Source organism: Haliotis cracherodii, unplaced genomic scaffold (assembly GCF_022045235.1).
Source record: "Haliotis cracherodii isolate W230 unplaced genomic scaffold, xgHalCrac1.p SCAF_7, whole genome shotgun sequence".
Lineage (NCBI taxonomy): Eukaryota > Metazoa > Mollusca > Gastropoda > Lepetellida > Haliotidae > Haliotis > Haliotis cracherodii.
Window position 1 is genome coordinate 53747615 of NW_027266330.1, and position 72089 is coordinate 53819703.

The 72089-nt window shown below is 44.1% G+C and overlaps 2 protein-coding genes and 1 pseudogene across 2 annotated transcripts; all 3 read right to left on the reverse strand.

Moving 5' to 3' along the window:
* Positions 1–2878: 2878 nt before the first annotated feature.
* On the reverse strand, positions 2879–11022 carry LOC139449000 (zonadhesin-like). Its single transcript, XM_071230488.1, has 3 exons — positions 10328–11022; positions 9787–10227; positions 2879–3668 (listed from the first exon to the last, which is right to left on the reverse strand). The coding sequence occupies exons 1-3, from the start codon at positions 11020–11022 to the stop codon at positions 2879–2881; spliced, it is 1926 nt and encodes a 641-aa protein (XP_071086589.1).
* Positions 11023–11053: 31 nt separating this feature from the next.
* On the reverse strand, positions 11054–17499 carry LOC139449001 (probable serine/threonine-protein kinase clkA). Its single transcript, XM_071230490.1, has 2 exons — positions 17328–17499; positions 11054–12033 (listed from the first exon to the last, which is right to left on the reverse strand). Exons 1-2 carry the CDS (start codon positions 17497–17499, stop codon positions 11054–11056), a joined length of 1152 nt encoding a protein of 383 aa, XP_071086591.1.
* A 10121-nt stretch (positions 17500–27620) lies between these two features.
* On the reverse strand, positions 27621–32667 carry LOC139448508 (piggyBac transposable element-derived protein 4-like; annotated as a pseudogene).
* Positions 32668–72089: the final 39422 nt, after the last annotated feature.

Genomic DNA, 72089 nt, shown 5'->3' on the forward strand with positions numbered 1-72089 from the left:
GATGGGGAGTGATGCGTCACTGATCAGTGATGAGGAGAGGTGGGGAGTGATGCGTCAGTGATGCGTCAGTGATGAGGAGAGGTGGGTCAGTGGTGGGGAGTGATGCATCAGTGATGCGTCAGTGATGGGGAGTGATGCGTCACTGATGGGGAGTGATGCGTCACTGATGGGGAGTGATGCGTCAGTGATGGGGAATGATGCGTCAGTGATGGGGAATGATGCGTCAGTGATGGGGAGAGGTGGGTCAGTGATGGGGTGTGATGCGTCAGTCATGGGGAGAGGTGGGTCAGTGAGGCGGAGTGATGCGTCAGTCATGGGGAGAGGTAGGTCAGTCATGGCGATTGATGGGTCAGTCATGGGGAGAGGTGGGTCAGTGGTGGGGAGTGGTGGATCAGTCATGGGATGTGATGCACCAGTTATGAGGAGACGTGGGTCAGTGATGGATCAGTTATGGGGAATGTTTGGTCAGTGGTGGGGAGAGGTGGGTCAGTGGTGGGGAGCGGTGGGTCAGTGGTTGGGAGTGGTGGGTCAGTGATGGGGAGTGGTGGGTCAGTGAATAGGGAGAGGTGGTTCAGTGATGGGGAGAGGTGGGTCAGTGATGGGGAGAGGTGGGTCAGTGATAGGTTGGGGTGGGGAGTGGTGGGTAGAGGTGGGTCAGTGATGGGAAGTGGTGGGTCAGTTGTTGGGAGTGGTGGGTCAGTTGTGGGGAGTGGTAGGTCAGTGGTGGGTCAGTGATGAGGAGAGATGGGTCAGTGGTGGGTCAGTGATGTGGAGAGGTGGATCAGTGGTGGGTCAGTGATGGGAAGAGGTGGGTCAGTTGTTGTTAGAGGTGGGTCAGTGATGGGGAGATGTGGGTCAGTTGTTGGTAGAGGTGGGTCAGTTGTGGGGAGAGGTGGGTCAGTGGTGGGAAGTGATGGGCCAGTGGTGGGTCAATGATGGGCAGTGGTGGGTCAGTGGTGGGTCAGTGGTGGGTCAGTGATTGACTTTTGATTATCATAGCCCGGTTCACCTTTATTTGGCAGTGAGATGAGGTGCATTCCTCCCCCTTAATACTTGTGTTTCAGAAGAAACAACAGAACCGTGTAATGTAGTTTTATTCACAAAACCTGCATGCTTGAGCTGTGAGTTTCCCGACTCACCTGGCATTTCTTTGAATGCCGGTCACTGTTGTTGTATTGCAAGTATTGTTGGGAAGAAAACAAATCAAATGACAATTTGCAATCACATTTCAATCGCTTACAATACATCTCGAACAGCCGTTGTTGGTGAAAATAATACTTTGCTTTTTCTTTCTTTCTTTATAACATGTCTACTGGCAGTGTCCTTTCAAACTATTCTGGACAATAGTTCTCAAAGTTTGATCAAATTGATTTCTTTACGTTGATTCTCCTTGCGATGTTTGCCATTGCCAAGGTAAACCACAGCTATTTACAGTACGTTAAATATTTAAATCCGTGCATTCTACTGATCGGTTGCCTGCATCAGTTATAGTTAGGTTTATATAGTTCTTGAAATATTTGTACTTGCGACATTGTTTCTGTTCATTTATGCCACAGATGTACAGCAGGTTACGAAACGAGGCGTTATATCGGGGTTGTACCTTGTTCTCAATATAACACAAAGTCCGGAGTCTTTTGAGCGATCGTCTCCATAGCGTTCGTCAGATTCGTCTGCTGGGGGTTATCTGATTGACAGATCAGAGCCGCCAGGAATTTTGAAATAGACATTCAATTGGTAGTCTCTGGCGAGCGATTCCCGTAGTCAACATTTTAGTGATTAGGCCACGAAGTATGAATTATTTCTTGTTCGGATCACAGGCCCCAGAAGCAGGTAGTGATGTTACTGAAACAAGGTGGTCACTCGCCATCTTGGCCGAAGTTGAAATCGGCTGTATAGTTTAAATTAAATTTTGAAATGTATGCATGTCATGTTCACAATACCTCCTTGCTGAGTGCAGCGTTAAAAAAAACAACTAAAAAAACCTTAATGTACAGAGATTTTATATATTCTATACTGAGCTTATAATGAATGGGGTGTTCCACATGTTTCTTTGTTGTTTAACGCCAGAACTTACCAATATGTCAGCTATATGACGGCGGTCTGTAAGTAATCGAGTATGGACCAGACAATCCAGTGATTGACATAATGAGCATCGATCCACACAATTGGGATCGATGACATGCATCAACCAAGTCAGCGAGCCCACCTCTACCCACCACTGACCCACCTCTCCCCATCACTAATCCATCACTCCCCATCACTGATCCATCATTCCACATCACTGATCCATCACTGATCGATCACTCCCCATCACTGATCAATCACTCCAAATCACTGATCCATCACTCCCAATCACTGATCCATCACTCCTCATCACTGATCCATCACTCCCCATCACTGATCCATCACTCCCCATCACTGATCCATCACTCTTCATCACTGATCCATCACTCCCCATCACTGATCCATCACTCCCCATCACTGATCCATCACTGATTCATCACTGATCCATCACACACCATCACTGATCCATCACTCCCCATCACTGATCCATCACTCCTCATCACTGATCCATCACTCCCCATCACTGATCCATCACTCCCCATCACTGATCCATCACTCTTCATCACTGATCCATCACTCCCTATCACTGATCCATCACTCCCCATCACTGATTCATCACTGATCCATCACACACCATCACTGATCCATCACTCCCCATCACTGATCCATCACTCCCCATTACTGATCAATAACTCTCAATCACTGATCCATCACTCCTCATGACTGATCCATCATTCCTCATGACTGATCCATCACTGAGTCGCCTCTTACGAGCTGTCTGAGTGTATACTTCCCGCTTGTACAGACAGGTTACTTACAATAGGGCCAGTGGTGGGGAGAGGTGGGTCAGTGATGGGGAGAGGTGGGTCAGTGGTGGAGAGAGGTGGGTCAGTGATGGGGAGAGGTGGGTCAGTGATGGGGAGAGGTGGGTCAGTGGTGGGGAGAGGTGGCTCAGTGATGGGGAGAGGTGGGTCAGTGGCGGGCAGAGGTGGGTCAGTGGCTGGCAGTGGTGGGTCAGTGATGGGGAGAGGTGGGTCAGTGGTGGAGAGAGGTGGGTCAGTGGTGGAGAGAGGTGGGTCAGTGATGGGGAGAGTTGGGTCTGTGGTGGGGAGAGGTGGGTCTGTGATGGGGAGAGGTGGGTCAGTGATGGGGAGAGGTGGGTCAGGGATGGGGAGAGGTGGGTCAGTGGTGGGTCTGTGATGGGGAAAGGTGGGTCAGTGATGGGGAGAGGTGGGTCAGTGATGGGGAGAGGTGGGTCAGTGGTGGGGAGAGGTGGGTCAGTGATGGGGAGAGGTGGGTCAGTGGTGGGGAGAGGTGGGTCAGTGATGGGGAGAGGTGGCTCAGTGGTGGGGAGAGGTGGGTCAGTGGTGGGGAGAGGTGGGTCAGTGATGGGGAGAGGTGGCTCAGTGGTGGGGAGAGATGGGTCAGTGGCGGGCAGAGGTGGGTCAGTGGCTGGCAGAGGTGTGTCAGTGATGGGGAGAGGTGGATCAGTGACGGGGAGAGGTGGGTCAGTGGCTGGCAGAGGTGGGTCAATAATGGGGAGAGGTGGATCAGTGACGGGGAGAGGTGGGTCAGTGGTGGAGAGAGGTGGGTCAGTGGTGGGTCTGTGATGGGGAGAGGTGGGTCAGTGGTGGGGAGGGGTGGGTCTGTGATGGGGAGAGGTGGGTCTGTGATGGAGAGAGGTGGGTCAGTGGTGGGTCTGTGATGGGGAGAGGTGGGTCTGTGATGGGGAGAGGTGGGTCAGTGATGGGGAGAGGTGGGTCAGTGGTGGGGAGGGGTGGGTCAGTGGTGGGGAGGGGTGGGTCTGTGATGGGGAGCTCCATAACAACAGGGAACAATCGTGTACCAGCACCACGGGGAGCTGTCTAAGTGTGCACTTCCCGCTTGTACAGATATAGTACTTACAATAGGCCAGGGTTAACAGTACAACTGTCGTGGCCAGGTTTGGTCACATTGTTTATTGATGATGTTATTGATGAGGGGATTCCGGGTTAGAATTGCAAGACAGCTCAGAGACCCGGGGATGCCAGGCTCGATGACTTGGCTAATTGCGAGTTATCTTACCCCGATGTGGTGGATCAATGTTCATAAAATCAATCACTGGGTTGTGTGGTCCAGACTCGAGTCGTGACAGAAAGCCATGATATAGCTGGATTATTGGCAAGTGCAGCGTAAAACACAACTATCTCCCATGTTATAACTTCATTATTTGCTCAATGTAGTCGTACGAAGACCGCCTGATATTGACGACATACTCCTGAGTGCGGCGGCAAACAAACAAACAAAGTAAACAATGTTTTAACTGTGTACATTGATTAAGTCTGGTGAAGTCAACAGGCTACATCCTACTACAACTTTGGTAATGCTACATTTAACGTTGCCATGTCGGCACTAGATCTGGTCAAGGTGTTGACTGAGCTTTCAAAGTAATATCAGCATCAGGAGTGAATTCTTACAGATTGCATATCTAAATAACATTCCAAGACAGTTTGCAGTCTTAGCAATATCTCCAGTAATATACGTGCATCTCAGTTCAAACGGCATGCTGCCAGACACAACCGCAAGTCCCCAATCAAATTGCGTGGATCGATGCTCATGATATCAATCATTGGATTGTCTTGTTCAGACTCGATTATTTACCGACCGCCGTCATATAGCTTGAATATTGCTGAGTGCGGTGTTAAACTATCTTACAACAAACAAACAATCAAATTCTTGAATAGCTTCAAACGACTGAGGGGGGACGGGTGGCCCAGTTGTCTAAGGCGCCGCGATTCGCTGTGCAGAGATGCGTCCCTTGGGCACGCCAGAAACCTATGATTGTGGGTTCGAATCCCGGTTCGCCCGGATTCTAGGTGTGTCAGCACCATACCGGATTCTAGGTGTGTCAGCACCATACTTGTGCTCGTGGGTTTCACCGAAGTGGTAAACGTCTGAGACCTGCATCACTTCGGGCTTTCCTCCCACATTAATCTGACACGCCGCGATATAACTGGAATACTGTTAAAAGCGGTGTTAAACCCAACTCACTCACTCACTCACGCAAACGACCGAACTGTTTCACTCAGGTGGACGCGCCTGCCAGCGCTATATACAGTCGGTCCAAATCTTATAACGGGTGCACTTGTCACAAACAGCGCCGATCCGATATATTTTTAAATCTCGTATTTGCGCAGATTGCTGGTCTGTCCACACAATGACGGCCCTCGGGTGACTTCAGGTTGATAAACGTCTATGTATGTATGGCCTGCGTGTCTTAGTGATTTCTCTCACAGCCGTGTATAACTGGACTGCGGGGGCAGCAAACCCAACTCACTCACTCACACATTCACACTATCGACCACAGGTTTGTGATACCAGGTTGTATGACAGACCACCACCTATAATGTTGTTGACTGTGTTAGAATCAACCTTCACTCGCTCACTCACTCACTCACTCACTCACACTATCGACCACTGGTTTCTCTGCACCAGATGGAATAACAAACCACCACCTATAATGTTGCACACAGTGTTAGAATCAACCTTCACTCACTCACTCACTCACACATTCACACTATCGACAACTGGTTTCTCTGCACCAGATGGTATAACAAACCACCGCCTATAATGTTGCACACTGTGTTAGAATCAACCTTCACTCACTCACTCACTCACTCACTCACACATTCACACATTCACAATATCGACCACTGGTTTCTCTGCACCAGATGGTATAACACACCACCACCTATAATGTTGCACTCTGTGTTAGAATCAACCTTCACTCACTCACTAACTCACTCACACATTCACACTATCGACAACTGGTTTCTCTGCACCAGATGGTATAACAAACCACCACCTATAATGTTGCACACTGTGTTAGAATCAACCCACACTCACTCACTAACTCACTCACACATTCACACTATCGACAACTGGTTTCTCTGCACCAGATGGTATAACAAACCACCACCTATAATGTTGCACACTGTGTTAGAATCAACCCACACTCACTCACTAACTCACTCACACATTCACACTATCGACAACTGGTTTCTCTGCACCAGATGGTATAACAAACCACCACCTATAATGTTGCACACTGTGTTAGAATCAACCCACACTCACTCACTAACTCACTCACACATTCACACTATCGACAACTGGTTTCTCTGCACCAGATGGTATAACAAACCACCACCTATAATGTTGCACACTGTGTTAGAATCAACCCACACTCACTCACTCACTCACTCACACATTCACACTATCGACCGCAGGTTTGTGTATACCAGATTGTATGACAGACCGCCACCTAAAATGTTGCAGACTGCGTACAATCAACCTTCACTCACTCGTTCACTCACTCACTCACACATTCACACTATCGACCACTGGTTTCTCTATACCAGATTGTGTGACAGACCGCCACCTATAACGTTGCTGACTGGGCAAGATTTGTTTGTTTGTTTGTTGTTTAACGTCGCACTCCATATTCCTGCTATATGACGGCGGTCTGTAAATAATCGAGTTTGACCAGACAATTCAGTGATTTATATCATGAGCATCGATCCACGCAATTGCTTACCACAAGCATGGGTTGCTGAAGACCAATTCTTACACGGATGTTCACGGGTCCTAGAATGATACCAAGGACCTATCTGCTAGTGTAGCGTGTGTTTTTTTATAAATAAGTAATTCCCACATAATGTCTCCCGCAAATGCGTGTATACTTAAGTGAGGTCTATTTAGCATCCGAATCTCAGAGGGTCCAGGGTATTCACCAGAACGCAAAGGAGATAACACCCCTGAGCAGCGAGGATGAGCCGATGCCTAAGTGACCTTTTGACGGACAACATTGGTGCCGCCTGAATCCTGGCTAATGGTCAAGAATTCCTGCAAAACAAGTAAACAGGTTCTGTATCCGGGGTAGAATTGGTATTCAGCAACCCATGCTTGCTATAAAAGACGACTATGCTTGTCGTAATAGGCGACTAACGGAACGGCTGGTCAGGCTCGCTGACTTGGTTGATACATGTCATCGTATCCCAATTATGTGGATCCATGCTAATGATGTCAGTCACTGGATTGTCTGGCCCAGATGCGATTATTTACTGACCACCGGCATTTAGCTGGAAAATTGCTACGTGCCCCGTTAAACAGCAAATCTATAAGGAATGTATTGCATTGTACAGAAGAAAATATATATAGAATTTGCCAGCAAAACATTCATATGACTTTACAGTAACCTATCACAGCTTAAACTTGATATGTTCTGTTTTAGGGGGGATCTTTTAGAGAAAAGGGTGCGTAATTAATCATTCAAAATATTTGCCCTTTGCTTTGAGGAGCTAGACGAGGCATATAACCCAGGAATAAAGTTCTGTTATTCAAACATATATAATATCTTCAAAAGAGAAAGTAAAATCCAAATGGAGCACAGAACACATGCTTAATTGAGCCGAGGCAATCTAGACTTGCCAAATTCTTCTAGACTTGATTTGGATTCGATTTCAATTTATTATCCAGGTATACCTTGGCGTGAGGTCTTGCGTGCAGTCAAGTCGTTGGCGGATACAGCTTTTTTTAAAAGGGGGGGGGGGGGGTGTGGGGGGTGTGGGGGTGAGGGCGCACAATTAAGATTTATTTATTGACTTTGGTGGTAATTTATACAGAAATAAAGATTTTTTTCGAAATAAAAAGGGGGGGGGGGGGGGGGGGGTGCTTTAAATAAAGCTGTATCCGCCAACAACCCCCCCCCAACTTTTTTTTTGAGTAATTCACAATTTTATGGGTCGGACAAGATTTTGCTTATACCCGCAGAAATTTGGGCCGCGGTTTCGTACCGGTATCCCTTTCTGCCAAATCTACCTGAACAAGCAGGCGAAAATCGCCGAGCTTTGACTGGTTCCCGGATGTCGTCGCATTCGTGACCAACTCGTGTAATTCCGGGGCAAGCCGAATTAAGTTACGGAAGTGACCTTTGGACTTTTTAAAAAAATGGCCGCCTGAAGTCTTCGAAAGAATTTGGATGATGATGCGCGCCCTTTTGTACAGCATAAAAGAAGTGTCATGCCAGAAGAATCAACTCAGCGTTTGCCTAAGGTAACGTGCCACCATTTACTAACGATCATAACTGATATTAATGTTTAGGAACGGGTCTTGTAAGAGTTGAACGATCGGCACCGTTGTCTTCGTGAAGGGTGTGGCCATGCGCGAGACTTATACTGTATCTTTGTTCGGTGCTAATGACGGCACCTTCCATATGCACTGATGGACACTGTCCTGAATAGACTCCAGTGGCCTCGGTGTGTGAGCTGGCTGTTTGTGTAGCATTGGCCCCGACGGTTTTAATGTTGACAGATGACATTAGTACCGTCCTGTCACCTGTTTTCGTGAGTACTCTATTTCGTGGAATTAACAGCACGTTGGGATGACGTACCGTCCTGTCACCTGTTTTCGTGAGTACTCTATTTCTTGGAATTAACAGCACGTTGGGATGATGTACCGTCCTGTCACCTGTTTTCGTGAGTACTCTATTTCTTGGAATTAACAGCACGTTGGGATGATGTTGATTAATGATTGTTTGCATACTCGTATATGCAAGTGGTCAGTGTACGGTTCACAGTAGGAAGTGACAATATGGAGACGATGGTTGTGGTATATACACATTTACTTCATACAGGTAGATTATATACATGCAAGAAGCACAATGTGGTTGTTGTCTTGGTGCCTTGGAGCACCTCGCCTAACCCTAGCTAGACTAAGGGTAAGACATTTCTCTCTCACTGATTCTGATCTCTGGACCAAGGCTTATATAGGCAAGGTCACCTGACAAGTGACAAGTCATAAATATAAACAACAGTAATTGATCAGTGACAAAGTTGCACATCTCGTTCAAGATGGCAGACAGTCGGTGAACAATACAATGGGGATTGACAAGTGGGATTATCATTTCATAAATAACTGCAATTAAATGAAACAAGTCCTATAGATGTCATGGTACAGGGTTATAGTGAGCCTTTGGAATTAAGTGTTCATTCAGACAATGGTTGTCCCAAATCGGTTCTGACAGTATTTTGATATCCTCTTTCTCTGAAATCCTTAGGGTTAGTTTTGCTATCTCACCTCTGTTCTAGATGGGATGATTGGGATAGGGGAAGGTGTATTTGAGAATGGTTAGGCTGTAGCTGAAACATTCACTGTGTGTCTTCAGCAACACGTACATGCTTGCTGTAAAAGGCTACTGCTTGCCGTAAGAGGCGACTAACGGGTTCGGGTGATCAGGCTCACTCGTACATGCTTGCTGTAAAAGGCTACTGCTTGCCGTAAGAGGCGACTAACGGGTTCGGGTGATCAGGCTCGCTGACTTGGTTGATGTATGTCATTGATCCCAATTGCGTGGATCGATGCTCATGATATCAATCACTGGATTGTCTGGTCCAGAACGCCCACATATAGCTGGAATAATGCGTAGTGCAGTGTTAAACAACAAACAAACAAACATTCACTGTGTTTCAACCTAGGTGACTCACTCACTCACTCACTCACTCACTCACTCACTCACTCTCTGCTTAGTGGGTTGACTCACTCACTGGCTGCCCCCCCCAACTTCCCTACCCCTCTGACCTGGTCACACTGACATTTGGTGTAGGTCAAGTTGACCCTTCAGGTAAGCCCCTGTGGTAGTATGGCCTTTGTTCTAGAGAGCGTGGCCTTTGTTCCAGGGAGCATTGCCTCTGATCCAGGGAGCGTGGCCTTTGTTCAAGGGAGCATGACCTTTGTTTCAGGGAGCATGGCCTTTGTTCCAGGGAGCGTGGCCTTTGTTGTAGGGAGCATGGCCTTTGTTCCAGGGAGCATTGCCTCTGTTCCAGGGAGCGTGGCCTTTGTTCAAGGGAGCATGACCTTTGTTTCAGGGAGCATGGCCTTTGTTCCAGGGAGCGTGGCCTTTGTTCCAGGGAGCGTGGCCTTTGTTCCAGGGAGCGTGACCTTTGTTCCAGGGAGCATGGCCTTTGTTCCAGGGAGCGTGGCCTTTGTTTCAGGGAGCGTGGCCTTTGTTCCAGGGAGCCTGACCTTTGTTCAAGGGAACATGGCCTTTGTTCTAGGGAGCATGGCCTTTGTTCCAGGGAGCATGGCCTTTGTTGTAGGGAGCGTGGCCTTTGTTCCAGGGAGCGTGGCCTTTGTTGTAGGGAGCATGGCCTTTAATCCAGGGAGCGTGTCCTTAATTCCAGGGAGCGTGGCCTTTGTTCCAGGGAGTGTGACCTTTGTTCAAGGGAGCGTGGCCTTTGTTCCAGGGAGCGTGACCTTTGTTCCAGGGAGCATGGCCTTTGTTCCAGGGAGCGTGGCCTTTGTTTCAGGGAGCGTGGCCTTTGTTCCAGGGAGCGTGACCTTTGTTCCAGGGAGCATGGCCTTTGTTCTAGGGAGCGTGGCCTTTGTTCCAGGGAGCGTGGCCTTTGTTGTATGGAGCGTGGCCTTTGTTCCAGGGAGCGTGGCCTTTGTTGTAGGGAGCATGGCCTTTAATCCAGGGAGCGTGTCCTTAATTCCAGGGAGCGTTGCCTTTGTTGTAGGGAGCGTGGCCTTTGTTCCAGGGAGCGTGGCCTTTGTTGTAGGGAGAATGGCCTTTGTTCCAGGCAGCGTGGCCTTTGTTCCAGGGAGCGTGGCCTTTGTTGTAGGGAGCGTTGCCTTTGTTGTAGGGATCATGGCCTTTGTTGTAGGGAGCGTGGCCTTTGTTGTGGGGAGTGTGGCCTTTGTTGTAGGGAGAATGGCTTTTGTTGTAGGGATCGTGGCCTTTGTTGTAGGAAGAATGGCCTTTGTTGTAGGGATCATGGCCTTTGTTGTAGGGAGAATGGCCTTTGTTGTAGGGAGTGTGGCCTTTGTTGTAGGGAGCGTTGCCTTTGTTCCAGGGAGCGTGGTCTTTGTTCCAGGGAGAATGGCCTTTGTTGTAGGAAGCATGGCCTTTAATCCAGGGAGCATGTCCTTAATTCCAGGGAGCGAGGCCTTTGTTCTAGGGAGCGTGGCCTTTGTTCCTGGGAGGGTGGCCTTTGTTCCAGGGAGCGTTGCCTTTGTTCCAGGGAGCGTTGCCTTTGTTGTACGGAGCGTTGCCTTTGTTGTAGTGAGTGTGGCCTTTGTTCCAGGGAGCGTGGCCTTTGTTGTAGGGAGAATGGCCTTTGTTCCAGGGAGCGTGGCCTTTGTTGTACGGAGCGTTGCCTTTGTTGTAGTGAGTGTGGCCTTTGTTCCAGGGAGCGTGGCCTTTGTTGTAGGGAGAATGGCCTTTGTTCCAGGGAGCGTGGCCTTTGTTGTAGGGAGCGTGGCCTTTGTTGAAGGGAGCGTAGCCTTTGTTGTAGGGAGCGTTGCCTTTGTTGTACGGAGTGTGGCCTTTGTTGTAGGGAGCGTAGCCTTTGTTGTAGGGAGCGTTGCCTTTGTTGTACGGAGAATGGCCTTTGTTGTAGGGATCGTGGCCTTTGTTGTAGGGATCGTGGCCTTTGTTGTAGGGAGAATGGCCTTTGTTGTAGGGAGAATGGCCTTTGTTGTAGGGAGTGTGGCCTTTGTTGTAGGGAGTATGGCTTTTGTTGTAGGGATCGTGGCCTTTGTTGTAGGGAGAATGGTCTTTGTTGTAGAGGGCGTGGCCTTTGTTGTAGGGAGTGTGGCCTTTGTTCCAGGGAGCGTGGCCTTTGTTGTAGGGAGCGTTGCCTTTGTTGTAGTGAGCGTTGCCTTTGTTGTAGGGATCGTGGCCTTTGTTGAAGGGAGAATGGCCTTTGTTGTAGGGATGGTGGCCTTTGTTGTAGGAAGAATGGCCTTTGTTGTAGGGATCGTGGCCTTTGTTGTAGGGAGAATGGCCTTTGTTGTAGGGAGCGTGGCCTTTGTTCCAAGGAGAATGAACTTTGTTGTAGGGAGAATGGCCTTTGTTGTAGGGAGCGTGGCCTTTGTTCCAGGGAGAATGGCCTTTGTTGTAGGGAGCGTTGCCTTTGTTGTAGGGAGAATGGCCTTTGTTGTAGGGAGAATGGCCTTTGTTCCAGTGAGAATGGCCTTTTTTTAGGGAGAATGGCCTTTGTTGTAGGGAGCATGGCCTTTGTTTCAGGTAGTGTGGCCTTTGTTGTAGGGAGAATGGCCTTTGTTGTAGGGAGAATGGCCTTTGTTGTAGGGAGAATGGCCTTTGTTGTAGGGAGTGTGGCCTTTGTTGTAGGGAGTATGGCCTTTGTTGTAGGGATCGTGGCCTTTGTTGTAGGGAGAATGGCCTTTGTTGTAGAGGGCGTTGCCTTTGTTGTAGGGAGTGTGGCCTTTGTTCCAGGGAGCGTGGCCTTTGTTGTAGGGAGCGTTGCCTTTGCTGTAGTGAGCGTTGCCTTTGTTGTAGGGATCGTGGCCTTAGTTGTAGGGAGAATGGCCTTTGTTGTAGGGATGGTGGCCTTTGTTGTAGGAAGAATGGCCTTTGTTGTAGGGATCGTGGCCTTTGTTGTAGGGAGAATGGCCTTTGTTGTAGGGAGCGTGGCCTTTGTTCCAAGGAGAATGGCCTTTGTTGTAGGGAGAATGGCCTTTGTTGTAGGGAGCGTGGCCTTTGTTGTAGGGAGAATGGCCTTTGTTGTAGGGAGAATGGCCTTTGTTGTAGGGAGAATGGCCTTTGTTCCAGTGAGAATGGCCTTTTTTTAGGGTGAATGGCCTTTGTTGTAGGGAGAATGGCCTTTGTTTTAGGTAGTGTGGCCTTTGTTGTAGGGAGAATGGCCTTTGTTGTAGGTAGAATGGCCTTTGTTGTAGGGAGAATGGCCTTTGTTCCAGTGAGAATGGCCTTTTTTTAGGGTGAATGGCCTTTGTTGTAGGGAGAATGGCCTTTGTTTTAGGTAGTGTGGCCTTTGTTGTAGGGAGAATGGCCTTTGTTGTAGGTAGAATGGCCTTTGTTGTAGTGAGAATGGCCTTTGTTGTAGGGATCGTGGCCTTTGTTGTAGGGACCGTGGCCTTTGTTTTAGGGAGAATGGCCTTTGTTGTAGGTAGAATGGCCTTTTTGTAGGTAGAATGGCCTTTGTTGTAGGGAGAATGGCCTTTGTTGTAGGGAGAATGGCCTTTGTTGTAGGTAGAATGGCCTTTGTTTCAGGTAGTGTGGCCTTTGTTGTAGGGAGAATGGCCTTTGTTTCAGGTAGTGTGGCCTTTGTTGTAGGGAGAATGGCCTTTGTTGTAGGGAGAATGGCCTTTGTTGTAGGGAGAATGGCCTTTGTTGTAGGGAGTGTGGCCTTTGTTGTAGGGAGTATGGCCTTTGTTGTAGGGATCGTGGCCTTTGTTGTAGGGAGAATGGCCTTTGTTGTAGAGGGCGTTGCCTTTGTTGTAGGGAGTGTGGCCTTTGTTCCAGGGAGCGTGGCCTTTGTTGTAGGGAGCGTTGCCTTTGTTGTAGTGAGCGTTGCCTTTGTTGTAGGGATCGTGGCCTTAGTTGTAGGGAGAATGGCCTTTGTTGTAGGGATGGTGGCCTTTGTTGTAGGAAGAATGGCCTTTGTTGTAGGGATCGTGGCCTTTGTTGTAGGGAGAATGGCCTTTGTTGTAGGGAGTGTGGCCTTTGTTCCAAGGAGAATGGCCTTTGTTGTAGGGAGAATGGCCTTTGTTGTAGGGATCGTGGCCTTTGTTGTAGGGAGAATGGCCTTTGTTGTAGGGAGAATGGCCTTTGTTGTAGGGAGAATGGCCTTTGTTCCAGTGAGAATGGCCTTTTTTTAGGGTGAATGGCCTTTGTTGTAGGGAGAATGGCCTTTGTTTTAGGTAGTGTGGCCTTTGTTGTAGGGAGAATGGCCTTTGTTGTAGGTAGAATGGCCTTTGTTGTAGGGAGAATGGCCTTTGTTGTAGGGATCGTGGCCTTTGTTGTAGGGACCGTGGCCTTTGTTTTAGGGAGAATGGCCTTTGTTGTAGGTAGAATGGCCTTTTTGTAGGGAGAATGGCCTTTGTTGTAGGGAGAATGGCCTTTGTTGTAGGGAGAATGGCCTTTGTTGTAGGTAGAATGGCCTTTGTTTCAGGTAGTGTGGCCTTTGTTGTAGGGAGAATGGCCTTTGTTTCAGGTAGTGTGGCCTTTGTTGTAGGGAGAATGGCCTTTGTTTATTTTGAAATGACATGAACATATAACATTGTTATTTTCTGGGTTGCTCTCCATGTTTCTCTGGGTATTTGCAACTAAAGATCGTCGCAGTCAGTGGATGTTGAACCATAGTCACAGGGCTGTGTTCGATGCTTCAGCCATCTTTTCATTGCTGTCTACTCACATACCCTCCAAATCATGTTTGCTTGACTCTTGTTTCAGATCTTGCTTGCTGGCCACAGTAGGACACACAGGTGGCTTCACAGTCAGGCATCGACAGCCCAGTGCCATCCAACCTCGACTTGGTAACCAGTGACAAGCCTGGGTATCTGGGGTGGAGAGGCACTTTCTGGGTCTTCAGATTCAAGGTGAGACCTTTGTTCCTTGGAGTGAGGCCCTTGCTGAACTATGAATTGATTCTCTTGCAATCATGATTATCTCGGATAGAACAAATGAGCTCTGAGCATTCTGAGCACAAGATGTATCTATGTACTCCATCAGTGTGTGTTGTTCCTGGCAATGACAAGCATGTTAATGTACTTGAAACTCACATACATTTCTTGTGCCCGCAGTTTCCAATTGCAGTTGGGCTGAATACACAGTCCGACTTGAACACCCATGTCCCCAGACACCCTATACACTGGAACACCCATGTCCCCATACACCCTACAGGCTGAAACACCCATGTCCCCAGACACCCTACAGACTGGAACACCCCAGAAACCCTACAGACTGGAACACCCATGTCCCCAGACACCCTACAGACTGGAACACCCATGTCCCCAGACATCCTATAGACTGGAACACCTTAGTCCCCAGACACCCTACAGACTGAAACACCCATGTCCCCAAGCACCCTACAGACTAGAACATGCATGCCCCAGACACCCTACAGACTGGAACACCCATGTCCCCAGACACCCTACAGACTGGAACATGCATGCCCCAGACACCCTACAGACTGAGACACCCATATCCCCAGACACCCTACAGACTGGAACACCCCAGACATTCTATAGACTGGAACACCCATGTCCCCAGACACCCTACAGACTGGAACACCCCAGACACCCTACAGACTGAAACACCCATGTCCCCAGACACCCTACAGACTAGGACACCCATGTCCCCAGACACCCTACAGACTGGAACACCCCAGACACCCTACAGACTGAAACACCCATGTCCCCATACACCCTACAGACTGGAACACCCATGTCCCCAGACGCCCTACAGACTGGAACACCCATGTCCCCAGACACCCTACAGACTGGAACACCCCAGACACCCTACAGACTGAAACACCCATGTCCCCAGACACCCTACAGACTGGAACACCCATGTCCCCAGACACCCTACAGACTGAAACACCCATGTCCCCAGACACCCTACAGACTGGAACACCCATGTCCCCAGACACCCTACAGACTGGAACACCCATGTCCCCAGACACCCTACAGACTGGAACATGCATGTCCCCAGACACCCTACAGACTGGAACACCCATGTCCCCAGACACCCTACAGACTGGAACACCCCAGACACCCTACAGACTGGAACACCCATGTCCCCATACCCCCTACAGACTGGAACACCCATGTCCCCAGACACCCTACAGACTGAAACAGCCATGTCCCCAAGACACCCTACAGACTGAAGTACACATGTCCCCAGACACCCTACAGACTGGAACACCCATGTCCCCAGACACCCTACAGACTGGAACACCCATGTCCCCAAGACACCCTACAGACTGAAGTACACATGTCCCCAGACACCCTACAGACTGGAACATCCATGTCCCCAGACACTCTACAGACTGGAACACCCATGTCCCCAGACACCCTATAGACTGGAACACCCATGTCCCTAGACACTCTACAGACTGGAACACCCATGTCCCCAGACACCCTACAGACTGGAACACCCATGTCCCCAGACACCCTACAGACTGGAACACCCATGTCCCCAGACACCCTACAGACTGCAACACCCATGTCCCCAGACACCCTATAGACTGGAACACCCATGTCCCCAAGCACCCTACAGACTAGAACATGCATGCCCCAGACACCCTACAGACTGGAACACCCATGTCCCCAGACACCCTACAGACTGGAACATGCATGCCCCAGACACCCTACAGACTGAGACACCCATATCCCCAGACACCCTACAGACTGGAACACCCCAGACATCCTATAGACTGGAACACCCATGTCCCCAGACACCCTACAGACTGGAACACCCCAGACATCCTATAGACTGGAACACCCATGTCCCCAGACACCCTACAGACTGGAACACCCATGTCCCCAGACACCCTATAGACTGGAACACCCATGTCCCCAGACACCCTACAGACTGGAACACCCATGTCCCCAGACACCCTACAGACTGGAACACCCCAGACACCCTACAGACTGGAACACCCATGTCCCCAAGCACCCTACAGACTAGAACATGCATGCCCCAGACACCCTACAGACTGGAACATGCATGCCCCAGACACCCTACAGACTGAGACACCCATATCCCCAGACACCCTACAGACTGGAACACCCATGTCCCCAGACACCCTACAGACTGGAACACCCATGTCCCCAGACACCCTACAGACTAGAACACCCATGTCCCCAGACACCCTACAAACTAGAACACCCATGTCCCCAGACACCCTACTGACTGGAACACCCATGTCCCTAGACACCTTACAGACCGGAACACCCATGTCCCCAGACACCCTACAGACTGCAACACCCATGTCCCCAGACACCCTACAGACTGGAACACCCATGTCCCCAGACACTCTATAGACTAGAACACCCATGTCCCAAGACAACCTACTAACTATAACACCAATGTCCCAAGACAACCTACTGACTAAAAGACCACTGTCCCAAGATACCGTAGAGAGTAACTTGCCCTTATGTTGCCCTTATCGCCAACATGTTGCCCTTACAATACATCAGCAACATGTTGCCCTTACAATACATCAGCAACATGTAGCCGTTACAATACATCAGCAACATGTAGCCCTTACAATACATCAGCAACATGTTGCCCTTACAGTACATGCCAACATGTAGCCCTTACAATACATCAGCAACATGTAGCCCTTACAATACATCAGCAACATGTAGCCCTTACAATACATCAGCAACATGTTGCCCTTACAGTACATGCCAACATGTAGCCCTTACTATACATCGCCAACATGTTGCCTTTACAGTACATGCCAACATGTTGCCCTTACAATACATCAGCAACATGTTGCCCTTACAATACATCAGCAACATGTAGCCCTTACAGTACATCGCCAACATGTTGCCTTTACAGTACATCGCCAACATGTTGCCCTTACAATACATCAGCAACATGTTGCCCTTACTATACATCGCCAACATGTTGCCCTTACAATACATTGCCAACATGTAGCCCTTACATTACATCGCCAACATGTTAGCAGAATTTCTGCCTTATTTTGCAAAAAATGTTTCTACCTTCTACCTTTCTAATGATAGTATGTTAAGATCTGTCAATGATGGAGAATACGATACAATCATCATCGATTTTATTTTGAACTTGTGTTGCGTTAGAAAGTTGTATTACATCTAAAAACTTGTATAGCATTAAAAATATGTAACTATTTTTAGAACCATGACCTGGTTGAGGTTGAGCACTAATGTTCGTAAAGACAAAAACGCAAAGACATTCTACCTTTAAAATGGTGTTATATATACACCTACCGTATTTTCTTGAGTATAGTGCGCACTTTTTTTCGGAAAAACACAGCTGTGTAGAAGGGGGTGCGCATTATACACGAATTATGAGTTTGGATGTTTTTTCCTCCCATGGAAAGACATTACGTACCGTGAGCACGAAACACCGGAAATACCATGTCAACAAATCCATACTGAAGTACGCAAAATAATTATGTAATTACACTGTCTGTCTATAAAAAGTGTTCTTTGTATTTCTGGACTTATGTTTGTAACTTACTTCATTAATTTTATTCAAAATTCCTTATAATATTGTTTTTATTAATTTCCGCGAAATCGTGTGTGAAGCGATCGGAAGATCGCACAACTCACCGTTATTAACAGCAACCACGGTCAGAATACCGCTATTGACGCCTTGAAACGAACTTTAGTTGACAGAGAATGGATACATATATCATAAATGACATACTTTGACTCGTTAAAAGTCATATTTGTTTTTGTTTGACGATTCTATGTCAACATGAAATTCTCGCGCTCACGTGCTCACGTGCGCGTGAGCCTTGACGTTGACTGGTCAGACATGTTCCATGTAAAAAATAATACCCGGGAATAGCGATCAGCTGCTTCGCTTAGGGTTATTATTATTTTAAATATGTTTAGTAAAGGCTGCATATAATTAAGAAAATAATGGAATATATTATTCCTGATAAATAAAATAGTTTCAGATACAATTGTTGCCGATCCTTGCATTAAAAATCCTATAAAGTTATATCACTGGGTGTGTCTTGACCGAATCACCGGTCGATTCCAAGAAAACGTGTGTACAGCTGATTGCTGTTTCCGGCTTAGTTTACGAGAAAATACACAAGGTAATCTTAATCCCTAGATATAAAACAATGCCTAGCAGAACAATAAATTCTATTTAAACGGTAAATAAACATGTCTGGTGATTTTTTATCTCAAATTTCGAATTTGTACTGACGAAGTTTCTCAGCACGCGTTCGTTTGCCGGACTTCGCTGAAAGGGTACGGTGTAAATTTTTTCTGCGCATAATATTCAAATTTCTTTTTTTCCAAAATATTGAACCCGCTAGAGGGGGGTGCGCATTATACATGGGTGCGCACTATACTCAAGAAAATACGGTAGTAATTAATTAAGCACCCCCTGGTTTTGCGGCCATATCTCTCCAACAACAAGGTATCATTGGCATCAAGACTGAGTCACGGGGGAGAATATTTGTCTGGTGTAAGATGAGACTCCTGACTAATGTAAACACAAAGATGCAAATGTTCAGTATTTCAGTTGCATTAAGAACACAGTTGCGGTAGTACTGTTATTGAGCAGGGGGCGGTCGGGTAGCCTAGTGGTTAAAGCGTTCGCTCGTCACGCCGATGACCCGCGTTCGATTCCCGACATGGGTACAATGTGTGAAGCCCATTTCTGGTGTTCCCCGCCGTGATATTGCTGGAATATTGCTAAAAGCGGCGTAAAACCAAACTCACTCACTCACTCACTGTTATTGAGCAGAACCGATAACCATGAAAACTAGGGACCTGGGAAGTTCCATGATCAGGAATAAATGACCATTACTGTCCAAAAATGTTCATTATCCCCCTGGCATATATTGCGGGGGGATATAGCGATCAGCCAGTCTGTCTGTCCGTCCGTCGGACCGTCCGTCCGTCCGTCGGACCGTCCGTCCGTCCGTAATCATTTCCTTTTCTGGAGTAGAATTCGAAAACCATTCAGTGTATTTGATCGAAACTTGGCAAATCTATCAGGCACATACTGAAGTGGTGCCTTTTGATATTTTGGGATTTTTCTAATTTTTATTTTTTTCAATTTTTATGGAATGAAGTTTGACATAGACTCAATTGGGGGTGGGGTTCGTTTCCGGGACAGAATTCAAAAACCATTCAGTGTATTTGATTGAAACTTGGCAGATCTATAAGGCACATACTGAAGTGGTGACTTTTGATATTTTGGGATTTTTCTAATTTTTATTTTTTACAATTTTTATGGAAAGAAGTTGGATCTAGACTCCATTGGGGCCAGAATTCCAAAACCATTCAGTGGGTAAACAATGTATGCTTCTAAAAGAACATTCAACTGTTGACTCATTACATACAGAATTGCACATTTACTAGTGGTTACTTTACAGACAGCTGCTGGGGGGATATGTCATCTTTCTGAAGACTCTTGTTATCTTTCAAAGATAATCATAATCCTTAAAATCAGTCGTGAGTGTAACCGCCCTGTGCCTAGATGACAGTGTCTCCCCTTCTCCTCATTCCTCCGGTGAGCTTCTGATACACTCAAGAAGTAACTGCTGCCACTCCAGATGCAAAAGTTGCCACACTCGGTACTGGTGGCTGACGTCCAAGAATGTTCCAAACATGTACCCTTCTCATTCCCCCAGTGAGCTTCTGATACACTCAAGAAGTAACTGCTGCCACTCCCGATGCAAAAGTTGCCACACTCTGTACTGGTGGATCCTTTGACTGCAACTGACGTCCAAGAATGTTCCAAACATGTTCCAATGGATTCAAATCTGGACTCATAGCGGGCCAAGGCAAAGTGTCAATAGCATGTCCTTGCAGAACACTGGCCTTGCATGAGAACGTCCATAAACACAGGTACTGTAGCAAGTGCACGATTGTCAAATTGTGACACAACAAAGGATTGAGAATATCTTGTGTGGACTATCGCTGTTAAGATTGCCTCCACAGTTAGCATGTCCAGTTTACAGTCATGAGATATTGCTCCAGAGCCATTCTCCTGGACCTGTCAGAGGATAATCTGCATCGTAAAGACCACCTTACCATCGTCTTATCCTACCTCCAACAACAGGTCGAGCATATGCGCTCCCATATGTAAGCCGCTCTGGTTGAACTCACAACCATGCGGCGCCTTGGCTACCTTGCTCTGTCGGATTGCGACCCAGAATTCAAGTGGGACCTGCTACGTCAACCCTGGTCTTCCTCTGACTTTATTAATGGACAGGTCCCCAAGACTGGGGGACCCCCAAGGCCCCCATTTCCGAGTTTCAGCCTCCGCCCTGAGACAAGACTGCTCTCAAGGCCCTGGCTAGGGTATCACAGCCAGCCTCTTTTAAGCCGTCCCAGTCTGGCTTCTACAGCCATGACACAACAGTCTCCAGCCCCAGGGGCAGCGCTCCACCTCAACCTTTTGTAGGAAGGGGCAGAGGCAAAGGCAGGTCCTGGGGCTCCTACTAGTCACGCTGCTGTCACTTCAATGGTGGAAGCGGTGACCAGAAGGCCTTGAAGTGAATCCCACCCCCATCCATACAGCATCCCATGTCAGTGAGCTACAAGCATGTACGCTTTGAGCATGGAGTGCACAGAGCCGTTCATCTCGGGCTCTGCTGGGCCAAAAACAAGCTCCAAGGACAGCCAGATAGATCCGTTAGTAGTGGCCCGACAGGTCACCACTACTTAACGCCAGTGCAGAGCCGGCTTCTCGACCTGCCCTGGCTTAAGTGCCCTGGAGTAGAAGGTTCATGCCCTATCTGCATATGGCTCTCGACCTGCCCTGGCTTAAGTGCCCTGGAGTAGAAGGTTCATGCCCTATCTGCATACGGCTCTCCTCGACCTGCCCTGGCTTAAGTGCCCTGGAGTAGAAGGTTCATGCCCCATCTGCATATGGCTCTCGACCTGCCCTGGCTTAAGTGACGTGGACTAGAAGGTTCATGCCCCATCTGCATATGGCTCTCGACCTGCCCTGGCTTAAGTGACGTGGACTAGAAGGTTCATGCCCCATCTGCATATGGCTCTCGACCTGCCCTGGCTTAAGTGACGTTGACTAGAAGGTTCATGCCCCATCTGCATATGGCTCTCGACCTGCCCTGGCTTAAGTGCCGTGGACTAGAAGGTTCATGCCCCATCTGCATATGGCTCTCGACCTGCCCTGGCTTAAGTGACGTGGACTAGAAGGTTCATGCCCCAACTGCATACGGCTCTCGAACTGCCCTGGCTTAAGTGCCGTGGAATAGAAGGTTCATGCCCTCTCTGCATACGGCTCGGTACGTCAGTCTACAACTTTAACTAGAGTAAGGTTATCGTCCATGACTGCGTCGTACCTGGACACACCACATTCCTGACTCTCGGTTCCCATCTGTGGATTGGTCTACGGATTGGTCTACGGATTGGTCTACGTCTTGGTCTACGGATTGGGCTACGAGTGGTCTACGGATTGGTCTACGGATTGGTCTACGGATTGGTCATTTGCTGCCAACCACACAGTTGAAGATTGGCTGAGGTAACACAGTTCTGTGATGAAAGTTCACATCTGAAGGTATACCCTCCAACGATTCGGTCGAATAAAGATGCATTAAGGAGTAATGCAGGATAAGTATAAAGTCTAGTAAAATCCTAGATTTCTTTTGTATTTGTATACTTACCCTGCATTACTGCATCTACAGAGACCCACCCACTCTGATCTACCACCCCACGATGCCTTCCGATGTTCCGGACCTCAGAGTAATGTGAGGATCCGTGACGTCACTTCCCTTGGTCACGTGGGAGCTGCGTGACAGGGTTGGTCTCTCAGCTAGTTGGAACAACTTCTTCAAGCAAAGATCTTCACACAGCTCTTTTCTCTGTCAAGAACAAGCAGTAATGTGCATTATGAATAATGGAGGATCAGTATACAAATATAAAAAAAACATATCTAGGATTTTACTATTATGTTTGTTCTGTTTTAAAGGTTTCTATTTTGCTACAAAGGCCTCTCTAATCATGTATTCACATTTCAGGTCATTTGGGCTGACATGCGACAAAGCCAGGAATGCCAGGCGCTCTTCAGAAGGTAAAGTGAAATAAAGACTTTCAGTAAATTGTTTACTGAATATCAATAATACATGAAGGTGTAGCTCTATGGGAGTCGGGTAGGACAGGCCTACAGTACACAAGTGTAAACTATTACTGCTGCAGAATGTAAATTGTTTACTGAATATCAATAATACATGAAGGTGTAGCTCTATGGGCGCCATGATGTCACAGATGTAGTAATACTTGATATGATGTGTAAACTATTACTGCTGCAGAATGTAAGTCAGAAGGGCTAAGACGGATGACGCGTGGCACCATGATGACACAGATGTAGTAATACTTGATATGATGTGTAAACTATTGCTGCTGCAGAATGTAAGTCAGAAGGGCTAAGACGGATGACGCCTGGCGCCATGATGACACAGATGTAGTAATACTTGATATGATGTGTAAACTATTGCTGCTGCAGAATGTAAGTCAGAAGGGCTAAGACGGATGACGCCTGGCGCCATGATGACACAGATGTAGTAATACTTGATATGATGTGTAAACTATTGCTGCTGCAGAATGTAAGTCAGAAGGGCTAAGACGGATGACGCCTGGCGCCATGATGACACAGATGTAGTAATACTTGATATAATGTGTAAACTATTACTGCTGCAGAATGTAAGTCAGAAGGTCTAAGACGGATGACGCCTGGCGCCATGATGACACAGATGTAGTAATACTTGATATGATGTGTAAACTATTACTGCTGCAGAATGTAAGTCAGAAGGGCTAAGACGGATGATGCCTGGCACCATGATGACACAGATGTAGTAATACTTGATATGATGTGTAAACTATTACTGCTGCAGAATGTAAGTCAGAAGGGCTAAGACGGATGACGCCTGGCGCCATGATGACACAGATGTAGTACTACTTGATATGATGTGTAAACTATTGCTGCTGCAGAATGTAAGTCAGAAGGGCTAAGACGGATGACGCGTGGCACCATGATGACACAGATGTAGTACTACTTGATATGATGTGTAAACTATTACTGCTGCAGAATGTAAGTCAGAAGGGCTAAGACGGATGACGCGTGGCGCCATGATGACACAGATGTAGTAATACTTGATATGATGTGTAAACTATTACTGCTGCAGAATGTAAGTCAGAAGGGCTAAGACGGATGATGCCTGGCACCATGATGACACAGATGTAGTAATACTTGATATGATGTGTAAACTATTGCTGCTGCAGAATGTAAGTCAGAAGGGCTAAGACGGATGACGCGTGGCGCCATGATGACACAGATGTAGTACTACTTGATATGATGTGAAGAAACACAATGTGATTCAGATCTGGGTCTGCTAGTAGAATGAAGAGAATAATCATTTGATAAATACTTGGTAAAAGTAATACCCTTGGTACATTGAAAATCTTTAAGAATTCCATTCTCAGAAACCATGACCAGTCCTTGGAACTTATTATGTGCTATTATGTGTAATCATACAATTGGACTCACTCTTGCCAGCAAATTTTAAGAAATAACTTACTTTATTGAAATTAGTAAATCATTAAACTTTTACCAATTTAAATTAAGTAAGCTTTTCCCTGAAACTACAGGGCTGAGGAATATATAGAAAATATAGAAACACAATGGGTCTCAAAGCTGTTCATACCCGTACAGTAACAAAACAATTTCAATGTGATACCCTTAGCCCTCTGGCTGCCACCTAAAAATAGCCTGTGTACTATCGCTGTGCCAAGTTTTTTTGCGAGTGACGTTCTGGAAACTTCACACCTTCGTCTAAAAACGACGTAACTTAACAACCCACAATTTTCAAATTTCACACTATAACAGTACAACCATTTCCCTAACTGTCTATGTAAACATTGTAAAGCATTAACGTGATTACCAGTAGTTTATAGCTCGGCAAACGTATTGAATATGCGATTTTTTACAAAATGTCCATGGCGGCTGTTTTGTTGACATTGCGCACTGGATACTTTGTGCGTCTTGTCAGGTTGTAAATCTCCACCAATGTAAAAACCAAAAACATTTTGCGAAAGCCCGTTTGTTTCCCGATTACCGTGTTGAAAATAAAACATCTCCGTGGAAAATCGTCCGCAAAATCGTCGATTACGAATTTGTTCAAATATGTGTGACGCCATTTTGTCCGTAAATTAGTGAAATTGTAACGTTATCGCTTGCATATCATGTAGGAAAATGCATATTAATGAAAAAACTATTTATAAGTTAGGAATAAAATCTTATCCCTAAAATCTGTGGTTTATTACCTACATGCTGATATAAATTTTAATGTGTAACTTTAACTAAGAAATTAAAAATTACGTACTTTTAGAAAGAAGAGAACGAAACCGCATTTCAAAATAAAACTTATACGGGGTGTTGTGTTTTCTTCATTTGCAATAAATGATTTTTCTTTTTCGGCCATTATTCATTTTTTTAGTAAGAAAATCATACTATGTAATCTGCAAAGAACATGCCCTTATGCATGGCATATTTTTACTTATCTTGCACCGAAAGATATTCCTCACGGCTCATGTAAATCAGTTCACTGTAAATACTCCTACCAGACGATGGCGGACATGTCCATTTGCACGTCGACGAAATTTGCATACAGACGATTGAACGAGTTAGTCTCGTATCTTTATGAATCCTTAATAACGTTGTTTTATTTTCATTTTTAACTAATAACGATTATACAAACACAAAACAATAAAAAAAAATCACATGAAGCAAAAACAATACGAAAATGCCTTTTGTGTTGTCGACAGCTTTAGTTTTGAATATTTCAAAATGTCGTCGACCGTGTTCATCGGTGTTTGGGATTTTGGATTTACTATAACATCTTTGACAGCAACCGAGATAGTAAGTATATTTGAACATCATTCTGTAAGCATAGCTTAGTGTTCTAGTGATGGTCTGCAATCTGTCGTAATTTGGAGATGATAAACGCATTGATTCATCAAAGATTCTAACGTTGCAATCTGGTCATATTTTCCCGATTTCCATCTCCGTTCCCTGCTTACATCAGCGGCCACTGAGTGACCATCAAGCAGTATTAAAGACATGGATCCACTGATCACAAACCCAAAGGTACTGTATCAGCTAACATTTTTACATTCAGTTGGATGTATATGTGTTTTTTGTCATGAAATGTTCAAAGTATAATAAAAATTGATCTCGATAATTAATTTTTCTTTCGGGAACTTTAACGAATGATTTCCATGGCGATGTGGTAGACTAGCTGTTATGAATACCATTATCCGAAGTATATTTCAACAGACATTTAATACAAATCAAACTAGATCTATGTATAACTGGTAATGTTTGACAAATTTGAAAAAAGGTAATCTATGAAGAATTTGTAAAAAAAAGGCACAGGTTACCCGCCCGAAAAAAACGAACATCATTTCAGATTAGCGCAAGCCGTAACAAATATGTTCACGGCTTGCTGTCTTCTCTCACGTCCGCGCTTGCTCGTGGCATTTACCGCTAAAATTTATGGATTACATTATGTCAGTTGAGCGAACTTTATCAGAATACGTTACGGCAAAGACGTGGCACTTGTCCAATAGTCCTTGCCAAACTGACCAATAGTTAAGGTATAATATGGACAAGAAGAAATTTTCAATTTTTAAGGGTTTATCATAATAAGGACTAGAAGTAAAAAGTTTCTTTAGTTGTGTAGATGTATGTAAGTCATTGGTTATGATAACATTGGAGAATCGATTTATATATATCACTTAATAATTAAACAGTATGCTTACAAATGCATACATGAATAATCTGTGAACATTTTTGAATATTTTGTTAATATTCCAGAGGAACAACAACACTTTCATAAGCCACTTTCTTATGGCTGTAATTGGAAAGACTTAGAAAATTATTTCTTATTCCAAGGTCCTTACTGTTATACTTACTGTCCTTAATGTCCTTTATTTAATATTTTGAAAAGTATCATCAGAAACAAATCTTGTAACTCTTTAAATGAGATATATAAGACAAATGTACAAATCTCTCAATATATACATATTTATTTGACAGTATGTGAATAATATATAAACTATGTACAATAAAGTTTTAAAAAAGTGCCGCATCTTTGCTGGAACACTGCTGAAAGCGGCATTAATCATACTCACTCTATTTACATGAAGTACATAATTGTGAACAAAAGATCAATAATCCATATACAAGGAATCGCCACGAATTAACTAGAATATTGCAAATGTGGCGTTGAATCATACTCACGCACCAACATGTCCTTTAATATATACACAAATCCATTTTCTATTTTCAGTAAGTAATATATATATATCATTAATATAATTTAATCAATTTACAATGAATCGCTGTGATGTTGCTGCTATATTGCAAAAACAGCATGGAGTCATACTCTCACAGATGTATCCTGAAATATACACATAGAGTATTTACAGTAAGTACCAATATACAATATATACAATCTATTTACAAAGATTCGCTGCATTGTTGCTGGAATATTGCAGATGCAGTGGGAAGTCCTACTCATAAACAGATCCTTACATACACACAATAATTACATGTACAATAAATAGAGAACATAATATGAACATATGTACCTTAAACTGCCATATTTTTGCGGCAATATTGCTAAAAGAGGCATAAAACAAACTCACTTCTTTACAATAAGTACATAATCATATACAATAGACAATGATCTATTTACAATGAATCGCCATGATGTTGCTGTTATATTGCAAATACGGCGTTAGGTCATACTCTCTGACAAAAACATCCTTTAATATATATACACACATATGAAACATTTACAATAAGTACATATATACAATATATTTATCATCTATTTACAAAGATTCGCTGCGATGTTGCTGGAATATTGCGTACGTACTACTCACTCACTAGTTATTTACAATGAAGCACACAGATGGGGAAACTGCTTGAAGGGTTGATATGATGGAACATGAGTCATGCTCCATCATATGCCAGTACACACAGCCTTTCACTCTTCAATGTGATCAGCTGTGTGATACTGGCGGAAACAGTGTGCACAGAGGCCAACGTGGCAGTCGGGACACCAGGTCCTGACCTTTCCTGCGGAGCCATCGATGGCCCTCTGTCTCTTTCTGCAGAGAACACACTGTTTCCGCTTCCCTTCAGGCAGCACTTCTATGAAGTGACGTCCGGCCAGTCGTCGGGAAGGAGGCTGGGTCCTGGGTCTGCCAGTCCTCCTCTTCACCTCAGTGTTCCCGACGAGTGAGTGGAGAAGGGACATGTGGAAGTCCAGACGAGAGGTCGTTCTACCATGGGTGTTCAAGAATGTCTGATAGGCATTAACTGAAATGAGTATAAAACTATGAAGTGACGTCCAGTCAGTTGTCGGGAAGGAGGCTGGGTCCTGGGCCTGCCAGTCCTCCTCTTCACCTCAGTATTCCCGACGAGTGAGTGGAGAAGGGACATGTGGAAGTCCAGACGGGAGGTCGTTCTACCATGAGTGTTCAGGAATGTCTGATAGGCATTAACTGAAATGAAATGAGTATGAAACATTAAAATCAAACATTATGAAATAGCTGTTCAGAAGATAAGGTTCACGTTGATTAATCAGTACAATGAAAATACATTGGAAGTGGTACCAGATGCGAAATTATTCTGTTATTGTATTCAGTTCATGCCATTTGTTACATATTGGTTGATATTATCAGGATAATGACCGTATAGTTGGTAGTAATGACATAGGTCTAGAATTATAAGTTATTCCTAAATTCCTTGTTACCAAATTATTTTATTCTGAATTTCATATAAATAAAATAATTCTTACCTGATGCTGTGAGAAGAAAGTTGATTAAAACTTTCTTCCACAGCTTCACGGAGCAGACTTGGGGATCATAGACACCAATGAGTTGATCCCCAAGGTCAACTCCCCCCCCATTAGAGTGTTGTACAGTCTAACGACTGAGGGGAGAGTGACAGACCGGCCCCGTGAGTTAAGCCCATCCTTCATTCTGTAAATAAAATATTTCATATTAATTTTTTCAGAAACATGCACATAGAATCTCTATATTCTTTTCATCTTTATGAGAAATTGAAAGTAATTGACACTCATTAAAGCGAACATGTATGAAAGAAAATGGACACTTGGAGTAGGAATCATACTGACTTAACAGCATTATAAATTGGCATTAGTCCTATAAGGACTATTAGAAATGTGCCTTCTTTAACAAAGTTTAAGGGTTTTGCTCTATGTTATTAGTATGTGACTAGTGGACTGAAACTGTTAGTTTCTAACGCTGCTGAACAATGAACAGGATATTGAGCAGTATATTTAATATTTTGAATTTACCTTGGACTACCCATGGTAGAAAGGATTGTGAAGACCTTCCTGTCTGAAAAGAGCACTGCCAGCAGTGGACCCTGTCTTCTCACAATTGTCGAGCCCCTAGGTGGTCTTTTCCCAACGAAAGAGCTCAGCATTCCCTTCCTCCGGACGCGACAACTCCTGTGCAGAATGTCCCCCTGTCAAATAGAGCATGGCAGAGAGACGGACTGCTGAAGTAGTTGTCGCAGATGATGTGGTGGCCCTTGTCGAGATGCGGTTCCATCAAGTCCAGGACCACACTATGCCCAAGACCTTCCTTGGGGGGTGGTGCTGTAAGGTTCCGGCCCTTGTAGATACGAACTTGATGGGTGTAGCCAGTACCCGCCTCGGCAAGGATCCACAACTTCACCCCCCATCTGTGTGCTTTCTTGTTGGCCATGTACTGTACAAGGTGATGTCGCCCTTTGAAGCCAACCATCCTTTTATCAACGCAAACACTCTGGGCCAGCCTGAAAAAAGAAATTGTGTGATATGCATTACTTAGAAGTTGATGGATGACAAAATAGACACAATTTATGGATAACAACTTATTTATTTACTGTCAAGATGACGTTTTGGTATAGATCCTTATATCTTATTTTTTACTTAAGAAGTTTTCAATAAAAATGTACATGTAATAAATCCATAATTTTTAGTATATGTAATTTTCATATTGTCATTTACCGTGATTAATTCATTAGAACCTCACATCAGTGCAACATGAAATAAGTGCCATAATGAATGGTGTTCAAATAGTTTTCATATGATATATCAGAATGGAGAAAGTAAAAAGGTAACATACCCATGAGAGTTTGCGAATGATCCATTCACAAGATCAAGAACCGGCCTGATCTTGAGGGGGTCGTGATCTGGCTGCCCTCGGGGCACTGCAACAGAGTTGTCGTTGCAGTGGAGGAACCGCATGATGACTTGGAAGCGATTCCTCGGCATGATCCCCCCGAAGGAAGGTGTTGACGCCAGCCAATTCTTGTCCCCCTGATTCCAGTAGGAAGCGATGGTTGGCTTCCTGACGACACCCATGGCCAACAAGAGTCCCAGAAGAGTCCCCGCATTTCTTCCCGGTCAACGGGTCTCCACGCCCGAGCCCTGCTCTGCGGTGATAGAGTGCGGCCCTGCAGGTACTGCTCAGCATATCTGTTTGTCTCCCTGACCAGCAGGTCGAACAAATCAACACCTCCATCCCCTCCTCTGAGTTGCTGGTCGAAATAGCATATAGGAGGGGCATGGTAATCTGAAACATATATCATAATTTATGACCACATGAATTATTATAAATCATGCTGACATATATCATTGTATTTGATACATGTACATGTAATGATAATCTTAATATCATACAACTTATATCCACATTTATACCTAAACGAGACACCAAATATGAAACAATTCCTTACTTAGTTTTGGATGACAGGCATTGTCTATGTTGATTATGAATTCATGCACTTAATGATATTTGTATTTATCAATTCTTGTTACCTGGAGGGTTGACAGGGCCGCACTCCTCGACAAAGTCAATGCTGTTGCCAAGGTCAAAGCTGTCCGTGTCCAGCACGGGCAGCCAGGGGCCACGGACCATTGGTTTGGCCCCTGCCTCTTCTTGGTTATTTTCCTCGTGATCTGAAATTTGAAATAATGCTTCTTTTTAATAATGTCCTTTTCAATCACATATAAAAGTGCTAAGGGAAAGGATTCCTTGTTAAAAGATAGATATGTGTAGTGTGTCCATGCATTCAAATGACATAGGAGCATGGAAAAAGCATGTATGAATCATTCCACTTCACAGACCATATCCTGGACAGAGTAAAACTGTATTATCAAAATTCAAATATCATGAAATTTAGAAGCTTTTCAAATAATTTTGAATAATGACATGGTTGAAAATTAAAGCATAAGAATTCAGAGATTGCAGATAAATTAATGCAATCACAATAGTGAGGACATGGTTAGCTTTGTTTATTTGTTTGCCTCTTTAGCATTTTTTTATGTGATGCATAACACCGAAATCAAAATGAAGGGTTTGAACTAAAATACTTTACAAGACAGGGTAAAATTCCATTGTACTGTTAAAACAATGGGAAGATTTGGAAATTTGTCTACGGATAAGTGAGCTGGTATTAATTTCCATGTCATTGTCCTGATTATATATTTGCAAAACAGTCTAATAGTTAAGGTATCATAAGGACTAGTAGACATTTGCCAATTTTATAGGGTTTTGTTATACTCATCATTATAATATATGGACTAGTGCACTAAAATGTTAGTTTCTATCGCTGAATTTGCAAATTTTCATGGATGTTTCTTATCATAATTGGAACTAAGCAACTGCTGACTCATGTTTTATTAGTGATCAAGGGGAGATAATGTGATTTGTTTATGTCCTATAATATCTCCCTTGGATACATACTTTTTGCAAATTGCTTCATGGAAGTTTGTCATTTCTCCAATGTATTTTATGTTTGTTATCAATCTTAAATTTAAATAAAGATATAGATATATCACATATATATATACATATAGACCTATAGACATATATTTAGTTTATTGAAGGAAATGTTTCAGACCCTGTAGATCTAGTGAATATTTTACAACACAGTATCAATATTCATGTGGCAACTTTATTTTCGTCTAATATTTTGCTTGTAATTAATATGTATAACCTGTGACCTTTTTAGTTGAGTACAGATTAAACATGTTGAAAGACTTATTCTTCATTACTACAACATAAAGATAAGATTAGGATATATGTGCTCCACATGAATGTATTAATGAAAACTGAAGGGCTTCCTGGAGTAGTCACAGGGAAACAATTGTGTAATCATGATGCAAACATTTCCAGGGTGAGAACTAAAATCAAAAGCTTTACAATGATGCTAAATTTAAAAAAAAAATTGGCCATAGCTTCCGCGTCTCTGGGCTACCTGCCCGGTGAGGGAACATTTGTTCAGTGCACTGACCCCCCAACCCATTGGCGCAAGGACAACAGTCACTTGGTGCAATGCCACTCCCCTTTCCCCTTAGTAAGTTATAGTAAATGTTAATCTACATCATTTAGATATTTTTATAACATTTAACATTTAAAATTATGAAACATATTCATTTATTTTTAGAATTTCAAAATAAGTTAGACATTTTAGATTTTTTAGGAATGACTCATTATACTCATTTAAAAATATGGCTTCATGTCCCAAGTGTGATCTGGTGTGTCCTTCAAGATAAATTTAATTTTTAACAAAGACATTTTTCCATTAATATTACTGAGCTTTACCAAAAGCATGTGTAGGTCACATGTAGACATGTTAAAACTTCACTACCATGAGAGACTTTCTTTCAAATCAATTTCATGAAATACTAAACAAGGTAGTTTGCTGTTTCTACTATGACTATCATGGTATGGTAGATATTTTTAACATTTTAAACATCACAACTATCACGAGTAGATCTAGCCTACAATTTCGAAAAAATTGCTAAAAAAATAACAAATTCTTATTCCCGCCATTGCTTTGACACTGACAGTACACCTACTCAATTTAATGAAAATGAATTAATGTTACTTACCGCTTATCTCTTCCTGGGAGTCGGACTCGGAGTCGGAATGGAGAGAATCGACGGATATGTCCGACTCGACGTCCGACTCCCCCAAATCATCGTCGTCGCCAATTCCCACCGCAGACATTATTCCTTCTTGGTTGACAGCTTCGATCGCAATGTTATCGTCTGTCACATGGGGCTATTTTTATCCCTATGAATATTCATGCTCTCGGCGGGAGGCGAACGTTTTTTTTATATTTGATTTGTGTTCATCGCGCTGATTCGATAAACAAAGCACGAAGATAAAGATTAAAGCCCATAATGTATAAATATTTACATTGGATGTCATATTTAACACTGTTGGTGATTTCAACATCGAACTTTATTTTGTTTTACTCAGGCACCTGTAACCTCTGTGACGTGGCATGTCAAAGGTCGCGGGTCACGGTATTTCGTTCCAGACGAACAATCGGAAATTTGCCGCTCTTGCCAACCCCGTTATGGTGGATGATTGAAACCAACTGTCGATAACCGTAACAGCTTCATTTGTATTCGTGAAATAAAAAAACTTAGTCTTGCAATAATGATAAGGTATTTAACAATAACAAACCGCATGAATACAAAATTTACATACTGAAATTAAACGAAAGATTATTAATAATTTAGTAATGAATTCTACTGTCAAAGAGCTAGCTATTTATATTTAGACATACGAACTAATAATAAATATATAGATTCATCGGGGACCGGTATTCAAGTAATTTTAACTGACATTTACACGTTCATAATTCAACATCATATAGTTCTTGTTTATATACTTATATAACCAATAAATTATAAATATATTCGACACTGCATAAGATCCTATATGCCGTTGCTACCAACCTACTTTTCAACGTCTTGTAATAAATTGGGTCGCCTCATTAAACATACGAAAACGTGACTTACATATAATCAGTCACAAAACATGAACAACACAGACCCAAGAGGGTGTGTCAAAGTTTACCATGTGCGTTTTCGTTTCTTCTGGGAGACATGCTTTCGACTTTTTTTCTTTCATGAAAAGTACCGCTAAGCGACCTTCAACTTCGGTCTCCATTTTGTTTTAAGTTTCGGCTAAAAGTTTCGGTACCTTTTCTGTGTTTTTGCAGAATTTGAGGTTTAGGAAGCATGAATGGAATTTCTAAGTATACGTATGAATATGAGAAGTGGCACATTTTCACACAGACTGTTTTTTACAGATGTCAGTAGGTATGTATAACTGTATGAATGTTTTTGAATACGCTTTGATATTCAATGTGATAAACGAGGCCTTGAACAAATACTGTAAAAAAAATAATATACACTCCATTCACCATCGATAAACTGGGCATTTAGTTGGTTTCATTAGCTAATTAATACATAGATGCGTAGATATTTGACCATTTTCAATCTTTTAGCCAAAATATTTATGAAGGTTTCAAACATTCCTTCGCATGTGGATTTTCAATCAGTCGGTGCAATTTGTTTGAAATGAAAAAATATTTCAATGGCGGCACATTTGAACGAAAGTGTAAACAAGGGGAATTTGACTAACTCCATATGCGTTATTTATTGACAGTAGAGTTGTGAAAATGACACAGATGTGTTGGAAATTTACTGCTTTTTGCGATGTTGCAATTGCTATGGGCTTGGGGTAATCCAAAAATATTTTATTTCAATTCTTTCAACATGATGTTTCAGAAGGACATATATGTCCCTCTGGCACAGCAACTGCGTTTTGTGTAGGGACATATATGTCCAAATGGCATCCAGGGGGTTAAAGAATATTTGTCTTGTTGGCATTTTGAAACTCTTGAAAAACATTCTTCTGAGAGATAACAAGGCCTTGGAAATGAACCCTTAAATGATGTGTAGAAACACATTTGGCCTCCCCAGGCATAGACTGGTTTCGTGTATCTACCCTCCCTCGTATGCATCGCCACAGTTACCAATATTGGTAATAATCACTATAACATGTATATTACATTTCTGTTTCTCATAATCAAAATTGGAGATTTCTTTGTATATATAAGTAACATTTCTACTCTGGTAAGAAATACTCACAAAGCTTGAATATCATTACTGGATTTCTTCATCTAACATTGAAATCCCATCTGTAGCAGCTTAAGGCTTCCGAGCTAATGCAGTGTTAAGTGGTCTACATCGCACCAGCCTGGGACCCCCATGTGCTCGCGTGAAAACTCCCCCAAATTTTGACTACGGATAATCATTAGAAACATGTATTAGTCCAGGGTAAATCTTCTTCTTAAAGAGCAGTCTTTAAAAAGACATGGTTGTTTCATAATCACTTTTACTCAAACCATTAGAGGGGCACAGGTGACCCTGTTGTTAAAGTGGCATCAGACCACAGTTACCCCATACCATTAAGTTTCGCCATGACCCGGAAGGAAAATAGGTGAAGTTAGTGACCTGTTTTAATGGGCTGTTCAATCTGTGCCAATTGTTTTAGAGTGACTTGTGATATCTTAACTGGAAGATTAGATTTGTTTGATAGGCATTACTTAATAGTTGACGGATGACAAAGTCGACACAATTTATGGATAGCAACATCTTTATTTACTGTAAAGGCGACTTGGGATCATGTAGCCTTGGGTGTACAAGACCAGTCACCTCTGTAAGCATATACACTATGTCATTTTATTTTGTTTCAGCCAAGTCCTGTGAGAGTGTCCTTGATATCCCTGCAAAACACACCTGATGGAAATCCAAGAGCCAGACTGCCACTGCTAAGACCAGCTGTTGGTTACATCACCACAACACACAACAGAGTACCATCACATATGGAGCAGTTGCTGCTGTAGCACTTGAGAGTTGCTTTGAGCCCTCTGGGTAAGGTACCATAAGTTCTACAAGACCAGTTGACATTGTAGCACTTGCCTTGAGTCTACAAGACAAGTGACCGTTGTAGCACTTGCCTTGTGTTTAAAAGACCAGTGACTGTTGTAGCACTTGTCTTGGGCTTTAAGACCAGTGACTGTTGTAGCACTTGTCTTGGGTTATAAGACCAGTGACATTGTAGCACTTGCCTTGAGTCTACAAGACAAGTGACTGGTGTAGCACTTGCCTTGTGTTTAAAAGACCAGTGACTGTTGTAGCTCTTGTCTTGGGTTATAAGACCAGTGACTGTTGTAGCACTTGCCTTGGGTTATAAGACCAGTGACTGTTGTAGCACTTGTCTTGGGTTATAAGACCAGTGACTGTTGTAGCACTTGTCTTGGGTTATAAGACCAGTGACTGTTGTAGCACTTGTCTTGGGTTATAAGACCAGTGACTGTTGTAGCACTTGCCTTGGGTTATAAGACCAGTGACTGTTGTAGCACTTGTCTTGGGTTATAAGACAGTGACTGTTGTAGCACTTGTCTTGGGTTATAAGACAGTGACTGTTGTAGCACTTGTCTTGGGTTATAAGACCAGTGACTGTTGTAGCACTTGTCTTGGGTTATAAGACCAGTGACCGTTGTAGCACTTGTCTTGGGTTATAAGACCAGTGACCGTTGTAGCACTTGCCTTGGGTTATAAGACCAGTGACTGTTGTAGCACTTGTCTTGGGTTATAAGACCAGTGACTGTTGTAGCACTTGTCTTGGGTTATAAGACCAGTGACTGTTGTAGCACTTGTCTTGGGTTATAAGACCAGTGACTATTGTAGCTCTTGTCTTGGGTTATAAGACCAGTGACTGTTGTAGCACTTGTCTTGGGTTATAAGACCAGTGACTGTTGTAGCACTTGTCTTGGGTTATAAGACCAGTGACTGTTGTAGCACTTGTCTTGGGTTATAAGACCAGTGACTGTTGTAGCACTTGCCTTGGGTTATAAGACCAGTGACCGTTGTAGCACTTGTCTTGGGTTATAAGACCAGTGACTGTTGTAGCTCTTGTCTTGGGTTATAAGACCAGTGACTGTTATAGCACTTGTCTTGGGTTATAAGACAGTGACTGTTGTAGCACTTGTCTTGGGTTATAAGACCAGTGACTGTTGTAGCACTTGCCTTGGGTTATAAGACCAGTGACCGTTGTAGCACTTGTCTTGGGCTTTAAGACCAGTGACTGTTGTAGCTCTTGTCTTGGGTTATAAGACCAGTGACTGTTGTAGCACTTGTCTTGGGTTATAAGACCAGTGACTGTTGTAGCACTTGCCTTGGGTTATAAGACCAGTGACTATTGTAGCACTTGCCTTGGGTTATAAGACCAGTGACTGTTGTAGCACTTGCCTTGGGTTATAAGACCAGTGACTGTTGTAGCACTTGTCTTGGGTTATAAGACCAGTGACTGTTGTAGCTCTTGTCTTGGGTTATAAGACCAGTGACTATTGTAGCACTTGCCTTGGGTTATAAGACCAGTGACTATTGTAGCACTTGCCTTGGGTTATAAGACCAGTGACTGGTGTAGCACTTGTCTTGGGTTTTAAGACCAGTTGCGGGTGTAGCACTTGCCTTGAGTCCTGACCATGGTCGCTGTAGTACATGCCTTGAGTCTATAAAATCAGTGGCCGTTGTACCATTTGCTCTTAGGTCTACAAGACCAGTCTCCACTGTAGGCATATAAACAACAGAAAAGTATGTTATAATAACAGGTATAGCAAACTCACTTTGTTGGCCAATGTATACTCTGTCAACAATAATTGTTTAAGTTTTTTTACTAACCGTTAGTCCCTGAGCTGAGCTTTTCACGTGTCAACAATCTGCCTAGCAAAACACAGGTGGCCACACTGCTGTTCAAAGCCGCAAAAAACAATTGAAGGCAATTGATTTACTCTTAGCTACTGACACCTTGTCCTCAATTACATCCTCAATTAACAATAGTAGCACAGTGATTTGGCTATAGCCGTTGAAGTGGATATATTCTGTGTATAAAATTCAGTGACTAGAGGGAGGAAATTAAGTATCGATAAACTTACGATGCCTGACACGCCTCGAAGTGCTTATAACGAACTACGGATATTAGAGGTCCCTATGAGTTTGTTATAGCAGTAGTTTACTGTATGTCAGTTCATCTTATTTTAGCCGAGTTCTGTGATCCTCGCCCTTCCGAATCACTGCAAGACACAACTAATGGAAGCCCAAGAGCCAGGTGATGGCAAGTATGGACATTCCATCCCAATGTATCAAGTAGCAAGCAACCACTGGACCTCTCAAAAGCTTGCTCATGCTGTAACTGAACGGAATATGTTCAAGGTATGTTGTTACAGAGGTGTATTTGTAAGCAAGGATTATATCCTACCTAAATATTATCCCGGGGGAAGTTTTACTCTAGAGTATAGTATCCTACCTTAGTGTGGGAAATCTGGGATAACTTATGTCCAAAATTGAAGGGTAATTCATCCCAGTGAAACATCTAAGTGGAAACAGGAAACTGTATCCTGGGATAAATTTCACTAACGTGAATCAGTGTATATTATCCCATGACAGACTTCCTTTGCACATGCATTGCATGCTGTCATGACATTCATGCTGTCAGCTTGTCACACGACTTCATGACTTTGAGGTCTGACATTGACATTGTCAGCTGATTTGGTCACCCCTGGATGGAACAGAGTATTCCAAAGTATTCAAATACTTAAAGGACAAAACACATCCAGAAAAATAGACATTCCTCCCTTAATGAATATTATGAGATAAAATGTTGTGTTTCTTTGAATTGATTGTTCAAATGTAAAACTTCACTAGAGTGTCCGATCCTAGGATAACTAAAACTAGCAAAAGGTTGAAATATTCTGGTGTTATTTGTGTTGATACTTACATTTTCATCATGTTTGGTTGGGGTGCTGGGTGAGAAATGAGGGGGGATGGGGGAGGAGGGATTGTGTGGGTAGATATTTGTTGATAGGATTAAACACGCTGGTATGGGTTCAAATTCACTAGGGAGACTCATCCTGACACTAGAGAATTTCATCCCCAGGATAAAGAATAGATAAGGATAATATTCACTCTTACATTTTCAAGTCGGCTGTGTGATCTATCATGTGTTCTTTCAGTATCAAGCTGCACTCACACACACACACTCACACGCTCACACGCACTCACACACGCGCACTCACACACGCACACACACGCACTCACACACGCACTCACACATGCACTCACACACACGCACTCACACACGCACTCACACACGCACTCACACGCACTCACACACGCACTCACACGCACTCACACACACGCCCTCACACACACACTCACACGCCCTCACACACGCACTCACACACACTCACACACGCACTCACTCATACACGCACTCACACATGCACTCACACGCCCTCACACACACGCCCTCACACACACACTCACACGCCCTCACACACGCACTCACACACACTCACACACGCACTCACACGCACTCATACACGCACTCACACACGCACACACACGCCCTCACACACGCACACACACGCCCTCACACACGCACACACACGCACTCACACATGCACTCACACACGCACACACACAAGCATTCACGTCCCTATGAGTGCAATAATCTTAAACACCTCAACCCGTTTCACCCAAGATGGAATCCTGCTTGACACTGAAAGACCTGCATGTGACTGTGACTACAACAGAAAGTTATAAATTGCTGCTTGATAAATAGATAAATAAATAGATTGACTCTTCTGTGAAAACAATTTATAGCCTTTTTTTCGTTTTCCTGTTGTTGTTTATTGCAAGAAATGAATGTGGATCCTTCTGAATATATACTGAACCGCAAAAGAAACATCACCATGGATAGATATATGAGAAACCTTATTTGTCCAAACACTGTAAACATACTTTGAGACATATTAAAAAGATGGAACTTGGCAAAACTGATCATCAAGGTTGAAATTAAAGTGTCAAATGTTCTTAAAGTGAAACACAACACTCGTCTCTGAGAAAATGGCATCAAAAGTCAGTATCTTGTGTGCCCGCCATGTGCATTGATGACTGCAGTGCAACGTTGATACATTGAATGGATAAGGCGGTTGATGAAGGCCATAGGCACTTGAGCCCACACTCTGAGGAACGCCTGACGCAGTTCAGCTGCAGTTTTCGGCTTTGGTCGGACGTTATTCAGCTGTCTTAGAATCTCGTCCCACAGGTGCTCAATGGGATTTAAATCAGGACTGAGGGCAGGCCACTGCATGGTTCTGATGCCATTCTGCTGGAGGAAGTCTCGCAGTGTGGGCATGGGCGTTATCATACTGAAACTTGTGGTTGTAACGACGTGCCAAATGAGGTAAGTCATGTTGTGTCAAGACTTCATCAATGTACCGAGCTGTTGTGACACCATTGCCTCTCCCTGGACCAATGTTCTGGAAGACCACAGGGCCGACCCTCTGGGCAAGACCAATTCCACCCCACACCATGATGCTCGGACCACCCCATGACACAAGCATCCGAATAATGTTTCCCACGGCGTCACCAGACTCTCTCTCTCTCTCTCTCTCTCTCTCGCTCTCTCTCTCTCTCTCTCTCGCTCTCTCTCTCTGTAGTGTTGGTGGTCTGGTACCGTTGCTGGAGCCTGTATATGGTCCTTACATGGACTTGAAATGCATTGGCAACTTGCCGGCGGTTTGTCCAGCTTTCAATCATCCAAGGGCTTGGTGATGCTCATTTCTTGTCAATCGTTTCATATGGTAGCAATTCAATAACGAATGAATGTTATCCAATCTGGGTGGATTTTTATTGGGCAAGAAATGGGGGAACATTTCAATTTGCACGGAACTCACGTGCATCGGTTTACCATGGCCGTTGCCGTAATGTGTTTGGGCGATCAGTTTTATTGTCATCTGCTTTGCTTTTTTATCATCAAATTTCATTTTTCCGGACAAGGTAGTGTTAAATTTTAGAAACTTTGACAAAAATACCCATATATTTAAATGACAACTTTTCATGCAATGTTACCTGGGGTGATGTTTCTTTTGCGGTCAGTATATGTGCAAAAGAGAAATATGCCATTGAAGTTATATAGAAGTTATCACGCGAGATCACGGATGGTAAATATCCTGCATTAGGAATAAACATTTATTCAGTGAGCCTTGCTGAGCTAAATACATAGTGTTATTCCTAGTACAGGATATTTACCATCCCCAAACACACAGGCGTGATAACCTCTTTATCATATGATGTCATTCTTTAATGCTGTTCTTGAAAATCGCTTTCCCTTTCTCACAAACATTACCAAAACATTGAGAGTTTTCCTGGAATGCACATATTAATATTTATTGTGTCACAGGGTAAGTGATGTGTCAGTCGGACAGTGACAGTAGCCAATATAGTTCCAACTGACACATGTTTCTTATACAGTGGCGAAACAACATACATGTATATGCAAAACAATTGTTTTTACCAGCCTTTCGCAGCAATCCATTGGTCTGTCCGCTAGAGTAACTGCCCTTTGTCCAAGGGAAGCTACTCTAACCCTAGTCTATGAGATGTTACGGCCTCGGTCGTTGTTGACAGTCGGTCTGTCCTGTCATAACGTTAAGAAGTGTAGTCAGATGTACACACAGCGATAAGACAATACAAGGTAACAATTCAAACATATCGGCCAAATCCAACTATCTTAATTTGTGGAAAGAAAGCCGCAGAGGTCTACAATCACAGATATGGCTCCTGATCCCGCTTGGCCAGGCTGAGTGCCTTCGCAAAAATTGTTTTGAAATTTATGTCTTCAAAGTTGCCAAAACTTATAAAATGCCTTAGCTACGTCACAGCTAGACACTGATTTTCAGTACAATAGACTGTACTTTTGATGATGAGAGCAATTATCCCTGTAGTTTATCCAGATTCCTGATGGTTAATTCACACTCGATCGCTGAATGACAAGGGCAACGCCATATTTGTTTATAAACACTGAAAGTAGTCCCTACTTGACCTTTCTGAAACTGTTCTCCAGGTTCTGTCCCCATATGCTTATTATGCAGGACCATTTGATTTGTCAAGTGTTCGTTATGCAGGACCATTTGATTTGTCAAGTGTTCGTTATGCAGGACCATTTGATTTGTCAAGTGTTCGTTATGCAGGACCATTTGATTTGTCAAGTGTTCGTTATGCAGGACCATTTGATTTGTCAAATGTTCGTTATGCAGGACCATTTGATTTGTCAAGTGTTCGTTATGCAGGACCATTTGATTTGTCAAGTGCTCATTATGAAGGACCATTTGATTTGTCAAGTGTTCGTTATGCAGGACCATTTGATTTGTCAAGTGTTTACAGGGTGTCTTCAGGGTGTTTTGTGTTGTCTCTGGTTAAAGCCCCCCTCTTGAGATGGGTCAAGTGGTCAAATAGACTATCTGTACTGACCAGATACATTAATCATGCGCAGATTTAGATTACAGGGTGTCTTCAGGGTGATTGTGTTCTCTCTGGTTAAAGCCCCCCTCTTGATATGGGTCAAGTGGTCAAATAGACTATGAATACTGACCAGATACGTCATAGCATGGGCAGATTCAGATTACAGGGTGTCTTCAAGGTGTTTTGTGCTTTTTCTTGTTAAAGCCCCCCTCTTTATATGGGTCAAGTTGTCAAATTGACTGCGTATACTGACCAGATACATCAGGGCATTGGCAGATTAAGATTACAGGGTGTCTTCAGGCTGTTTTGTATTGTCTCTGGTTAAAGCCCCCCTCTTGAGATGGGTCCAGTGGTCAAATAGACTGTGTATACTGACCAGATACATTGGGGCATTGTCAGATTTAGATTACAGGGTGTCTTCAGGGTGTTTTGTATTGTGTCTGGTTAAAGCCCCCCTCTTGAGATGGGTCAAGTGGTCAAATAGACTGTGTTTTCTGACCAGATACATCGGGGCATGGGCAGATTGAGATTACAGGGTGTCTTTAGGGTGTTTTGTATTGTGTCTGGTTAAAGCCCCCCTCTTGAAATGGATCAAGTGGTCAAATTGACTGTGAATACTGACCAGATACGTCATAGCATGGGCAGATTAAGATTACAGGGTGTCTTCAGGGTGTTTTGTATTGTTTCTGGTTAAAGCCCCCCTCTTGAAATGGGTCAAGTGGTCAAATTGACTGTGAATACTGACCAGATACGTCATAGCATGGGCAGATTAAGATTACAGGGTGTCTTCAGGGTGTTTTGTATTGTCTCTGGTTAAAGCCCCCCTCTTGAGGTGGGTGAAGTGGTCAAATAGACTGTGTATACTGACCAGATACATTGAGTCATGGGCAGATTTAGATTACAGGGTGTCTTCAGGGTGTTTTGTGTTGTTTCTGGTTAAAGCCCCACTCTTGAAATGGGTCAAGTTGTCAAATTGACTGTGTATACTGACCAGATACCTCATAGCATGGGCAGATTTAGATTACAGGGTGTCTTCAGGGTGTTTTTGTTGTTTCTGGTTAAAGCCCCCCTCTTGAGATGGGTCAAGTGGTCAATAGACTGTGGTTACTGACCAGATACATCGGGGCATTGGCAGATTGAGGTCACTGGGTGTCTTCAAGGTGTTTTGTATTGTCTTTGGTTAAAGCCCCCCTCTTGAGATGGGTCAAGTGGTCAAACTGACTGTGTATACTGACCAGATACATCGGGGCATGGACAGATTGAGATTACAGGGTGTCTTCAGGGTGTTTTGTGTTGTTTCAGGTTAAAGCCCCACTCTTGAAATGGGTCAAGTTGTCAAATGGACTGTGTATACTGACCAGATACCTCATAGCATGGGCAGATTTAGATAACAGGGTGTCTTCAGGGTGTTTTTGTTGTTTCTGGTTAAAGCCCCCCTCTGGAAATTGGTCAAGTGGTCAAAAAGACTGTGTATACTGACCAGATACATCGGCGCATGGGCAGATTTAGATAACAGGGTGTCTTCAGGGTGTTTTTAGGGTGTTTTGTATTGTCTCTGATTACAGCGCCCCTCTGGAAATGGGTCAAGTGGTCAAAAAGACTGTGTATACTGACCAGATACCTCATAGCATGGGCAGATTTAGATTACAGGGTGTCTTCTGGGTGTCTTCAGTGTGTTTTTGTATTGTCTCTGGTTAAAGCCCCCCTCTTGAGATGGGTCAAGTGGTCAAATAGACTGTGTTTTCTGACCAGATACCTCATAGCATGGGCAGATTTAGATTACAGGGTGTCTTCAGGGTGTTTTGTATTGTCTCTGGTTAAAGCCCCCCTCTTGAAATGGGTCAAGTGGTCAAATAGATTGTGTTTTCTGACCAGATACCTCATAGCATGGGCAGATTTAGATTACAGGGTGTCTTCAGGGTGTTTTGTATTGTCTCTGGTTAAAGCCCCCCTCTTGAGATGGGTCAAGTGGTCCAGTAGACTGTGTTTTCTGACCAGATACATCGGGGCATGGGCAGATTGAGATTACAGGGTGTCTTCAGGGTGTTTTGTATTGTTTCTGGTTAAAGCCCCCCTCTTGAGATGGGTCAAGTGGTGAAATTTACTATGAATACTGACCAGATACGTCATAGCATTGGCAGATTAAGATTACAGGGTGTCTTCAGGGTGTTTTGTGTTGTTTCTGGTTAAAGCCCCCCTCTTGAGATGGGTTAAGTGGTCAAAAAGACTGTGTATACTGACCAGATACCTATAGCATGGTCAGATTTAGATAACAGGGTGTCTTCAGGGTGTTTTGTATTGTCTCTGGTTAAAGCCCCACTCTTGAGATGGGTCAAGTGGTCAAATAGACTGTGTATACTGACCAGATACATTGGGGCATTGTCAGATTTAGATTACAGGGTGTCTTTAGGGGTTTTTGTATTGTGTCTGGTTAAAGCCCCCCTCTTGAGATGAGTCAAGTGGTCAAATTGACTGTGAATACTGACCAGATACGTCATAGCATGGGCAGATTAAGATTACAGGGTGTCTTCAGGGTGTTTTGTGTTGTTTCTGGTTAAAGCCCCCCTCTGGAAATGGGTCAAGTGGTCAAAAAGACTGTGTATACTGACCAGATACATCGGGGCATGGACAGATTTAGATTACAGGGTGTCTTCAAGGTGTTTTGTGCTTTTTCTGGTAAAAGCCCCCCTCTTGAGATGGGTCAAGTTGTCAACAAGACTGTGTATACTGACCAGATACATCGGGGCATTGGCACATTGAGATTACAGGGTGTCTTCAGGGTGTTTTGTGTTGTTTCTGGTTAGAGCCCCCCTCTTGAGATGGGTCATGTGGTCAAATTGACGGTGAATACTGACCAGATACGTCATAGCATTGGCAGATTAAGATTACAGGGTGTCTTCAAGGTGTTTTGTGTTGTTTCTGGTAAAAGCCCCCCTCTTGAGATGGGTCAAGTTGTCAAATTGACTGTGTATACTGACCAGATACATCAGGGCATTGGCATATTAAGATTACACGGTGTCTTCAGTGTGTTTTGTATTGTCTCTGGTTAAAGCCCACCTCTTGAGATGGGTCAAGTGGTCATATAGACTGTGTATACTGACCAGATACATCGGGGCATGGGCAGATTGAGATTACAGGGTGTCTTCAGGGTGTTTTGAGTTGTTTCTGGTTAAAGCCCCCCTCTTACATGGGTGAAGTGGTCAAATAGACTGTGTTTTCTGACCAGATAAATCAAAGCATGGTTAGATTTAGATTACAGGGTGTCCTCAGGGTGTTTTGTATTGTTTCTGGTTAAAGCCCCCCTCTTGAGATGGGTCAAGTTGTCAAATAGACTGTATATACTGACCAGATACATCGGGGCATTGTCAGATTGAGATTACAGGGTGTCTTTAAGGTGTTTTGTATTGTGTCTGGTTAAAGCCCCCCTCTTGAGATGGGTCAAGTGGTCAAATTGACTGTGAATACTGACCAGATACGTCATAGCATGGGCAGATTAAGATTACAGGGTGTCTTCAGGGTGTTTTGTGTTGTTTCTGGTTAAAGCCCCCCTCTTAAAAAAGGGATGAAGTGTTCAAATAGACTCTGTTTTCTGACCAGATACCTCATAGCATCGGCAGATTAAGATTTCAGGGTGTCTTCAGGGTGTTTTGTGTTGTTTCTGGTTAAAGCCCCACTCTTGAAATGGGTCAAGTTGTCAAATTGACTGTGTATACTGACCAGATACCTCATAGCATGGGCAGATTTAGATTACAGGGTGTCTTCAGGGTGTTTTGTATTGTCTCTGGTTAAAGCCCCCCTCTTGAGGTGGGTGAAGTGGTCAAATAGACTGTGTATACTGACCAGATACATTGAGTCATGGGCAGATTTAGATTACAGGGTGTCTTCAGGGTGTTTTGTGTTGTTTCTGGTTAAAGCCCCACTCTTGAAATGGGTCAAGTTGTCAAATTGACTGTGTATACTGACCAGATACCTCATAGCATGGGCAGATTTAGATTACAGGGTGTCTTCAGGGTGTTTTTGTTGTTTCTGGTTAAAGCCCCCCTCTTGAGATGGGTCAAGTGGTCAATAGACTGTGGTTACTGACCAGATACATCGGGGCATTGGCAGATTGAGGTCACTGGGTGTCTTCAAGGTGTTTTGTATTGTCTTTGGTTAAAGCCCCCCTCTTGAGATGGGTCAAGTGGTCAAACTGACTGTGTATACTGACCAGATACATCGGGGCATGGACAGATTGAGATTACAGGGTGTCTTCAGGGTGTTTTGTGTTGTTTCAGGTTAAAGCCCCACTCTTGAAATGGGTCAAGTTGTCAAATGGACTGTGTATACTGGCCAGATACCTCATAGCATGGGCAGATTTAGATAACAGGGTGTCTTCAGGGTGTTTTTGTTGTTTCTGGTTAAAGCCCCCCTCTGGAAATTGGTCAAGTGGTCAAAAAGACTGTGTATACTGACCAGATACATCGGCGCATGGGCAGATTTAGATAACAGGGTGTCTTCAGGGTGTTTTTAGGGTGTTTTGTATTGTCTCTGATTACAGCGCCCCTCTGGAAATGGGTCAAGTGGTCAAAAAGACTGTGTATACTGACCAGATACCTCATAGCATGGGCAGATTTAGATTACAGGGTGTCTTCTGGGTGTCTTCAGTGTGTTTTTGTATTGTCTCTGGTTAAAGCCCCCCTCTTGAGATGGGTCAAGTGGTCAAATAGACTGTGTTTTCTGACCAGATACCTCATAGCATGGGCCGATTTAGATTACAGGGTGTCTTCAGGGTGTTTTGTATTGTCTCTGGTTAAAGCCCCCCTCTTGAAATGGGTCAAGTGGTCAAATAGATTGTGTTTTCTGACCAGATACCTCATAGCATGGGCAGATTTAGATTACAGGGTGTCTTCAGGGTGTTTTGTATTGTCTCTGGTTAAAGCCCCCCTCTTGAGATGGGTCAAGTGGTCCAGTAGACTGTGTTTTCTGACCAGATACATCGGGGCATGGGCAGATTGAGATTACAGGGTGTCTTCAGGGTGTTTTGTATTGTTTCTGGTTAAAGCCCCCCTCTTGAGATGGGTCAAGTGGTGAAATTTACTATGAATACTGACCAGATACGTCATAGCATTGGCAGATTAAGATTACAGGGTGTCTTCAGGGTGTTTTGTGTTGTTTCTGGTTAAAGCCCCCCTCTTGAGATGGGTTAAGTGGTCAAAAAGACTGTGTATACTGACCAGATACCTATAGCATGGTCAGATTTAGATAACAGGGTGTCTTCAGGGTGTTTTGTATTGTCTCTGGTTAAAGCCCCACTCTTGAGATGGGTCAAGTGGTCAAATAGACTGTGTATACTGACCAGATACATTGGGGCATTGTCAGATTTAGATTACAGGGTGTCTTTAGGGGTTTTTGTATTGTGTCTGGTTAAAGCCCCCCTCTTGAGATGAGTCAAGTGGTCAAATTGACTGTGAATACTGACCAGATACGTCATAGCATTGGCAGATTAAGATTACAGGGTGTCTTCAGGGTGTTTTGTGTTGTTTCTGGTTAAAGCCCCCCTCTGGAAATGGGTCAAGTGGTCAAAAAGACTGTGTATACTGACCAGATACATCGGGGCATGGACAGATTTAGATTACAGGGTGTCTTCAAGGTGTTTTGTGCTTTTTCTGGTAAAAGCCCCCCTCTTGAGATGGGTCAAGTTGTCAACAAGACTGTGTATACTGACCAGATACATCGGGGCATTGGCACATTGAGATTACAGGGTGTCTTCAGGGTGTTTTGTGTTGTTTCTGGTTAGAGCCCCCCTCTTGAGATGGGTCATGTGGTCAAATTGACGGTGAATACTGACCAGATACGTCATAGCATTGGCAGATTAAGATTACAGGGTGTCTTCAAGGTGTTTTGTGTTGTTTCTGGTAAAAGCCCCCCTCTTGAGATGGGTCAAGTTGTCAAATTGACTGTGTATACTGACCAGATACATCAGGGCATTGGCATATTAAGATTACACGGTGTCTTCAGTGTGTTTTGTATTGTCTCTGGTTAAAGCCCACCTCTTGAGATGGGTCAAGTGGTCATATAGACTGTGTATACTGACCAGATACATCGGGGCATGGGCAGATTGAGATTACAGGGTGTCTTCAGGGTGTTTTGAGTTGTTTCTGGTTAAAGCCCCCCTCTTACATGGGTGAAGTGGTCAAATAGACTGTGTTTTCTGACCAGATAAATCAAAGCATGGTTAGATTTAGATTACAGGGTGTCCTCAGGGTGTTTTGTATTGTTTCTGGTTAAAGCCCCCCTCTTGAGATGGGTCAAGTTGTCAAATAGACTGTATATACTGACCAGATACATCGGGGCATTGTCAGATTGAGATTACAGGGTGTCTTTAAGGTGTTTTGTATTGTGTCTGGTTAAAGCCCCCCTCTTGAGATGGGTCAAGTGGTCAAATTGACTGTGAATACTGACCAGATACGTCATAGCATGGGCAGATTAAGATTACAGGGTGTCTTCAGGGTGTTTTGTGTTGTTTCTGGTTAAAGCCCCCCTCTTAAAAAAGGGATGAAGTGTTCAAATAGACTCTGTTTTCTGACCAGATACCTCATAGCATCGGCAGATTAAGATTACAGGGTGTCTTCAGGGTGTTTTGTGTTGTTTCTGGTTAAAGCCCCCCTCTGGAAATTGGTCAAGTGGTCAAAAAGACTGTGTATACTGACCAGATACATCGGTGCATGGGCAGATTTAGATAACAGGGTGTCTTCAGGGTGTTTTTAGGGTGTTTTGTATTGTCTCTGATTAAAGCGCCCCTCTGGAAATGGGTCAAGTGGTCAAATAGACTATGAATACTGACCAGATACATCATAGCATTGGCAGATTAAGATTGCAGGGTGTCTTCAGGGTGTGTTGTGTTGTTTCTGGTTAAAGCCCCCCTCTTGAGATGGGTCAAGTGGTCAAATAGACTATGAAAACTGACCAGATACGTCATAGCATTGGCAGATTAAGATTACAGGGTGTCTTCAGGGTGTTTTGTATTGTCTCTGGTTAAAGCCCCCCTCTTGAGATGGGTCAAGTGGTCAAATTGACTATGAAAACTGACCAGATACGTCATAGCATGGTCAGATTTAGATTACAGGGTGTCTTCAGGGTGTTTTGTATTGTCTCTGGTTAAAGCCCCCCTCTTGAGATGGGTGAAGTGGTCAAATAGACTGTGTTTTCTGACCAGATACCTCATAGCATGGGCAGATTTAGATTTCAGGGTGTCTTCAGGGTGTTTTGTATTGTCTCTGGTTAAAGCCCCCCTCTTGAGATGGGTCAAGTGGTCAAATAGATTGTGTTTTCTGACCATATACATCGGGGCATGGACAGATTTAGATTACAGGGTGTCTTCAAGGTGTTTTGTGCTTTTTCTGGTAAAAGCCCACCTCTTGAGATGGGTCATGTTGTCAAATTGACGGTGAATACTGACCAGATACATCATAGCATGGGCAGATTAAGATTACAGGGTGTCTTCAAGGTGTTTTGTGTTGTTTCTGGTAAAAGCCCCCCTCTTGAGATGGGTCAAGTTGACAAATTGACTGTGTATACTGACCAGATACATCAGGGCATTGGCATATTAAGATTACAGGGTGTCTTCAGGGTGTTTTGTATTGTCTCTGGTTAAAGCCCCCCTCTTGAGATGGGTCAAGTGGTCAAATAGACTGTATATACTGACCAGATACATTGGGGCATTACAGGATTTCTTCAGCCTGTTTTGTATTGTTTCTGGTTAAAGCCCCCCTCTTACATGGGTCAAGTGTTCAAATAAATTGTGTATACTGACCAGATAAATCAAAGCATGGTTAGATTTACATTACAGGGTGTCTTCAGGGTGTTTTGTATTGTCTCTGGTTAAAGCCCCACTCTTGAGATGGGTCAAGTGGTCAAATAGACTGTATATACTGACCAGATACATTGGGGCATTGTCAGATTTAGATTACAGGGTGTCTTCAGGGTGTTTTGTATTGTGTCTGGTTAAAGCCCCCCTCTTGAGATGGGTCAAGTGGTCAAATAGACTGTTTTCTGACCAGATACATCGGGGCATGGGCAGATTGAGATTACAGGGTGTCTTTAAGGTGTTTTGTATTGTGTCTGGTTAAAGCCCCCCTCTTGAGATGGGTCAAGTGGTCAAATTGACTGTGAATACTGACCAGATACGTCATAGCATGGGCAGATTAAGATTACAGTGTGTCTTCAGGGTGTTTTGTATTGTCTTTGGTTAAAGCCCCCCTCTTGAGAAGGGTCAAGTGGTCAAATAGACTGTCTGTACTGACCAGATACATCATAGTTTATACAGATTTAGATTACAGGGTGTCTTCAGGGTGTTTTTTATTTTCTTTGGTTAAAGCCCCCGTCTTGAGATGAGTCAAGTGGTCAAATAGACTGTGTTTTCTGACCAGATACATCGGGGCATGGGCAGATTTAGATTACAAGAGGTCTTCAGGGTGTTTTATGTTGTCTCTGGTTAAAGCCCCCCCTTTTGAGTTTGGTAAAGTGGTCAAATAGACTGTGTTTTCTAATCAGATACCTCATAGCATGGGCAGATTTAGATTACAGGGTGTCTTCAGTGTGTTTTGTATTGTTTCTGGTTAAAGCCCCCCTCTTGAAATGGGTCCAGTGGTCAAATAGACTGTGTATACTGAGCAGATACATCGGGGCATGGGCAGATTTAGATTACAGGGTGTCTTCAGTGTGTTTTGTATTGTATCTAGTAAAAGCCCCCCTCTTGAGATGGGTCAACCGGTCAAATTGACTGTCTCTACTGACCAGATGCCTCATAGCATTGGCAGATTTAGATTACTTGGTGTCTTCAGGGTGTTTTGTATTGTCTCTGGGTAAAGCCCCCCTCTTGAGATTGGTCAAGTGGTCAAATAGTCTGTCTGTACTGACGAGATACCTCATAGCATTGGCAGATTTAGATTACAGGGTGTCTTCAGGGTGTTTTGTATTGTCTCTGGTTAAAGCCCTCCTCTTGAGATTGGTCAAGTGGTCAAATAGTCTGTCTGTACTGACGAGATACCTCATAGCATTGGCAGATTAAGATTACAGGGTGTCTTCAGGGTGTTTTGTATTGTCTCTGGTTAAAGCCCTCCTCTTGAGATGGGTCAAGTGGTCAAATAGACTTTGAATACTGACCAGATACATCATAGCATGGGCAGATTTAGATTACAGGGTGTCTTCAGGATGTTTTGTATTGTCTCTGGTTAAAGCCCCCCTCTTGAGATGGGTCAAGTGGTCAAATAGACTGTGTATACTGACCAGATACATCATAGCATGGTCAGATTTAGATTACAGGGTGTCTTCAGGGTGTTTAGTGTATCTTCTGGTTAAAGCCCCCCTCTTGAGATGGGTGAAGTGGTCAAATAGATTGTGTTTTCTGACCAGATACCTCATAGCATGGGCAGATTTAGATTACAGGGTGTCTTCAGGGCGTTTTGTATTGTCTCTGGTTAACGCCCCCCTCTTGAGATGGGTCAAGTGGCAAAATAGACTGTGTATACTGACCAGATACATCGGGGCATGGGCAGATTTAGATTACAAGGTGTCTTCAGGGTGTTTTGTATTGTTTCTGGTAAAAGCCCCCCTCTTGAGATGGGTCAAGTGGTCAAATAGACTGTGTATACTGACCAGATACATTTGGGCATGGTCAGATTGAGATTACAGGGTCTCTTCAGGGTGTTTTGTGTTGTCTCTGGTTAAAGGGGCACTGATCTAACGCAATTCCCCGGGACTGGTTGTTGCCTTTGTTATTGTTTTTTCCCAGTGAGTACCCGGATGTAGAGCAGAAATCTAGACTAGCTCGCGACCTCTGTTGCGCCATTCGTAAGCGCGTTAGTCACTTTTATGGATACCGGTAGTAATAAGAGCGTATGGTCACATTGATCAACAAAATGAAATACAGTCTTCGAGATAATAAGGAAATGTAGGCATCTTTGTGGGTAGCATCGGTAATGGTGACGAAGTTTTGATAAGTCACTTGCTTGGTAATTTTGCGATTTTCGTTTACACTATTTTGAGTGAGTGAGTGAGTGAGTATGGTTTTACGCCGTTTTTAGCAATATTCCAGCAATATCACGGCGGGGGTCACCAGAAATGGGCTTCACACATTGTACCCATGTCGGGAATCGAACCCGGGTCTTTGGCGTGACGAGCGAACGCTTTAACCACTAGGCTACCCGACCGCCCCTACACTATTTTGACTTGCAACACAAAGTAAATATTTCACCTGAGCATTGCTTTTTTTTTATAGTGTGTATATTTTTTTACTGTCAAAATGTGTAACATATTTATTAAACGTCTAAATATTCAGTTATTTTACAAAGTGACTGAAAAACATTTCCATCTGTATTATTATGATAACGAATTCCAAACATTTGGATGTTTAATGTCATCACCAAGAGACTGAAAATGTTACGTTGAAAAGTACATTTCTATGTTGTTTGGCTTCTAATCCTACATAATAATCTGTTGTGATATTTGTAGGCCCTTTTGATCGTCTTAATCAATCTGGACAGATTTTTTAGTCAAAATGACTGAAATATTTACACATTTTAAAAATTGCCCTTAGAGAATCACATTTTACAAATTGACGGTAATCTATACACGCTTACAAAGGAAATGACCGGTGAAAACAACGTCTATCGCGCGTTGAAGAATTTCCCAACCAAGACGTAGAGGAACAAGAACGAATCGGTTCAAATGAAGGAAAACAAAATGCAAATACCATAATTACAACCTACCAAATTTATGTGTATAAATAGGCAGCTTCCTTATTCGAGGAATGTATCCGTGAATATCCACACAAAGGAATAATATCCCACTTGTCTGCAGCTATACAAAATAACTTATTCGATGTCACGTGTCTCTGTAACTATCAAATATTCTAAAAGATATATATCGTTTTGGGTGTCAAGTCTCAAGGGTCGGCTGAGAAAGGCCACGTGACAACTATTTTCATTACGTCGACGGTTCCTAAAACATCCATTGAGTTTGATAACAATGAGCAACCAATCAACGTATTATCAGTTAACCCTTTGAACAAATTGTATGTTGTTTTTACATCGGCACCTTTGTTTTAGTAAACCTAGACATGTAAACACTCACTTTTGACATATCCACTGTGCAAGATAACAGTGATTAATCAATCAACGTATTTTCTGTTAATCCTTTGATGACTAGGAACGATCCGTTGATTTACAAAAAAAAAGTAAATCAACTGATCATTCATCTCTTGCTGGGCTGCCACGTGCATATTACATAACCTCACTTCAAACCTGGATTTAGATTGAAAAATTACCCCAGACACAATAAATGCCAAATGAGAACCTTTGTCAGGTAATCTAAGTGGTGCTACCACTAATTGTACCTGTAATAAATTCATTAACTGAGCATCAAGTGAATGACGACAAATACACAAGTGTAGGGTTATACGAGAAAACGTGTATGACAACAAGGGAGTAGTAATCGTATTACACAATCCGAAATCCGAAAATGCTTTCACTGCATGGATACTTTTTTTAGTATTAAACTATAACCATCTGGGGTATTTCCAAATGACGACATCCGATGAGCTCCGCCGTTCTTTTTGTCTGTTTGTTTAGGCTGAAGAAATTATTTAACATGCGCCCTTTGTCGAATCTTTATAGATCACAGTTAACCAATCAGTGTTTATGCAAAAATGCGTAAAATAAATATTGCCTCCAGCCTCCAAGTTTATTTAGCTGTCCTTGCAGACGGTAGCCCAGTCTCTGGTCACGCTCAGTTGCGTTGCGTATCATCCGGGTACTCACGGGGGAAAAAACAATAACAAAGGCAACAACCAGTCCGGGGAATGGCGTTAGATCAGTGCCCCTTTAACGCCCCCTTCTTGAGATGAGTCAAGTGGTCAAATAGATTGTGTATACTGACCAGATACATCATAGCATAGTCAGATTGAGATTACAGGGTGTCTTGAGGGTGTTTTGTGTTGTCTCTGGTAAAAGCCCCCTTCTGGGGATGGTTCAAGTGGTCAAATAGACTGTGTATACTGACCAGATACATCGGGGCATGGTCAGATTTAGATAACAGGGTGTCTTCAGGGTGTTTTGTGTTGTGTCTGGTTTAAGCCCCACTCTTGAGATTGGTCCAGTTGTCAAATTGACTGTGTATACTGACCAGATACATCACAGTTTAGGCAGATTTAGATTACAGGGTGTCTTCAAGGTGTTTTGTATTGTTTCTGGTTAAAGCCCCCCTCTTGAGATGAGTCAAGTGGTCAAATTGACTGTATTATATACTGACCAGATACATCGGGGCATTGGCAGATTTAGATTACAGGGTGTCTTCAGGGTGTTTTGTATTGTCTCTGGTTAAAGCCTTCCTCTTGAGATGAGTCAAGTGGTCAAATTGACTGTATTATATACTGACCAGATACATCGGGGCATTGGCAGATTTAGATTACAGGGTGTCTTCAGGGTGTTTTGTATTGTCTCTGGTTAAAGCCCCCCTCTTGAGATGAGTCAAGTGGTCAAATTGACTGTATTATATACTGACCAGATACATCGGGGCATGGTCAGATTGAGATTACAGGGTGTCTTCAGGGTGTTTTGTATTGTTTTTGGTTAAAGCCCCCCTCTTGAGATGGGTCAACTGGTCAAATAGATTGTGTTTTCTGACCAGATACCTCATAGCATTGGCAGATTGAGATTACAGGGTGTCTTCAGGGTGTTTTGTATTGTTTCTGGTTAAAGCCCCCCTCTTGAGATGGGTCAACTGGTCAAATAGATTGTGTTTTCTGACCAGATACCTCATAGCATGGTCAGATTGAGATTACAGGGTGTCTTCAGGGTGTTTTGTATTGTTTCTGGTTAAAGCCCCCCTCTTGAGATGGGTCAACTGGTCAAATAGATTGTGTTTTCTGACCAGATACCTCATAGCATGGTCAGATTGAGATTACAGGGTGTCTTCAGGGTGTTTTGTATTGTTTCTGGTTAAAGCCCTCCTCTTGAGATGGGTCAAGTGGTCAAGTAGACTGTGTGTACTGACCAGATACATTGGGGCATGGTCAGATTTAGATTACAGGGTGTCTTCAGGGTGTTTTGTATTGTTTCTGGTTAAAGCCCCCCTCTTGAGATTGGTCCAGTTGTCAAATTGACTGTGTATACTGACCAGATACATCACAGTTTAGGCAGATTTAGATTACAGGGTGTCTTCAGGGTGTTTTGTATTGTTTCTGGTTAAAGCCCCCCTCTTGAGATGGGTCAAGTGGTCAAATAGACTGTGTATACTGACCAGATACATCACGGCATGGTCAGATTGAGATTACAGGGTGTCTTCAGGGTGTTTTGTATTGTTTCTGGTAAAAGCCCCCCTCTTGAGATGAGTCAAGTGGTCAAATTGACTGTGTATACTGACCAGATACATCGGGGCAATGTCAGATTGAGATTACAGGGTGTCTTCAGGGTGTTTTGTATTGTTTGTGTTTAAAGTCCCTCTCTTGAGATGGGTCAAGTGGTCAAATAGACTGTCTGTACTGACAAGACACCTCATAGCATGGGCAGATTTAGATTACTTGGCGTCTTCATGGTGTTTTGTATTGTCTCTGGTTAAAGCCCCCCTCTTGAGATGGGTCAAGTGGTCAAATAACCTGTCTGTACTGACAAGACACCTCATAGCATGGTCAGGTTTAGATTACAGGGTGTTTTGTGTTGTCTCTGGTTAAAGCCCCTTCTTGAGATGAGTCAAGTGGTCAAATAGACTGTGAATACTGACCAGATACATCGGGGCATGGGCAGATTTAGATTACAGGGTATCTTCAGGGTGTTTTGTATTGTTTCTGGTTAAAGCCCCCCTCTTGAGATGGGTCAAGTGGTCAAATAGATTGTGTTTTCTGACCAGATACCTCATAGCATGGGCAGATTTAGATTACAGGGTGTCTTCAAGGTGTTTTGTATTGTCTCTGGTTAAAGCCCCCCTCTTGATATGGTTCAAGTTGTCAAATTGACTGTGTATACCGACCAAATACATCGGGGCATGGGCAGATTTAGATTACAGGGTGTCTTCAGGGTGTTTTGTGTTGTTTCTGGTTAAAGCCCCCCTCTTGAGATTGTTCAAGTGGTCAAATGGACTGTGAATACTGACCAGATACATCATAGCATGGGCAGATTTAGAATACAGGGTGTTTTGTATTGTCTCTGGTTAAAACCCCTGTAATGTACAAGCCTTTTGTATATTTCAGTCAGTAGACAGTGAGATGAATCATATTGTATATGTTGTATGTGATACAGCATACTACTGTAAAGATACACGTTATTGCTACATGAATTAACGTATATCACCACTGATCTTACTGACTGTTTGTTTAATGTGCTAAAACAAAATGTGAACATATTCTAAATCACTTGTTTCGATTTGGCAACGTGATAGTTCGTGTGACGTCACCTATATTTGTGAGTCTGTTCCACGAAACTACTTCTTGTAGCATAATGGCTGAAATCTGCCTTGTATGGCTACAATATTGCATCTAGTCCATCTAAGTGCTTTGTATATTATTACATAGCCGTGACACGAAGTAAAATAATTTCTGTCACTCGTGGAATACAATTTCCCCACGTTCCACCGACCGTATCCTCATGCGAGAGACTACTTCCGGTATGATGTCACTTTGTTGACAGTTTTTATCAGTTGTAAAAAATATCTCAGGCGAGAGAGAGAAAGCCGGTTTCGATCCGAGAGATGAGAGTTGTCATTCACGCATTTTATATTTCTTGTATATTTTCTTAACTGAATGAAATACTGAAAAGAATAATTATATTCTTGTAATGTAATAAATGTTATTGTGTATTTCTGAATTGTGAAATTGTTCTTGATAAGTTAAATAATTGAAACTGTGTGGTTGGTGTTATTGGGAGTGATCCACGATTCGCTACCAAAAGCTGTACCCCAATACCCACCCCCTGAACTGTTACAGTTTTATGGTGGCAGCGCTGGGAACTGTTACACACCATGTTACACCATCGTATACACCATGTTACACCATCATATTTCACTACCCAAAGCTGTACCCAAATACCCACCCCCCTGAACTGTTACACACCTTGTTACACCATGGTACACACCATGTTACACCATCGTAATTCGCTACATAAAGCTGTACCCCAATACCCACCCCCTGAACCGTTACACACCATGTTACACCATCGTATACACCATGTTACACCATCGTATTTCGCTACCCAAAGCTGTACCCTAATACCCACCCCCTGAACCGTTACACACCATGTTACACCATGGTACACACCATGTTACACCATCGTATTTCACTACCCAAAGCTGTACCCCAATACCCACCCCCTGAACCGTTACACACCATGTTACACCATCGTATACACCATGTTACACCATCGTATACACCATGTTACACCATCGTATTTAGCTACCCAAAGCTGTACCCCAATACCCACCCCCTGAACCGTTACACACCATGTTACACCATCGTATACACCATGTTACACCATTGTATACACCATGTGACACCATGTTACACCATCGTATTTTGCTACCCAAAGCTGTACCCCAATACCCACCCCCTGAACCGTTACAGTCTTATGGTGGCAGCGCTGGGTCAGTGAATACTTGCCATCCAGGTCACACAGTGAAGTCCTCTTCTGGTATTGGGAATGATCCAGGATTGGTTACCCAAAGCTCCACCCCAATACCTACCCCCTGAACCGTTACAGTTTTATGGTGGCAGCGCTGGGATCCGTTGTGGATCTCATATATAAATAAAGTAAGAATAATATTTCACAAATATTCCAAATTGATAAGATTCAATGATTAATTTGTTACAAAAAAAAACAAAAAAAATTATAAAATGGAAAATAATTCATCTATCAAGTCCCTGTCAAGGACAGTGGATCATGTTAATGGTCCGCCTGGAAACTTACGCTCCCACAATGTGTCCAATAGTTCGGAGCTCAGTTCTGGTGAAAACACTAGTACTCGGTTTCCAGGTGTGGACTTTGGTCAACCATCCAGACATGAACTGTTTGAGCAACTCAGTGCTGTAAGTCCAGCAAATTCACCTGCTGTTAGTTCAGTGGGTAGAGTTCAAAATGATCTGCAGGTAACGAGACGACCAGAATATTCTGACCCTAAGGTCAGTGAATACTTGCCATCCAGGTCAGAAGATTGTTTGCCAAATGTTCCTAGTCTGTACCCTGTGAATCAGTTTTCACAGATTAGTCATGATTACCCATACACTGGTCAGACCGGGTACCCAGTACTTGCTCCACCACCAATAGTGAGTTCAGACCAAAATCTAATTGGTCTCGTGTCACAATCGTCTAATAGTGTGTCTAATAGTGGGTCTTGCACAAAGGATTGACACTCTGGACAGATACCCCCCAAGGGGAGATCATTCAGTTGGAAGAATATCTCTCCAATTGCCTAAATTTAATGGCCAAGAAGATTATCGTGCTTTTGAAGCACAGTTCAAGAATCTGGCTGCCCAGTCCTGCTGGGATAATACCCAGGCAGCCCAAATGTTGGGATGTGCTCTGGAGGGTGTAGCCCAGCGGTTTTATGCAGGCCTTCCTGAGCAGGAGCGACTGGATTACCAGTGGCTTTCACACACTCTGCGCAGGCGGTATGGAACCAGTCTTCCAGATGTTAAACGTGAAGAGTTGATGAGGCGAAGCCGTAAGTCTGGTGAGAAAATTGCCGACTTACGTGATGACCTGTGGCCTCTTGCTCAAGGTGCATACCCTGATCTTCCTTATGAACTTCAGGAGAGGTTGGCCCTGGACGCATTGAAGAGGGCTGTGGATCAAGACTTGAGACCCCGGTTCATGGACCGAGGTGTACGTACCTTACAGGAGGCGGTGATCTTCCTTATGAACTTCAGGAGAGGTTGGCCTTGGACGCATTGAAGAGGGCTGTGGATCAAGACTTGAGACCCTGGTTCATGGACCGAGGTGTACGTACCTTACAGGAGGCGGTACTTCCTTATGAACTTCAGGAGAGGTTGGCCCTGGACGCATTGAAGAGGGCTGTGGATCAAGGCTTGAGACCCTGGTTCATGGACCGAGGTGTACGTACCTTACAGGAGGCGGTACTTCCTTATGAACTTCAGGAGAGGTTGGCCTTGGACGCATTGAAGAGGGCTGTGGATCAAGACTTGAGACCCCGGTTCATGGACCGAGGTGTACGTACCTTACAGGAGGCGGTACTTCCTCATGAACTTATGAGGTTGGCCCTGGACGCATTGAAGAGGGCTGTGGATCAAGGCTTGAGACCCCGGTTCATGGACCGAGGTGTACGTACCTTACAGGAGGCGGTACTTCCTTATGAACTTCAGGAGAGGTTGGCCCTGGACGCATTGAAGAGGGCTGTGGATCAAGGCTTGAGACCCTGGTTCATGGACCGAGGTGTACGTACCTTACAGGAGGCGGTGATCTTCCTTATGAACTTCAGGAGAGGTTGGCCTTGGACGCATTGAAGAGGGCTGTGGATCAAGGCTTGAGACCCCGGTTCATGGACTGAGGTGTACGTACCTTACAGGAGGCGGTACTTCCTTATGAACTTCAGGAGAGGTTGGCCTTGGACGCATTGAAGAGGGCTGTGGATCAAGACTTGAGACCCTGGTTCATGGACCGAGGTGTACGTACCTTACAGGAGGCGGTACTTCCTTATGAACTTCAGGAGAGGTTGGCCTTGGACGCATTGAAGAGGGCTGTGGATCAAGACTTGAGACCCTGGTTCATGGACCGAGGTGTACGTACCTTACAGGAGGCGGTACTTCCTTATGAACTTCAGGAGAGGTTGGCTCTGGATGCATTGACGAGGGCTGTGGATCAAGACTTGAGACCCCGGTTCATGGACCGAGGTGTACATACCTTACAGGAGGCAGTGGATGTAGCTGAGCTGTACGAGTCAGTTGTAGGCAAACCTGGTCAACAGAGGTCGGTGCGGGCACTGAGTCCTTACCCTTCACAAGGAAGGAGAGTTCATTTTGACTCAGAGTTGGAGGAGAAATCTGTCAACCAGAGACTTACTACTCTGACCAGTCAGCTGGCTGATCTTCAAAAGACAGTAGAGAAGCTTGCATCAATGCAGGTACAGCCATCTCCCTCACGAAGTCGGATTGCTAGAGGAAGAGCTGTTGAGAACAATAAGAGCAACACATTTCAGAAGAATTCCAAGACAAATAGTTGTCAGGGAAATGGTACCCCACCGACCCGGACTTAGGTTGGGCTTCGGTGGAGAGTTCTGAAATAGAAACCACATATCCTAAGGAAGTGAGAGCTAATAAAGCAAGTGGTCAGATGAAGGGAGAGATTTGTCTGGTTTCTGGTCAAGGGGAGATAACCCCTGATTCCTCCCTTAATCCATCTGACCAAAAGGTGAAGGCAAATTTCCAGGCTTGTTTTAAAGTAGGAGATAAGGGCCAATTAGTGAATGTCAAGATTGGCAACATTTACTTCACTTTGCTTGTTGACACAGGTAGTCAGGTGACCTTACTTTCCCCAGCTGCAGGCAAGCGCTTGCCGTCTTCAGTAGCTGTCAACTCAATTGACATGGATCTGGAGGCTGTTAATGGGAGCTTATTCCAAGCACATGGAATATTCAAAGCACCTGTTCACATCAGTGATGACATGAACCCCACTATGTAGGAATTCCTGGTTGCAGAGGTTGATAATTCCCATGATTGTGATGGCATTCTGGGTATAGATGTACTGGATAGACTGGAGGGTCTGATCGACATCCCTGGGTCAAGGATCCGGTTGATGGGCAGGTGGTTACCAACTGTGAGGGCTGAAACCACTGTCATCGTTGCAGATGATGTCTCTCTGCCGCCCCAGTCGGGATCTTTTATCCAAGTGAGCTTGCCTCAACTTCATAGGGAACGGTCCTCGATCCTGATAGAACCCTGCAGGGAGATTTTATTCACACATGGTATAATCATGGGCAATTCAGTAGTCACAAATAGTAATAAGGCAGCTACAATTAAGGTTATCAATGTTCTTGATACCAAATACACTTTAGCTAAAGGAAGAATTATTGGTCAGTGTCAGTGTGTCAATGTATTACCAGATAGGCAAATAAAGAAAGTATCACGAGTTAGTGTTAAAAAGTCTAAGGTGCCTGATCATTTAACAGATTTATTTGATCGCAGTAAAACAAACCTCAGCTCCGAGCAGCAGGATGAGCTGAGAGATCTCCTGTACTCATACAGAGATACATTCGCAAAAGATGAGATGATCTTGGTCGAACTAACCTTGTTAAACACCGCATCAATACTGGTGATGCGAGACCTATTAAACAGGCTCCACGTCGTCAGATGCTGGCGAAGCAAGAGGCGGAGGAGAAAGAAGTGGCTCGAATGTTAGAGCAAGGTGTAATCAGTCCCTCGAATAGTCCTTGGGCTTCCCCGACAGTTCTTGTGCAACGCAAGGACGGCTGTTGGAGATATTGTTGTGATTTTAGGCTTGTAAATGAGGTTTCTCGGAAAGATTCCTACCCCCAACCTTGCATTGCAGACTGTATTGACAGTCTGGGTGGTGCCAAAATGTTCTGCACAATGGATTTGCAAGCAGGATACTGGCAGGTAGAAATGGATCCTCGTGATCGAGAGAAAACAGCCTTTGTCACACGTAACGGACTGTTTGAGTGGAATGTCATGCCCTTCGGCCTATGTAACGCCCCAAGTGTGTTCGAGAGACGTGGAAATGGTGCTTAGAGGTCTCCAGTGGAATGACTGTCTGTTTCCTGGATGACATCATTGTCTTCGGAACTACATTGGAAGAATCAATGTTCTGGCTTCAATCAGTTTTGGATCGTCTGACCTCAGCTGGCCTGAAATTAAAGCCCCAAAAATGTCACCTTTTTAAAGAGAGAGTCGATTTCTTAGGCCATGTTATTTCGCCTGATGGTGTTCACACCCAGCCAGAGAAAATAGAGGCAGTGAGATGTTGGTCTTCCCCAAAGTCCCGAAAGGAGATACTACAGTTTGTGGGTCTGGCGAACTACTACCGAAAATTCATAAAAGATTTCTCTAAAATTGCCAGGCCACTGACCAAACTTACCAGTCCATTGGTTGATTTTCTTTGGACTGAGGAAACTGATCGAGCTTTCATCAGCCTGAAGGAAGCACTTACCTCAGCACCAGTTCTCGGATTTCCAAGGCGTGAAGGCGAGATAACTGTTGACACAGATGCATCCGGTGAAGGTATAGGTGCAGTCCTGTCACAAAATCAAGATGGCAGAGAAGTCGTTCTTGGCTACTACAGCCAAAGTCTCACACCGGCAGAAAAGAATTACTGTGTCACCCGTCGAGAATTGCTGGCAGTAATAACTGCATGTCGCCATTGGCATCCATATGTCTTTGGTAGGCCTGTCACTATCAGAACTGACAACTCTGCAGTGGTCTGGGCAAAAAGAATTAAGAGGCCTGTCAACCAGATGGCTCGCCGGCTACAAGAGCTAAGCAACTATCATTTGACCGAGGTACACCGGCCAGGCCGAGAGCATTGGAATGCTGACGCACTAAGTCGCAGACTTCAGGCACCCTGTCCCCAATGTAAAAGGGAGAGTGGACCTTGCAGCAGAGGGTTGGTAGAGTCGAATCCTAGTTGTTATGGCATCACCAGATCACAAACTGCCAAACAGGATAAAGATACCTCCTGTTCCAGCTCAAACCAATTGGGTAGTGTTGAGGAAAATTCCTTCAGTCCTGAAGAGATTCACGACCTACAGCTTCAAGATCCCGATATCAGCCTAATATACAAGGCTAGAGATCAAAATACCCGACCTGAATGGGAAACTGTTTCAGGATATTCTGAGGCATGCAAAGCGCTGTGGGGTTAGTTTCTTCGACTGTCAATAAGGCAGGGTGTCTTACGCAGAAGATGGGAGGGTCAGGATGGAAAAAATTGGCATTGGCAGATAGTTGTACCATCCATCAAGCGGCGAATTATCCTCAAAGCGTGTCATGACTCACCTTTAGGAGGCCATCTTGGGGTTTCCAAGACTTTTGCCAGGCTTAAACAGTCTTACTTCTGGATTGGTATGAAAACTGATGTGCGTCGGCACTGCATTAGTTGTGACAAGTGTGTTGCCAGGAAGAGTCCTAGGAAACAGAAAGCACCCATGATAGAGTATACAACAGGCTCACCCATGGAGAGACTCACCACCGACATCCTGGGCCCTTTGGACATACTTGTTGTCACTGATTCGTTCACTAAGTGGACCGAGGCCTTTGCGATTTCAAATATCGAGGCAAAAACAGTGGCAAAGAAGATTGACGAGGAGTGGGTCTGTCACTATGGTACCCCAGCTCTTATACATAGTGATCAAGGTAGACAGTATGAAGCTAACCTGTTCCAGGAACTATGTAAATAACTGGGAGTTGTTAAAACTAGGACAACTTCTCTCCGACCACAGGCCAATGGCCAGGTCGAGCGGTTTAACCGAACATTAGCAGCCATGCTTAGCATTTATTCTGAAGGGAGACCAAGGTCCTTGGACAAACATCTCCCCTTCGTAATGGCTTTTTATAGAAGCTCAAAGCATGAGTCGACAGGTTACACACCAAACAGGTTGGTGCTCGGTAGGCAAGTGCGAAGGCCTTACCACCTGGTCACAGGAAATCCTAACGAGAATCCTGTGACAAGAGATGACCTTGTCGACGAGGTCAAACATTTTGAACATGCTTTTGAGCAATCTCAGACTTTCTTCCGAAGAGTGTAAGAAACGATATGAGCAAGGAATCACGGGTAGCAAGGAATCACAAGTCAGACAGCCAGTATGGTTGTTTAACCCCCACAAAGGCTCAAAACTGAGTTACAAATTCATTTCGAAGTGTTGTAAAGGTTGGGTTGTCACTAAGCAAATTGATGACATCACATGGAGTATTCAAAATGGTCCAAATAGATCCTCCAGGGTTGTTCATGTTGACCGGTTGTTACCGTATGAGGGTAAGGAGCCACCAACATGGTGGACTCCTGAGTATAAAGATTGAGTGAATACCTCCCAGTCAGCCATCCTGAAACATTCAGAAATGAGAATCAGTTTGTGTAAAAAATTAAAAAAACAAAACCAAATAAAACAATTCAAATGCAGTTACAATAGCCTATGTCAAGTTGTAAACATTGATGAGATATGGTATGTTCTCTTAATTGGTTCTTATTGATTTATTTATCCTGGATGCTATCTGGATTTAAAATTTGGGCATGTTGGACGCTTTCCGGTAGATATTCCAGAGAATGACCATTTAGAGCGCATGAGACTTAATGTCTTATTTTACCTAATGGTAGATGTTGGATCAACCGTTAGTATTAACGAGACTTATATGACATGTTATTGTTGTAATAACATAGGAAACGAATATCTCTGATTTACACCTATGCCAATTATATCGAAATGTAAACATTCATTATTAACTCAACAAATTCAAACTTATAAATTTTCCCAGGGCTACCAATGTTCCAGACGAGGATATCCTTGACCTTGGTGATGAGGGTATGAGCTTTGATCAAGATGCTCCGTCTCAGTCGCCAACATCCCTGGAAGTTGTTACTTTCAGGAGTGGAATGGAGTGCCCGGCATGCCCTGACAAGGAGATCTTTGTAAATGTACAGGCTCCGTCTCAGTCGCCAACATCCCTGGAAGTTGTTACTTTCAGATGTGGAATGGAGTGCCCGGCATGCCCTGACAAGGAGATCTTTGTAAATGTACAGGCTCCGTCTCAGTCGCCAACATCCCTGGAAGTTGTTACTTTCAGATGTGGAATGGAGTGCCCGGCATGCCCTGACAAGGAGATCTTTGTAAATGTACAGGCTCCGTCTCATTCGCCAACATCCCTGGAAGTTGTTACTTTCAGGAGTGGAATGGAGTGCCCGGCATGCCCTGACAAGGAGATCTTTGTAAATGTACAGGCTCCGTCTCAGTCGCCAACATCCCTGGAAGTTGTTACTTTCAGGAGTGGAATGGAGTGCCCGGCATGCCCTGACAAGGAGATCTTTGTAAATGTACAGGCTCCGTCTCAGTCGCCAACATCCCTGGAAGTTGTTACTTTCAGGAGTGGAATGGAGTGCCCGGCATGCCCTGACAAGGAGATCTTTGTAAATGTACAGGCTCCGTCTCAGTCGCCAACATCCCTGGAAGTTGTTACTTTCAGATGTGGAATGGAGTGCCCGGCATGCCCTGACAAGGAGATCTTTGTAAATGTACAGGCTCCGTCTCAGTCGCCAACATCCCTGGAAGTTGTTACTTTCAGATGTGGAATGGAGTGCCCGGCATGCCATGACAAGGAGATCTTTGTAAATGTACAGGCTCCGTCTCAGTCGCCAACATCCCTGGAAGTTGTTACTTTCAGATGTGGAATGGAGTGCCCGGCATGCCCTGACAAGGAGATCTTTGTAAATGTACAGGCTCCGTCTCATTCGCCAACATCCCTGGAAGTTGTTACTTTCAGGAGTGGAAGGAGTGCCCGGCATGCCCTGACAAGGAGATCTTTGTAAATGTACAGGCTCCGTCTCAGTCGCCAACATCCCTGGAAGTTGATACTTTCAGGAGTGGAATGGAGTGCCCGGCATGCCCTGACAAGGAGATCTTTGTAAATGTACAGGCTCCGTCTCAGTCGCCAACATCCCTGGAAGTTGTTACTTTCAGATGTGGAATGGAGTGCCCGGCATGCCCTGACAAGGAGATCTTTGTAAATGTACAGGCTCCGTCTCAGTCGCCAACATCCCTGGAAGTTGTTACTTTCAGATGTGGAATGGAGTGCCCGGCATGCCCTGACAAGGAGATCTTTGTAAATGTACAGGCTCCGTCTCAGTCGCCAACATCCCTGGAAGTTGTTACTTTCAGATGTGGAATGGAGTGCCCGGCATGCCCTGACAAGGAGATCTTTGTAAATGTACAGGCTCCGTCTCAGTCGCCAACATCCCTGGAAGTTGATACTTTCAGATGTGGAATGGAGTGCCCGGCATGCCCTGACAAGGAGATCTTTGTAAATGTACAGGCTCCGTCTCAGTCGCCAACATCCCTGGAAGTTGTTACTTTCAGATGTGGAATGGAGTGCCCGGCATGCCCTGACAAGGAGATCTTTGTAAATGTACAGGCTCCGTCTCAGTCGCCAACATCCCTGGAAGTTGTTACTTTCAGATGTGGAATGGCGTGCCCGGCATGCCCTGACAAGGAGATCTTTGTAAATGTACAGGCTCCGTCTCAGTCGCCAACATCCCTGGAAGTTGTTACTTTCAGGAGTGGAATGGAGTGCCCGGCATGCCCTGACAAGGAGATCTTTGTAAATGTACAGGCTCCGTCTCAGTCGCCAACATCCCTGGAAGTTGTTACTTTCAGGAGTGGAATGGAGTGCCCGGCATGCCCTGACAAGGAGATCTTTGTAAATGTACAGGCTCCGTCTCAGTCGCCAACATCCCTGGAAGTTGTTACTTTCAGATGTGGAATGGAGTGCCCGGCATGCCCTGACAAGGAGATCTTTGTAAATGTACAGGCTTTTGCAGGCACTGGTTGATGCGCCATACTCAGCACCTGACTACATTCTTCTGCCCCGTAAGGGAGTGCCGATCAGTTTATAACAGGTTCGCTGACCTGACCTGACCCGTCACTATGGGGTGGTGCACGCCGGACGTAAAGGGAATCCGGCCAACCCCATGCAGGTCTGCAGAAGAGCTAAGACGAAGGTGATGGTGAATCAATGCTTTGTCGACCCAGGCAATCTTGTCTTTCCAACTAACTCAGCAAAGAAGAGCACAACGAAGATTGTAACTGGGAAGAAGACACGACCACCTGCAGCCGTGAAACCTGGAGACTATATACCCAAAGCTGAGCAGAAGTTCAGCACTGGAGAGGCAGTTCCGGCCACAGAGCCGAGATCCGACCAGATGGCGGACCAGTCCACGCAGTGGGAGGTGGCCTATGACAGGGCCCAACTGGATATTCAGATACTCAGGCAGGAAGTGGAGCATCTGCAACGACGTCTGACCAAAGCAAGGCCCTCATGGCCTACTGCAGCTGACATCCCGCGGTCACGACCAGGTCTGGCCATCTTCATCAATTCTGGCAGGGAGGCCCTGTCAGTTCTTCACATGGCCGAAGACCAGAGGTTCATGGAACAGCTGAACCTGCGACATCAAGCTGATGCGTACATCCTGAGCATGCAGAAGTGAGACAGTGTATCTGTTGAACTCTGGGATTGTCTCTCAGACTGTGATATTGGACTTGTAAAATGTTTAATTCTGCTGTATTTTAATTCATGGATGTTCTTGTGGAAATGTAGGTGAATAAGGCAGTATACTGGTATGTAACAGGTATATACTAAGATTTATGTTTCACTATGTCCAGTAGGAAAGGTATTAGACCAATATTCTGTGATATTATATTGTTGTGGAATATCATTTGTATTGACATATATCCACTATCATTAGATTGTTGTTTAACTCGCAGTTGAGTTACATTTTAAAACTGGGAATATTGTAATGTACAAGCCTTTTGTATATTTCAGTCAGTAGACAGTGAGATGAATCATATTGTATATGTTGTATGTGATACAGCATACTACTGTAAAGATACACGTTATTGCTACATGAATTAACGTATATCACCACTGATCTTACTGACTGTTTGTTTAATGTGCAAAAACAAAATGTGAACACGTTCGAAATCACCTGTTTCGATTTGGCAACGTGATAGTTCGTGTGACGTCACCTATATTTGTGAGTCTGTTCCACGAAACTACTTCTTGTAGCATAATGGCTTAAATCTGCCTTGTATGGCTACAATATTGCATCTAGTCCATCTAAATGCTTTGTATATTATTACATAGCCGTGACACGAAGTAAAATAACTTCTGTCACTGGTGGAATACAATTTCCCCACGTTCCACCGACTGTATCCTCATGCGAGAGACTACTTCCGGTATGATGTCACTTTGTTGACAGTTTTTATCAGTTGTAAAAAATATCTCAGGCGAGAGAGAGAAAGCCGGTTCGATCCGAGAGATGAGAGTTGTCATTCACGCATTTCTTGTATATTTTCTTAACCTAATGAAATACTGAAAAGAATAATTATATTCTTGTAATGTAATAAATGTTATTGTGTATTTCTTAATTGTGAAATTGTTAAATAATTGAAACTGTGTTGTTGGTGGTATTGGGAGTGATCCACAATTCGCTACCAAAAGCTGTACCCCAATACCCACCCCCTGAACCGTTACACACCATGTTACACCATCGTACACACCATGTCACACCATCGTATTTCGCTACCCAAAGCTGTACTCCAATACCCACCCCCTGAACCGTTACACACTATGTTACACCATCGTACACACCATGTTACACCATCGTATTTCGCTACCCAAACCTGTACCCCAATACCCTGCCCCTGAACCGTTACACACCATGTTACACCATCGTATTTCGCTACCCAAACCTGTACCCCAATACCCTGCCCCTGAACCGTTACACACCATGTTACACCATCGTATTTCGCTACCCAAAGCTGTACCCCAATACCCTGCCCCTGAACCGTTCCACACCATTTTACACCATCGTACACACCATGTTACACCATCGTATACACCATGTTACACCATCATATTTCGCTACCCAAAGCTTTACCCCAATACCCACCCCCTGAACCGTTACACACCATGTTACACCATTGTATACACCATGTTACACCATCGTATTTCGCTAACCAAAGCTGTACCCCAATACCCACCCCCTGAACCGTTACACACCGTGTTACACCATCGTACACACCATGTTACACCATCATATTTCGCTACCCAAAGCTTTACCCCAATACCCACCCCCTGAACCGTTACACACCATGTTACACCATTGTATACACCATGTTACACCATCGTATTTCGCTACCCAAAGCTTTACCCCAATACCCACCCCCTGAACCGTTACACACCGTGTTACACCATTGTATACAACATGTTACACCATCGTATTTCGCTAACCAAAGCTGTACCCCAATACCCACCCCCTGAACCGTTACACACCATGTTACACCATCGTACACACCATGTTACACCATCGTATTTCGCTACCCAAACCTGTACCCCAATACCCACCCCCTGAACCGTTACACACCGTGTTACACCATCGTACACACCATGTTACACCATCGTATACACCATGTTACACCATCATATTTCGCTACCCAAAGCTGTACCCCAATACCCACCCCCTGAACCGTTAAAGTCCCCCTCTTGAGATGGGTTAAGTGGTCAAATAGACTGTGTATACTGACCAGATAGATCGGGGCATGGGCAGATTTAGATTACAGGGTGTCTTCAGTGTGTTTTGTATTGATTCTGGTTAAAGCCCCCCTCTTGAGAGGGGTCAAGTGGTCAAATAGACTGTGTATACTGACCAGATACATCGGGGCATGGGCAGATTTAGATTACAGGGTGTCTTCAGGGTGTATTGTATTGTCTCTGGTTAAAGCCCCCCTCTTGGGATGGGTCAAGTGGTCAAATAGACTGTGTTTTCTGACCAGATACATCATAGCATGGGCAGATTTAGATTACAGGGTGTCTTCAGGGTGTTTTGTATTGTCTCTGGTTCAAGCCCCCCTCTTGATATGGGTCAAGTGGTCAAAGAGACTGTGTATACTGACCAGATTCATCGGGAAATGGGCGGATTTAGATTACAGGGTTTTCTTCAGGGTGTTTTGTGTTGTTTCTGGTGAAAACCCCCCTCTTGAGATGGCTTAAGTGGTCAAATAGACTGTGTATACTGACCAGATTCATCGGGGAATGGGCAGATTTAGATTACAGGGTGACTTCAAGGTGTTTTGTATTGTCTCTGGTTAAAGCCCCCCTCTTGAGATGGGTCAAGTGGTCAAATAGACTGTGTTTTCTGACCAGATACATCATAGCATGGGCAGATTTAGATTACAGGGTGTCTTCAAGGTGTTTTGTATTGTCTCTGGTTAAAGCCCCCCTCTTGAGAGGGGTCAAGTGGTCAAATAGACTGTGAATACTGACCAGATACATCGGGGCATGGGCAGATTTAGATTACAGGATTTCTTCAAGGTGTTTTGTATTGTCTCTGGTTAAAGCCCCCCCCCCCCTCTTGATATGGGTCAAGTGGTCAAAGAGACTGTGTATACTGACCAGATTCATCGGGAAATGGGCGGATTTAGATTACAGGGTGTCTTCAGGGTGTTTTGTGTTGTTTCTGGTGAAAACCCCCCTCTTGAGATGGGTCAAGTGGTCAAATTGACTGTGTATACTGACCAGATAGATCGGGGCATGGGCAGATTTGATTACAGGGTGTCTTCAGTGTGTTTTTTGTTGTTTCTGGTTAAAGCCCCCAGTTTGAGATGGGTCAAGTGGTCAAATTGACTGTGTATACTGACCAGATTCATTGGGGAATGGGCAGATTTAGATTACAGGGTGTCTTCAGGGTGTTTTGTATTCTCTCTGGTTAAAGCCCCCTCTTGAGATGGGTTAAGTGGTCAAATAGACTGTGTATGCTGACCAGATACATCGGGAAATGGGCGGATTTAGATTACAGGGTGTCTTCAGGGTGTTTTGTGTTGTTTATGGTGAAAACCCCCCTCTTGAGATGGGTCAAGTGGTCAAAGAGACTGTATACTGACCAGATTCATCGGGAAATGGGCGGATTTAGATTACAGGGTGTCTTCAGGGTGTTTTATGTTGTTTCTGGTGAAAACCCCCCTCTTGAGATGGGTTAAGTGGTCAAATAGACTGTGTATACTGACCAGATAGATCGGGGCATGGGCAGATTTAGATTACAGGGTGTCTTCAGTGTGTTTTGTATTGATTCTGGTTAAAGCCCCCCTCTTGAGAGGGGTCAAGTGGTCAAATAGACTGTGTATACTGACCAGATACATCGGGGCATGGGCAGATTTAGATTACAGGGTGTCTTCAGGGTGTATTGTATTGTCTCTGGTTAAAGCCCCCCTCTTGGGATGGGTCAAGTGGTCAAATAGACTGTGTATACTGACCAGATACATCGGGGCATGGTCAGATTTGATTACAGGGTGTCTTTAGTGTGTTTTTTGTTGTTTCTGGTTAAAGCCCCCAGTCTGAGATGGGTCAAGTGGTCAAATTGACTGTGTATACTGACCAGATTCATTGGGGAATGGGCAGATTTAGATTACAGGGTGTCTTCAAGGTGTTTTGTATTGTCTCTGGTTAAAGCCCCCCACTTGAGATGGGTCAAGTGGTCAAATAGACTGTGTTTTCTGACCAGATACATCATAGCATGGGCAGATTTAGATTACAGGGTGTCTTCAAGGTGTTTTGTATTGTCTCTGGTTAAAGCCCCCCTCTTTAGATTGGTCCAGTGGTCAAATTGACTGTGTATACTGACCAGATACGTCATAGCATGGGCAGATTTAGATTACAGGGTGTCTTCAGGGTGTTTTGTATTGTCTCTGGTTAAAGCCCCCCTCTTGAGATGGGTCAAGTGGTCAAATAGACTGTGTATACTGATCAGATACATCGGGGCATGGTCAGATTTAGATGACAGTGTTTCTTCAAGGTGTTTTGTATTGTTTCTTGTTAAAGGCCCCCTCTTGTGATGGGTCAAGTGGTCAAATAGACTGTGTATACTGACCAGATACATCGGGGCATGGTCAGATTTAGATTACAGGGTATCTTCAGGGTGTTTTGTATTGTCTCTGGTTAAAGCCCCCCTCTTGAGATGGGTCAAGTGGTCAAATTGACTGTGTATACTGACCAGATTCATCGGGAAATCGGCGGATTTAGATTACAGGGTGTTTTGTGTTGTTTATGGTGAAAACCCCCCTCTTGAGATGGGTCAAGTGGTCAAAGAGACTGTCTATACTGACCAGATACCTCATAGCATGGGCAGATTTAGATTACAGGGTGTCTTCAAGGTGTTTTGTATTGTCTCTGGTTAAAGCCCCCCTCTTGAGATGGGTCAAGTGGTCAAATAGATTGTGTATACTGACCAGATACATCGGGAAATGGGCGGATTTAGATTACAGGGTGTCTTCAAGGTGTTTTATATTGTTTCTTGTTAAAGCCCCCCTCTTGAGATGGGTCAAGTGGTCAAATAGATTGTGTTTTCTGACCAGATACATCGGGGCATTGGCAGATTTAGATTACAGGGTATCTTCAGGGTGTTTTGTATTGTTTCTGGTTAAAACCCCCCTCTTGAGATGGGTCAAGTGGTCAAATAGATTGTGTTTTCTGACCAGATACATAGGGGCATTGGCAGATTTAGATTACAG

Coding starts and splice junctions, on each gene's coding strand:
- LOC139449001 (XM_071230490.1), bottom strand. CDS start 17,499: ATGTTGGCGATGTATAGTAAGGGCAACATGTTGCTGATGTATTGTAAG. Junction 12,034..17,327: donor TAAGGGCAACATGTTGGCAT/GTACTGTAAAGG, acceptor CCTACAACAAAG/GCCATTCTCCCTACAACAAA.
- LOC139449000 (XM_071230488.1), bottom strand. CDS start 11,022: ATGCTCCCTGGATTAAAGGCCATGCTTCCTACAACAAAGGCCATTCTC. Junction 10,228..10,327: donor CTCCCTGGAACAAAGGCCAC/GCTCCCTTGAAC, acceptor CCTACAACAAAG/GCCACGCTCCCTGGAACAAA. Junction 3,669..9,786: donor CCACGCTCCCTGGATCAGAG/GCAATGCTCCCT, acceptor TCCCCATCACAG/ACCCACCACTGACCCACCTC.